The sequence below is a fragment of the Argentina silus genome (assembly GCF_951799395.1).
Source record: "Argentina silus genome assembly, chromosome: 1".
NCBI lineage: Eukaryota > Metazoa > Chordata > Actinopteri > Argentiniformes > Argentinidae > Argentina > Argentina silus.
In genome coordinates, this window is record NC_139655.1 from 34,088,085 (window position 1) to 34,159,344 (window position 71,260).

At 42.0% G+C, this 71,260-nt stretch overlaps 5 protein-coding genes across 10 annotated transcripts; 2 read left to right on the forward strand and 3 right to left on the reverse strand.

The window, feature by feature from the left end:
• Positions 1-14,102: 14,102 nt before the first annotated feature.
• On the reverse strand, positions 14,103-22,815 carry tfap2a (transcription factor AP-2 alpha). 5 transcript variants are annotated; one of them, XM_083676232.1, is made up of 8 exons: positions 22,353-22,489; positions 21,645-21,706; positions 20,694-21,134; positions 19,547-19,598; positions 17,818-18,043; positions 17,063-17,181; positions 15,381-15,522; positions 14,103-14,491 (listed from the first exon to the last, which is right to left on the reverse strand). In XM_083676232.1, the coding sequence occupies exons 2-8, from the start codon at positions 21,669-21,671 to the stop codon at positions 14,203-14,205; spliced, it is 1,296 nt and encodes a 431-aa protein (XP_083532358.1). In that variant the 5' UTR covers positions 21,672-21,706; positions 22,353-22,489; the 3' UTR covers positions 14,103-14,202. The 5 variants fall into 5 exon arrangements, with proteins under 5 accessions (XP_083532358.1, XP_083532357.1, XP_083532356.1 ...); XM_083676231.1 differs by having other exon boundaries at positions 21,645-22,003; XM_083676230.1 differs by lacking the exon at positions 21,645-21,706 and having other exon boundaries at positions 20,712-21,134; positions 22,353-22,815.
• Positions 22,816-28,605: 5,790 nt separating this feature from the next.
• tmem14ca (transmembrane protein 14Ca) lies at positions 28,606-31,392 on the forward strand. Its single transcript, XM_083676283.1, has 5 exons — positions 28,606-28,669; positions 29,198-29,280; positions 29,689-29,790; positions 30,741-30,828; positions 31,177-31,392. The coding sequence occupies exons 2-5, from the start codon at positions 29,208-29,210 to the stop codon at positions 31,232-31,234; spliced, it is 321 nt and encodes a 106-aa protein (XP_083532409.1). The 5' UTR covers positions 28,606-28,669; positions 29,198-29,207; the 3' UTR covers positions 31,235-31,392.
• A 50-nt stretch (positions 31,393-31,442) lies between these two features.
• mak (male germ cell-associated kinase) lies at positions 31,443-47,576 on the reverse strand. Of its 2 annotated transcripts, XM_083676207.1 has the most exons (15): positions 47,479-47,576; positions 44,000-44,374; positions 42,594-42,648; positions 41,661-41,782; positions 41,451-41,530; positions 39,446-39,578; positions 38,909-39,080; positions 38,209-38,376; positions 36,715-36,981; positions 36,370-36,563; positions 35,934-36,073; positions 35,461-35,601; positions 33,957-34,073; positions 33,632-33,727; positions 31,443-32,274 (listed from the first exon to the last, which is right to left on the reverse strand). In XM_083676207.1, exons 2-15 carry the CDS (start codon positions 44,098-44,100, stop codon positions 32,114-32,116), a joined length of 1,947 nt encoding a protein of 648 aa, XP_083532333.1. In that variant the 5' UTR covers positions 44,101-44,374; positions 47,479-47,576; the 3' UTR covers positions 31,443-32,113. The 2 variants fall into 2 exon arrangements, with proteins under 2 accessions (XP_083532333.1, XP_083532334.1); XM_083676208.1 differs by lacking the exon at positions 33,632-33,727 and having other exon boundaries at positions 31,450-32,274.
• A 397-nt stretch (positions 47,577-47,973) lies between these two features.
• Positions 47,974-49,336, forward strand: LOC310809115 (beta-2-microglobulin-like). The gene is made up of 3 exons (XM_083676272.1): positions 47,974-48,144; positions 48,692-48,964; positions 49,209-49,336. The coding sequence occupies exons 1-3, from the start codon at positions 48,084-48,086 to the stop codon at positions 49,220-49,222; spliced, it is 348 nt and encodes a 115-aa protein (XP_083532398.1). The 5' UTR covers positions 47,974-48,083; the 3' UTR covers positions 49,223-49,336.
• Positions 49,337-65,413: 16,077 nt separating this feature from the next.
• Positions 65,414-66,923, reverse strand: LOC310817661 (polyadenylate-binding protein 1A-like; the record flags this gene model as incomplete). The annotated part of the gene is made up of 3 exons (XM_083688319.1): positions 65,414-65,848; positions 65,951-66,439; positions 66,537-66,923. The coding sequence occupies 3 exons, from the start codon at positions 66,921-66,923 to the stop codon at positions 65,414-65,416; spliced, it is 1,311 nt and encodes a 436-aa protein (XP_083544445.1).
• Positions 66,924-71,260: the final 4,337 nt, after the last annotated feature.

The following is a 71,260-nucleotide window of genomic DNA, read 5'->3' on the forward strand; positions in this document are numbered from 1 at the left end:
CGCCAAGCTGCTAAACCACTTAGCTTATGTAAACCTTTCTAATGACATTAAAGGAAAACTGTTCTCAGGGCTTTTCTATGAGGTTTAGGGTTCACTATGTGCTGTATATACCACACCTGATGTCTTACAAATTGAAAATTCTCTAATCATACTATTGATAATCACGTACAGTTAAGGAAAGTAAAAATATGAACTATTGAAAAGCCAAACCAAACTCAACTGTCAATAAGCCTGATACTTAGAGCCAACCAATGTGATTGTGGCAACATTAACCTTGAAACAAATATACGTGTTGTTTATTTCTATGCCTGAGCAACGGTTGGTAACACATGAGTCCTTGTGATCAGGCCACAGAATCAAGATAATGGCTTTCCAAGTTAGCAACACTTGTTCCTCACACTCCGCATCTGAACCCTCTAGCTAACGGTTCTCTTTGAGGGCCCCGCTTCCCCACCGAAAGGCAGGGCTAGACACACGTCCGCCATTTAACAAAGACCCCATTGAACCCTGGGTGCGAATCTCCCCAGCTAAAAAACTAAATTACACAAATTCAATCTGGAGCCAAATCTAATTTGTTTATTACAGCCCTTTTTTTTTTTGGCCACATTTGTCAAGATCGGAACGGTACATCTGACATGAAGGTCTACACGTGATGAAATGACCCCCCCCCCCCCGGGACACAAGGTGTCTTTTAATGGTGGTGAGACTGCAGAGTGGCCCATGCCAGAATCAGCTGAAGCAGTGTTTACACCGTGTTTTTGAAACGCACATATGTTTTTTCTTTCTGAAAACTGCAGGCATCTACAGTATGTGTGAGTAGGGGAGCCTATCAAGTAGTAGTAGGAGTAGTAGTCTTAGAAAAAAACAAATAAAAAAAGGTTTACCAAGAACCAAGTAGCTTGTCCCTGTAGGAGAGCCCTTTGAAGAACCATTTTTGGTTCCACAGGTTGCCGCTATGTAGAACCCCATGGAAATGGTTCTACTGTACATGGAACCAAAAAAGGCTCTCCTACAGAGACAAACCGAATAGCGCTTCTTTTTCTAAGAATGTTAGCAGTGTGTATTTTTGAAGTACCCCTAAAAACAATCATCACTTTGCATCTTTTTCCGCGATTGTTTGAATGGCGCCCTGAGTGTGACTACGAAAGGAAACGGTATGGTGGCCCAGTGGGGCGATATGGGTCTGATTTGTAAAACACCTGTTTGTAGTGGCTGAAAGCAGCAGCCTTTTAATAGCCTGTCATAAATCGCTCACTCCATTGTCCTGTCACCAAGTTTCAGGGCCTGGCAAAGGTAGAACTATGTTCAATAGAACCACTGCAGTGGCTTTTTTAACTGCTTTTCAAGGACACCACACTTACAGACACTCATCATTCTCAATCAGCAGACGCATCTCAGAGCTGATACACACAATAAGCACAGTCTCATTTGAATTTCTCCTTCTCCGCAACTAATTTGGTTCTCACATAAAAAAAACAGAACAGTCAAAGTCTCTGCTTTGAATTACAAACGCTGGGTCTGGCCTTTGTGGTGCTTGCAGCCTGACTCCTTATTAACGGCGCCCTTTCAACAGCTCTTTTTAGTGGGATTTTGAAATTGAGATTAATGTGTGCGGACCAAAAAACACCTGTGATTATCAGAATTTAACTTCTGTTGACCTCTCTGATTGCCCCTGCAAGCTGAGAGGGCTTCTTTTCTTAATCAGTCTTTTGACAACAAACACAGGGCTGTTTTGGCCAGGAAGGCCCATCGAAAGCAATGAAAGGGAGGGAGTAGTGTGTGTGTGTAGTGTGTGTGTGTGTGTGTGTGTGTGTATGTGTGCGCGTGTGCGTGTGTGTGTGTGTGTGTGTGTGTGTGTGTGTGTGTGTGTGTGTGTGTGTGTGTGCGTGCGTGCGTGCGTGTGTGTGTGCGTGCGTGTGTGTGTGTGTGTCTCTCTCTGTGTGTCTTTGCACGTGTGCGTGGGTGTGTGTGTGTGTGTGTGTTTCAGCCAGATCTAACAACACGGGAGAAGAATTCCCTCCCATGTTTTGTTTGTCCCGTGTTCAAGAGACCTTTAAGCTGTCTCAGTGATAGACCACATGTCCGTCTGACAAAGAGAAGCGAAAAAGAGCAGTCCACAAACAAGCCTGAACGGGGCAGGTGGGAGACCTAACCTCTACGAGTGGCCCTATGGAGACCCCTTAGATGAGGGCCTTGCTTGCCACTAACAAGCTCCACAAAGACAGATGGAGGAGGGATGAGAGGAGGAGGAGGAGGAGAAGGAGAAGGAGGAGGTATGGAGATCACCTAAGATCAGATCACTTTGGCTACAGTGAGGGGCGTCTCCGTTGAGCTCCCAATACCTCCTGACAGGGCCAGCCTTCCATTATGAGGCAAAACATCAAGGGTTCGAAAAAAAAGAAAAGAAAAAGACAGAGAATGAAGAAGCAAGGGGCCACACCAGTTTCTCTGCATTCTCTGTCCAGTTAATGTGGAGAGGCTCTAATAAAAAGCCACCATGTGCCAATTGAGCGCCTACAATTAACAGATTAGGGTGATAAAGAGGTTGCATGGCTGCAAGGCACAGCCGCCCCCCCCCCCCCCCCCCCCCCCCCCCCCCCCCCCCAGGCCCCAGGGCCTGATGAGGGGGAGAGCAGGGGAGTAGGGCTGGGCTGTGCCGGCTGATGAGGGGGCCAGATAATCTCCCCCCCACCCTCCTCCACCCCTCCTCCACCCCTCCCTCACCCCTCCTCATCCCCCCTGTGCCCCGGAGCACCTTAGCAAATACCTGCTCAATATTCTAGTGCGGAGGGGAGGGGAGGGGAGGGGAGAGGAGGGGAGGAAGGGCGTGTGGCACGTCTGTGGAGAAGAGATACACAAAAGCCGGCGAAACAAAAACCGGAACATCTGCTAAAGCGATTGCGGGGTAAATATGTTTGACAATTATTGTTTACAGTGACAGTGGTAACAGTTCACCAAATCAAACCACCATTTTCTCTATTTGCCAATGGAGCAGATGGGCCTACAGCGATCCATTAACAACCTGTCAAAAGCTTCATTTTCAACTTACTTTTATGTCTTGCTTCGTAGTGCGAACTGAGCGTTATTTGGGGGGGATAATGATTGTTATCAATTTTGCTCGGCATAAATCAGATACCTTAGTGTTCATTGTGCTGTCTTTGTCTCTCTCTTCGCCTTTCAAGTTTCTCACTGCAAAATGTTTTCCAGTGCAAGGGATGACTCCTTGAATCTCTATTTGTTTATCTGGGCACATATTGTATTATTGATGGCGGAGGATGTTTCACTTGAAAGCACATTTCTCTGCAAAGACAATGATTTTCTTTGTTTTGTTTGTTTGGATGCACCGTAGAATCGTTCGCATTAGGGGCATTTTTGTTCTGTAACTTGTGAGTAATTCTATTCAACATCACAAATTATTAATAACATCTCTACTATTTCATCATCCCACAGTATTCTCATGCCATCTCGTTTGCATAAACACAGAGGTACGGGCTGTTATGTGCATGCAAAGCATACATTTTGAATATCGTGTGCAGAACCACAGGGCTTAATCAAATAGCAGTGGTTTCTGAAACCTAGGGTTGGTGTCATGGGGGCCTTTTCGTCAAAGTATTTACCGATATGAGAGGGAGTGTGTGTGTGTGTGTGTGTGTGGGTGGGGGTGTGTCTGCGTGTGTGTGTGTCTGCGTGTGCACATGTGTGCCTGAGCATGCGCGTGCATGTGCACGTGTGTGTGTGTGTGTGCGTGCGTGTGTGCGTGTGTGTGTGTGCGTGCATGTGTGTGTGTGTGCGCGCGCGCGTGCGCGTGTGTGTGTCTCAGTACGGACAAACGAGGACTAACACGTTATCTACCGGTACCCCTTGTCACCGTTCCTTCCCCAACGCCGTACGTCATCAAAACACACATCAAAAAATGTGTTTCGGAACAATTAACCCCGAGCCCCCCCCGTCTCTTTAATTGATGCTTATTAGAGGCCGCGTGATTCCTTGATAAACACACAGCTATCGTGCCGTGGAGCGGGGTTCGGGTTTGATTGGTATAAGCAAAGTGTTTGGGAGCGATGTGATGCGTACCGGGGGTAACCAACACTTAATTATCAATGAGGTTTTTGCAACACTTTGAGAACCCCGGGGGCACTGTTTCCCTCTGTAATAGTAATGGGCTCTTTTAATGGAACTTGTGTTAAACACAGCGCCGCTCGCGTTCGTCCCCACCAGTTGAGGCTGCCATGCTAATTTGGGTGATTATGAAAAGAAGGAGGCTCATTTGGGCTCACTACCTCTTGAAAGCGTGTTCCAAGAGGTTCCGGGGTACACACACACACGCACGCATGCTCGTGCACGCTGTTGACGGGAGATGTGACAGCGTGTGGAAAGAGGGGCGGTTGCATGTGTCGACGTCTTCTCCGGCTGTGTGGATGACGACACGCAGGCTCATCTTGTGGAGACCTGTGGGAGCGACGGGGTTGACGTCTGGTACTGTCTTGCGTGCTGATTCATATTGACATGGAGTAGCATTTGAGCTTTCGTGACCTCTTAAAAAACCATGCAAGCGTCCAAGTTACGCCCGTGAAGTGCTGTGTCTCTGGGACCCATGGATCCTCATTCAGTAGTGGACCATGACCTGCCCTATTCTACATTGGCAGGACATTCGTATCTGTTGTTCTACACAACACATTTCTATCTGAGCGTCATTCTGCAACGTTCCCCCCCCACCCCGTCCAGAAGAGGGCCCCTGGTTTGGGTAGCTGGCAGAAGAGGAACCCAATCAGTCCCTCTCCTGGTTCCCTACCTCCCACCTCACGGTGAATGACAGGTTGTTGTGACTGCTCCTGCACACCAACAGCCCGCCTCACACTTTGAGTAGCGGGGCCATGCAGGCTTAGCGATGAGGCGTTGCCAGACTCTCACTCATGGTACACCACCGGAGGTGTGGGGCTGGGGGGATGGGGGGGGGGGGGGGGGGGGGGGGCTGGGGAACTGGGGCTGGAGTTGGAGCTGGAAAGCTGGGGCTGGGAGAGTTGAGGTTGTGGAGCTGGGTCTGGGGAGCCAGAGCTGGAGGGCTGAGGCTGGGGAACTAGGGCTAGGGCTATGGTGCTAGGGGGCTGGAAAGCTGGAAAGCTGGGAATAGATTCGAAGCTGGGGAGCTGGAGCTGGAGCTGGAGCTGGGGCAGGGGATGGCGTTGGAGCCGGGGACTCTGGAGAGCTCTAACCCCCGCTGCCGTTGGGGCAGGGGGGTCTGGAGAGGCGCAGAGGCCCAACTCTGACCCACTTCGCTGGGGATCCTGTCACGAAGCTCCTGGGTGCGTAAGGGAAACCCCTCCGTCAACACTAGCTGGAGTAATCTGGGTTAGCACGTGCCAGTCAACTCCAGCGTGATGACAGGCGCACGATGACACCGCCACAGAGGTCTCTCTTCTCTTCACTGCCTCTACGTATCAAAACCAACATAATGTCCCACCGACGTTGGCATGTCAATGTCAACTGGCAGGCCGAGTTTGATGTCGTCCATGTGATTGACAACAATGAAACAAACATGTTTGTTTGTCGTGTTTGTCAAGTTTTATTGGGGAAGGGTGTTATTTTTTGTCACACAACAATTGCTGAAATAATGTGTGATTTTTTTTTATTTTATTTTTTTTATCAAAAGACCAACTTGTCTGTTGTGCTTTGACAAGCAGTTTAATCTAATTTAAATCCATGTGTCTTTGGGAAGGAGCATAACAAAATACAATGAGGTTGTACATACACATACACAATTTACATAAAATCACCCAACAAAATGTCCTCTTGGAAGAAGATTTAGTCACATTTATTGTTGGTTTTTTTGGTGTGAATAGTAGTGATGCGCTTCTCAGACATTCTTTCAGCCATTTTGTAAATGGCCTTTTGCTATGGTTGTCAAGGAGCTCTCTGACTGCCCCAATGACTAGAAGGAGGAAGAAGAATACAAGAAACGCATCTGACAATTCACTGGCATGAAAGGGAGCCCCTCAAGCTAACAAATTCAGAGAGAAAATTACAGTTTTGCACGTTTGTGTCAATATGCATGTCAAAAGGTAATTGGGAAATTGTTCTGCAATGTCAAGTCCTGTTGGAAGTGTTTAGCCTGTGGTTAGATCTAACCATTTCTTCTCACAGTCTTGAGGTCCCCACCAATCTCTCCCCCCATATAGGTTTCCTTTAATAAGATAATGATGTAGCCATTCATAATAAAATGTTATTACTTACAATCAACCCCTTTCAAAGTTACTGAAAACGAAAAAAAAAAATGAAAAAAAAATGAATTTAACAAATTTAAGGCAATACTTATATCGGGTCATAAACAATTACAATTTGGTGTAAGTTATTTTTTTATTGTCATAAGGCCTTTTAACAGTAGATTATCAATAGCATTTCTGGATGGAGGCTGCTGTCAATGAAACTCACACTACTTGTCAACCTTGGACACTGTCAGTCACACAGAGTAATCTGTCCTGAAGCTAAACTCTCTTATTCTGTACAGATCTCCTCCACAGCTGCAGGGCTGTGACATCTGCGTGCAGAAGTGAGGAGGAAGATGACCATGAAAATTGTGATGATGATGATGATGATAATTATCATGATGTTTAGGTAAGCCAATAGGTGCAGGGCCTCACTACTGTTAGTGTTAGTGAGACTGTGAACACACCCACTCCACTTAGGCAGCATAAGTCTCACACACACACGCACACACACACACACACACACACACACACACACACACACACACCTGGGGCTTATAGTCCATAGAGTTTGCCAGAACAGGTAAAGAGAGTGGCTTGGAGTGTCAGTGCAATTCACAGCTTTAGTGTCCATTTAGATTTAAGTGGAAATGTGTCTTTGGCTCACAATCCAGACTCAATCACAGAAACACACAATACATAACTAATGTCCCAAAATAAATAAGTAAAATAAAATAAAAAATGTCCTGAGACACAATTGAAAAACAGTTATTGGGAAGTGGAAAAAGGACATTTGGGAAAGCAACAATGCTACACATCAATTTACCTCTCTTCTTATTGCCATTTAGAGAAGGGATGTGTATAAAAGTGTTTGTGACCTTGCTGGATAAACATAAAATAGATCTCCTAAGGCGGAAGCTCAAATAAGCTATGGACAGAATGGGTCTCATCATCAACATTTGGGTTTTAGGTGCCCTGTTTGAACGCGTGAGGGGAATTCAAAGTCTGAACTTGTGTCTTGGTAAATGGCATGGTGTAGCTTGGTAAAGAACTCTAACAAAAAAAATAAAAAAAAATAAAAAAATCCAAAATGTTTTTCAAAATATGCTAACATTTTCCATCATTTGGATTATACGTTTTTGGCAAATCCACCCTCATTCTGCGGTGTTTGATCCATTCTTACATCAAACCTGGCCCCTCAAATCCACTGCATTATTTGGATAAATAAGTAAATACCCAGTAAATGTGTAATAAGCCAAAAGTTCGCTGTATTATGAAAAAAAAGCGAGAGAGAGAAAAAAAATCGAGCGGTATATGCCAATCCTGCGAGTTGATTACGTCTCAAGTGAAAGCTGCTCTCTTTCTTTGCACACAGAGTAAGTCCTTTATCACGGGGCGGCACTGGCGTTGCCTCCAGCTATTGCTTGCCTCGAGCAAGGTGCTAGGATAGCAAACGGGATCCTATCATCAAACTTCATAATAACGCTGGGTTCGCCACAGCTGCGCTGTGACCCTTTGTGATGGAGCAGATAGCAGCTAGATGAAATAGTGTTCTTCTTTGGTGTGAAATTATCATGTCTATTAATTCAGTCAGACATCAGCGTCTCTCCCCTCTCCTCTCTCTCTTATTCCATTCCTTATCCGTGAAAATATGCGATTTCCTAGCAAATGGTCCATTTTACTCGAGTCATTTTTCATCGTTGATTCACAGAAAATAAGGCTAAGGGGGTGAGCTTTAAAAGAGGGAGGCGTCGTGGTGTGGTGCAGGGGAATATAAACTGTAACAAAACATATGATGTGTCCTGTCATTATCTTTTCGAATTTGCTGAAATCGTTCCAGTATATGGCTGTAAATTCATCACAGAAAAATAGACAATAGAGTTGTTTATCGAATAACCCAGAATGGATAGATAAGGTTGCTGACTGCCGACAACAAACAACAAACCGAAATTCATAGTAATAAAACAGTGCCTTTTTGTTGTGAACTCTCATTTATATAGGCAGCTTTACTGCAATATATTAGTTTAAAAACAAGTAAGTATGCAATGGATATCCATCTATATTAAATAGTTGTTGTACTATACATTTTGGGAATTCAAACGTGAAATGATTAGGCTATAATTATTCATCATAATAATAATCATAATAATAAGAGTAGTAGTAGTATATTAAACGTATTATTGTTGTTATCATTATTATTATTAACAACAATAATAATAACACTAACTTTTAGCAGTTTTGCACATGAGAGAGAAGTTGCTAGGGACTTTTTTTATGGTTTAAGCCAGCACGGAGCCTTAAGCATGTTATTGGGTCAGCATCGCTTGAGGGTTGGGTTAGTTTCAAAAGTATTATATCTTCAGATTGCACACACTCCCAATTCTTGGTAAAAAAAACCTCTTTGTTATTGCAAACTTTCCTTATAGCTTGTTATATCGCCTACTCCAAGTATTGATGCTTAGGCCTAAAAAAAAAATGTATGGAATTTGGTGTAAACTTAATTTCTCCTTCATAGGCTAGTATGATATGTTCTCCTTGACCAAATGTAGGCCTATAGTGTGTGATATTTACACTTCTATATTAATAAAACATAATCAAGATTTACTGCACATTTACAATTAAGTAGGCACCTTTCACCACCCTCAAGTTCCCCTAATATCCGACATATGACAATGCGAGTAACGAGTCTTCAGTAAATTGCATCAAACGTCATTTGCTTGAATGACCAATATAACGACCTATAAGAACGACATTGAACAAACAGAAAGAGTCAAATAAAGAAATACATAAACAAACAAACATTAAGTATTGATAGGGTGAATAAACAAATACGATATTTGTAGGTGTTGTTTATGGAGCGTGAAGCCGTTTGGTTAAATGTTCGCATCAGGTCTAAGGTTTGATAAAAAAGAGACAGCCCTCAAAAGGAGTTGATTGAAATGGCGTGTGCCTGGCTGACGGGAGCCAGCGAGGGACAAAGCCCCGCGAAGCCATGGCCACTCGAGCAATTATTCCTCCACGCTGAATTTGGATTAGTGCAATGGAAAGAAGCATATGTTTGGCCCGGGGCGACACTCCCCCCGGCTGGCTTCAGAGAATGCGGGGAGAGAGACTGAAACTAGAATATAAACTGTATTAACCGAGAGGGGAAACATTAACACAATTTTAATCCCTCTTTTTGTATATTTGGGATACACAAGCCCATGAAATTAGTAGACCTCCGCTCTTGACAGGTGATTGGAGAACAACTGTGTATGACTTTGGTGTACACCATCATACAGCATATTGTCGAGATATAACTCAAATGTAAATAAAATCATGTTCAGATGCATCCTGTATCCAAAAGATGACACCAAACCTGTGTTGATCTAGTTTAAATGTTGGATTTCCAACACTTAATCAATCAAGCAATAATCTAAATCTCAAATAACAAAGTTGTCTGTCGCCTTTTTGAGTTCAGTTGTAACATTGTCATTTGGTGTCATGTAAGCTCAATCAACATAGATACATTTGATAATTTCATTAGGCATAGCTAAAATGAAAAATGTATTTCAAGACTATCTTGAATTTTAAAGAAAAATCCATCATTGCGATGGCCTTCATACACACAGTATATATACAGTAGTGTTAGTGTTTGGAAAATTAAATAAAAATTGGTCCAAATTAATGAGATATAAATTGTGATAAATGTTCTGTTTATTCTGAGTGGCACATATGAGGTGTGTGTGTGTGTCTGTGTTTGTGTGTGTGTGTGTGTGTGGTCCCAAGTTGTCACCTCCACAAGAATCAAGCACCTATCATTTTTGAATGACCCATATTGCATTCAAATTATCGAGTTCTCTGCCTACTCACGAGTCCTTTTGTTTATTCAAAGTCAGTTAATGTTTTCTAATCGATTACCTGATGTCTCAAGTAATCAAGAGCGATTTGGTGAAGTCGTTGACCTTCTTGGCTTTTGAGCCCCAGCTCACACACTGGGTTGAGGTCAGTGGATATGGGGGGGGGGGGGGTGGTGGCTTGAGGACAATTAGCCATTTTGCGCTTCATTGCAAACTTATAGAGTCACATAATTCGATTGCACAATAATCGTTTCATATGTAATTTGTCCACATTTTGCTCTGTCAATCACTTTTCTTTCCCAAACATTTTCAATGTATCGTTAATGACAAAATTAGATACATAATAACTGCATCCAGTAAGAAGAAGCCAATATCTATCCAACTATTCAAACCTATGTCATATGCATGTTGCAGATGGAATTGTGCGCCGTTTGCATGCTAATACAATAGCACAACAGGTTTTCAGTCCCGGAGGTCAATGTTATGACGACCCATAAGGTTCCGTATGCTATACAACACACGACAAAACTATATCAAGCACACCATCTTCATGGAAACGGATTCATATCGCCATAGGCCTATAGTTTGCCCCTTGACCAAATTGTGTATTCTCACATTATGATGCAGCATTCATTCACAATAGCCGTGTCACCGTCATTTTGTATTGGCATACACGGTTTTTTACTTTTTAGCCTTTAACTCGTATTTTGGGCCAGGTCCATTTAAATTCCTAACTTAATGTCAAGTGGTTCATTGTGTTCCTTGTGAAATTTTCAGTTCATGAATCAAATGTCCATTTTTCAATAATTGTCTCGAATTGACCCAACACTGCACATTTAATAAACCAAAACTATCACTTAGCCTCAACACCCAAATCTGGAGGCTCAGTTGTCATTAAGTGTTGTGAGGCACCTTTGATATCATTAATCCAAGGAGCTTGACAAAGGAAGGCACAGTGTCACCAACCCATCCAGCATCAACGACATTTTAACAAAATAGTTTTTGATAAATGTGTTGAGTATAGGTCTATGCTTGCCTGATCGCATGTCTGCACGCACGCACGCGTCTCTCCATTCTCCATATTCGTGTGTTTAAAGGAAATGCTTATTAGACCGAATGGGGAGATGTAGTATACAATATTCTACAGTTCTCTTAATAATAATAATAATAATAATAATAATAATAATAATAATAATAATAATAATAATAATAATAACAATGCGGGAAATACTAAATAACTGACTCACTTATTAATTCGTATAGTGGAATCATCTGTAGCTTAATTGATGTAGTTGAAACCACGGATTGAATTAGCCAAATTCAGTTGGGTATTGCTGACTGGCTCTTCAAATTTCAGGCCTCTTTTTTTTTGCAAATTACTTTAGCTCTGAGGCATTATGTAAAACAACTTATACCTGTTTAAGATCAAATCATACCAAAACTACAATTCAGTATTAAAAAGGTAGCCTATGTAAATTACACGTTAGTAGGCCTACCAATGCACACAAACTAAAGAGACAATGGGTTTTTTAGTCTTTAGAAATACAGTAGGCGCAAAAGCATTGCCTGTATAGTTTGTAATATGCAGCTTTCAGATTTCGATAGCCACCATTGTGATATATATCACTATCTATAATGCTTTCGTTTCGCTCTCAAAAACAGTTTTCATTTACCCCAGCTACATTTATTAAACAACATTAGCATTAATGACACACGCGAGGGGCTTCCTAATACCAGTGAATGCTATTTAATACGATTGTTTTCCTTTAAAGTGACTATTTATGCTTTTTTTTTTCTCTATAGAAGCAGCAGCCGGGTATTCCTCTTCATGAGTGAGCTATTGTGCCTGGGGTTAGGATCCCACACACAATCTGAGATGCAGCCAACAAAAACAGGCCTGACAGACAATGCTTCGCTTCACCTGCTACAGCACTGTGCATCGCAATTATGCCAAGGACATGTACAGTTAGGCTTCATTCACCTTATTTCAAAACAACTGCCTCGGAATGAAACAGACTGCCTGCCTGGGCTCAAATTATGCAGATAATATATGACCGCTATTTTGGAAAAGAAAAGATAAATAGATGAAAATAATATTCGCTTAGCAATCTCTCAATGCCACCATATCCCAACGCCATACCAGCCAGCAACCAGATGTAGAAACAGAGAGTAGAACAACACCCATAGCCTACACAGGATAGGCCTATGCATATACAGTATATCCAACGACTCAAACAAGCTTCAGTAGAGATTGATTTCAAGGTGCCATGCCATCAATACACAATTACACTCAATTTGAATGTTGTTATGTAATGCCTGTTTCCCGTGGACTTCTGCACGCGAAACACTGCTACATCAGGTGTGTGAGCACACGTGATCACCTCGGTGATAACACCGAAGCGTCCTGGACTATAGCCTAGGATTCAGAGACCGGAGAGAAAATATGAGAAAATGCCCCCCTCTTTAACTATCAATTTCTTATCATTTAACCGAAGGACGTTGAATTTTATTCCCACTGTCTGCTATCAAACAACACTAATAATTACACAGGCGATAATAACAAATATATATGTCGCAAGTCCTGAATGAGACTTTAACAGAAAGAAGAAAAAACAAAATAATGGTAAGGAAAGGCTAATGCAATAACCTTCCACACAGACGTATACATCTCACTGATTTTTAAAGAACGGTTTCGCTTGAGGGCTGGCGCTGCACACACACTTCAAACACGAATGTATTCATTGTTTTCTGTGTCATTTGGCTTGGTAAAAAGAGCCGTTTCGTTTTTGAATGATCCCGTGCTCTGAACTAGGAGTTAAAAGTAAGTTTTTTTTTTATTATACTTGAGGGAAACAATGGGTTCAGCTGCTTATTGCAAGGAGCAATCGTCAGGGGAGAGTTAAACTCAATTACTGTAACCGTGCTGAATAAAAAAAAACTGCCAAGAACGAAAATATACCCGGGCGTATATCAACCACTGAATAAAAAATTAAAAGATATGAATAAAAATCGACATGAAGCGTATCAAATATTTATTTTTTTCTGGGCAACAAAGGACTATAATACATTGACAGGCATGGGAACTATTGCCAGCACAGGTCTATACAATACAGCTAAAACCGCCTCCAATTTGGACATTGGACATACAAGAGATCAGGTGGTCCCAAATGTTTTGAATTTCTTCGAACATTACAAAAGAAAATTCAAAAGACAATATCCATTTATTGCTTTTATGGTGCTTCAAGGGAAGAACAAGAGGTGAAACGTATTCTGATTGGCACAACACATAAAAGCTTGTATAAAAACAAGAAAATAGAAACACAAAACAGTTCTCGTCAGGGTCTCGCTTATGCTCTTTTCAATAAAAAACTGAATAAGGATGATATAGAGAGAAATGGTTTAGTTTATTTCTATTAAATTTGTTCACTTGCTTCAATGTCGCCTCAACATGCTACAAGAGGGCTGAATTGAAATATCCCAGAGAAAAAATACCCCAAACTTCTGTTTTCTAAGAACCATAAAACCACATGAAGAACTAACCGAATATTTAAACCCACTAAAACAGGAGGCACCAGATAAATAAAAAAAGAAGTTTCAACAGACGCACCATATTTACAATTCCCATTAAATTACACATAAATAAATATATACATACATGAACACAGATTCCCTTATATAACCGTGAATCGTGTTGAAATTCAATGTTCAAGTTGGTCGCTTGGAGTGAGAGTCTACAACTTAAGTCATGACATGGAACTCTGTGGATTTTCTTTCAAGTTTATTATTCACAATACTGATAAGAATTCATCCTCTCTTTTAGCTTCTTTTTTTTGTCATACGGCTACAATCGTAAATTGAGATATAAGGGGTCGCTGGATTTCAGTCCGTTGCAGCTCATAAAAAGAGGGAGTACATAAAAAAAGTCCTCGGTGTGGTAAGAGACCTCTCGCTTTGGAGCGGTTCCTTGGCGCCTTTCAGCTTCTCTTTTTTTTTTCTTCTTAATTCTTATGGGGGATCTTAGCGTCGCTTCCCGTGAATCCAAAGTTGAATGGTCGTAAAAACAAACATGTAAAATCATCGCGAGATCAGGAAGTGGCACGTTACTTGATCAATAGTATTTATATGTATTTATAATATTTATATTGGGCTTTCAGGTGAAATCACTTTCTGTGCTTCTCGTCTTTGTCTCCGCCTTTAGTGCCGCTGTCTGAGTGACTGTTGGGGTTGTTGTTGAGGTACATTTTGTCCATGGCTTTAATCGCCTCGGTCAGATAGTTCTGCAGGGCGGTGAGGGCCGCGCACATGGCCGGGGTCCCGAATCCGTGAGAAATGAGACTGAAGTGGGTCAAACAACTCTGAATCCCTGGCTCAAGAATAGGTTGTGGTCGAGAATTCCCCAAGGGCGTGCGGTCCTGGGAAAGCAGGTCTGTGAATTCTTTGCAGATTTGCCTAAAAGGAGAGACAATGCATTAATGACAATCATAATGCCAGTCCGCCCCTGCTATGAATTTTGATCAACAGACGAGACCTGGTAGGCCCATCTCAAATATCAAATGAATGTGCCATAGGCTAATTGATAGCTGCTTGCATAATATTAATTCGGCCTGGGTCTTCTGCAGTGAGATGTAGGCTAATGCAATGGACTGTGTGAAAACCCTATGTTGTACAGTTGAAATGGTTGCTGTTGGAAGAGAACCAGTTATGTGTCAATGCAATCCCAATCACAGCAAACAAAATGGTTGCGTGTGGATGAATCCAAGGCCTGCTCAAGCGACCCACCAATAACAGGACACTACAGCTTGGATAGGCTAATATATTCCTGCACGTGTTTTACTCAATGCTTACGCAACATTGCAAAAATGTTTGGCATGAATCGAATTTAAGAGCATGGGGTATCAGATGCAGTGTGGTTGAGAGTATAGGCTACAATCAGAGGCGTGTTCATTCAAATAAACGTTGCCGAGTAGCCTTACAAATAACGATTACTTATCTTACCCATTGTGGGCTTCTTTAATGTCATATTTTGAGATTCAGCTCAATTAATGTGTATCCAATTATTTTTTCTGTCAGTTTAAACATTCACTCAGGATGCATTTAATTACTTGGAAAAAAAATGTATTGCATGTAGCCTAATACAAGGATAACTAGGCCATAAAAGCAACACTTGAAAATTGCATGTGAATCTACCAATGGCCCTATTAATTAGTGGAATACAAAATTGTATAATTGACCACGACTAGGCCATCAAATGTGTGTTTGTTTTTGCAAACCGTCGCTGTAAACATGGCAATGACCTGACAACACTTTTCGACGTATGAAATGTGATGATAGCACTTACTTCGTTGCCAATAACATGTTTTTTCTTTGGACTTGTTCGTTTGGGTCGGAATGCTGACGGTTTGTATATTCAGCTACTGCCTTGGCCGGGAACTCAGTCTCGCATACGTAACCAAAATCCCTGGCAAGATGTACGGCTTCGCCTAAGAAGGAAAAAATGGATTGAGTGTATAATGCATTGCTCTAAATTAGTGACATCAAATGTAGACCAATTAACACTTCCACTTAACATATTTTTCATTTAATTAGCGTCCTTGGACAAAGAAAATGACTGCTTTCTGATGTTTCAATTTGGAAGGTATAGTTTAGCACCTGTACCTTCAATCTCATGATAGAGAAAATGTTATCAATAGCACTCAAGGCCCTATACGTCATTCCGTCAGAGGAGGTAAATATCAGAGAGAGAAAAATAACTGGATGTGAAATATCATCCAGAGCGTCATGCATACCACCATGTCATTGATTACCGATCCTTAAACATTATCGAAAGTCCAGCAGATCATACAACATAGGAAAGCAATTTTGAAAAGCTATACATAAATCTCGCTCTTACATACTTTAGCCATGAGAATTATATGTTCATTCCATTGAGGTCTGCCTTTTTCTGTTGATTTTTTCAAGTCTTTGGTTTTAATTTCCTGAAACAGTTGGGTTTTTACTGCGGGGCTTCCTGCCTTAAGCCTCAACTCCGGAAGAACGCATGCGCCAATTAGCATCAAAGCTCAAGTCCAGTAAAGTCGTTTCCATAAAATGGAGCGGATCATAAACAATAACAGTAATTCAGAAAAGCAGTGTCCCTTCACTAAATAACCGAGTGCCTTCACATCCCACCCCACCCCCCTCTTATCGCAAACAATCATACATTTCTTCAGACTCATTACCAATACAGCACCACATTTCAATGAAGCCCAATGAATATATTGCATTCGGTCTTCAGCTATAATGATTAACAGGAACCAATGAACCGTCCCCGGCTTTCACCTTTAAAACCCACAGCTCACCAAATACCACCGCACTGAATAATAAGGTTCAACTTTGCAAGCAAAATGGATTTATTCAATAGCAATGGCATCCTTTCAGTGCACCATAATTGACTAATTTATTCCTTCAATAGGCTCACAACATATAGGTTTTTCAATAGGTCAGTCCCATTTCGTCAAAGTGAAACAGAACGAGTCCCTGTAAATAATAACACTATAACGATGTTATTACTAGGCCTACTACCACCACAACTAGTAGCTGATGATAATAATGATGATCACAAATATATAAGCCACTATAGGGTTAATAAATCAATCGATCCACCTTAAGCAGAAGTGAAACAACTCAACATCCGCTCGACAATAAATAAGAAAATGCCTTTAACCCAGCTTCAACAACGACACATCATCTTGCACAAACTAGGCCAGACCATCTGACTGACACCAAGTGTAGTAGGCCCACATTTCCGAGAGAATTGCATGCAGGTAAATAAATAGACCAATGTTGCACAAAGCCTCTGGAATTATTAGGCATTCTTTCTCTGCAAACACACATATCCTTCATGCATTATTACTTGCGAGGCAAAGTCAGTCTAAATTACATGGATGAGCGCATATGCTGATTTCGAACGCTCCCCCTGAAACCGTTCAAAGCACCTGCTATCGCGGGAACCGAAACTCATATAATTTACAAGCAACTTACCTTCGACTAGTGACGTCAGTAGGGTAACGTTTGCCGCCTTGCGTCTACCTGCAGGTAGATTCAATCCGATTTTATCCAATTTCTCTCTTAGGGACCTTCCTCCGTTCTTAGACTTGGCCCTGTGACAATAAAAGAAAAAATACGTTGTAGGCCAATATGTCGAAATCCCTCGGAGAATCCTTATTTGTAAACTGGCATATTTTCCATAATGTTTTGACAGCGGAACGCACACATAGCCCATGTAATTCAAAACGATCTGAATGAAGCCTATATAAATGTCTTCTGAAGAGTAGCCATTGGCGTAGACCTATATTTTTAAACGCAGCACAATAGGCATAGGAGTACTACATGCCTCCACTCCACCATGAGTTGTTCTTATCGGTATAGCCTATTTGTATAGGCCTATAGGCCCTTGTGAGCAGACTGAAACTACTTGATTTGTATAGCCCAAATATGCATACAGGACTACCTAATACATATCGTTTCTTGTCTGTACACGGTGTCAATAGACTGGCTTCAATCCGTGTTAGACTAGGCTTCGGTGTTAGACTAGAGTTGAGGTTGAGGCCAACAGGCCTACACTCATTTGGGTGCTATGTTGAGAGAAAACTAATTCAGTGCAGTGCGAAGTTAATATGGAATTTAACAGTCTGCCTTTTGGGCTGTTTTAAATGCAGGAGGTGTCATGGTTGGTCGATTTTAATTATTCCTCGTACAAAAAAAAAACCGAGCAGAGACATTAAAGTCCAGCTCACCTTCTCAGCACCCCGCCCAGCAGAGACGCGTTGAGGCACTCAGGCGGCGAGAGGCGTCTCTGCACTTCCGCCACCGTGACCTTGTACTTTGATGTGGAGCTGAGCAGGGACAGGCGACCCGGAACAGAGCAGAACACTTCGTTGGGGTTTACCACGCCGCCGAAGAGACCGTCCTTACTTAGCCCTAATGCGGCGACATTGTTGTTCTTGGATAAAGAAACTGGACCTGTGAGGGGAAAAGAGAGACCGTGTTCAGTGAATTTCATTCGTGCAGACCCTAAACCAAAGAAGACTACTGACAAACTATGCATAAAGAAAGGCCAAGGCATATTCTGAACAATGATCAGGTGTAATAGGCCACTGATAGCCCTAAAAAAAATAATAGACCTAATTTAAAAACGACTAATATAAAATTAATTCGAGATTATTATTGATAATATATTATTAATAATATAATCATAATAACACATACTAAACCATACATAATACATACTGTAATAATAATGATAATAATAATAATATACAATAATAATAATAATAATAATAATGATGATGATAATAATAATAACGTGTCAAATGATGAGGATAATAAAATGAATGTCATTGCCATTGGTTTGATATTATACGCACATTCCTCAAAACGTAGAGGCTACTGTCTATATGTAGGCCTTGTAGGGCAACATTTTTTTTGGACATCCAATTTGAGCTTTGAATTATGGCACATTTCGCAGACACACGCACGCGCACGCACTACGATGCGAGTGCACACAAAACACACACATACACACACACACACACACACACACACACACACACACATACACACACACACACACACAAACACCAACACACGTGGAGAAATACTACCTATTTTGACATATCCATGGTTTCCAGAAAAATACCGTCGCGCGTTTGATTTCACTTTGCAGGGGGTTACCGTTTTGTGTGCAGCAACCGGAGACAAAGGGACTGGCGCTTTTGGATAGATCACTTGTGACATAAATAGCTCAGGGAGGCTAATAGAGACAATAGGAGTTAAACGAACTCTTGAGATTACTAATATAGGGGCCAATTATCATGTTGATGTGGAAAGAGCATCTCTCAAGATTGATCCACTGCGCGTCTAATTTGACCTGACAAAGGGCTCCACATGGCGAGAGAGGTAACGTTAAACCTGACCGTGGAGTAGGGTATTCGAAATAGTAAACCATTTAATTCACATGGAATAACCTATAGAGGCCTATCTTCGATAATGCACTGCAGAGCGCATTCTTACGTCCACAACCGAAACTGTGTAAAACAGACGAAGTGGAGCTCTGTCAATGATTTAGAGACCTTGCGTATTTTTGCAGGCCGAGATTTTGAGTCCTTTGATTCAAGATCCGCTTATCGTATCATCTTGAACGTAGTAGGCCTAGGCCTAATACATAGAGCATTAGCTACTGCCATTTTAGATTTGGTCATGCAGCGCAATGGGAACGATATCGAGCGAGAATATGCATCAACAAAGCTTAGGGAACACACTCGTAGTGTACTAATCTGAACTGCTGACAGTGGCCTTCATCGTTGGAAAGGTGCAGTTACAGTTTGACACACTTGGAGACCATGTAGGCGAATAAAAAAAAAAACGACTGCGCATTAAACCACCTCGATTCCGGGAGGCACCGCATGAGCAGAGTGGTGTGTAGCTTGTGGAAACATGCATGGCATCACGGAGGAAATTGCTTACCTTTTTTAATTACAGTCTGGTCTGGGATGTGAATTCCTTGATCCTCAACATGCTGCAACACAAAGGAAAAAAATACACAATTTAATACAACATACAAAATAATTGCGTGTCACAAAAACATGGCATGAACCCACAATTAGACAATATGATGGAATATAGGCTACCGGGTCTATAGGCTACCTGATATTATTTTCAGTGAGGGATATTGGCCATAACAGTTGGGCTGGGTGTGCGTCGTGCACACCAGACTTAAATAACGAAGCTCTGTCGCCCCTTAATCGTGACCTCATTCCATCCTCAGATTGGCTACTTACGAACAACTATTAATCTAGATTGTATTAGGAATTACAGTGGTATCATACACCGTGTACACTAATTGGGGATTAGGCGTTTGTTTTCAAAAAGAAGAAAAAAACCCTCAAACGCTTGGTCACCACCCTGTTTCTCCGTATAGGCCTATTTGCTGAGCGAAAGGAGTTGATCTAATATGGTGTGCTTTAGACTGCGCTACGTTCAATGTGCCTGCAAGTGCAAGAATATTATTGCTCTTGGGCTCCCACTCTCATCGGGGCTTGAACGAGTCTTTTCAGTGAGTACAATTCAATTAAAGATGAAGGGAGGATATCCAGAATACACGTCCAAAAATGACAGGGAATATTAATGTGCAATATATGCTATCCATTTGATGAGATTAAATGATAGTTCACACATGATAATTCAGCTTTGATCAGTATGTTTAACACAAAGTGTAGTAGCGCTCAGCTTATTTTTACGTGAGGTCCAACAAACCATGAACTTTCAATAACTATAAGCAAAAATGCAGTTCGAAAATGTTGACTGCAATATATGATGGCTAAAAAGGTCAAGTTTACTCAACAGACATCAGTTTAATTTAATTGATGTTGATACACACAGAGGAAAAACCCTCTCAAATGAATTCAAAGGTTAGTTAAATAGACCATTTTGCAATAAAGATGTTTATAGATAGCACCAGTATGTAGGTTAGGCTATACAATGCATGCAAAATGGATAAATTAATACTGACAAAATAACTACTTCTTCAACAATGATAGCATAATAATAATAATAATAATAATAATAATAATAATAATAATAATAATAGTAATAATAATAATAATATAATTACCACAAAGTGTTGAATTACCTGAACGTCTTCTAAAGAGTGAGGTATTCCATGGATTGGGATAGAATCTGAGAGTCCCGTATCGATTCCGTGACCCGACGGGAGAAGGACTTCTCTACGGTACTCCCTACAGAGCTGATGGGGCAAGCCGCGGTGCTGGTGCAGCAAACTGCTCTCCTGACTCTGCCTCTGTCCCGGCCAGCCGGGATGCTGCTGCGGCGGCGGCTGGGCGTGCAGGGAGTTCAGGGAGTAGGGGTCGTTGACGTGCGAATACGGGTCCTGAGACTGGGGGTAGATGGGCTGGTAGGGTGGCGGAAAGTAGGGTGGCTGGAAGTCGGAGTTCGGGGTGTGGGAGAGCGGTGGGGCGCTAGTGTATGGAGACTGGCCCACGCCACCCAGCTGAGGTAGCCTGGCTGTCCCGTTGCTGGTACCGTCGTGACGATCCTGCAGGAAAGGAACATGACAAATTAGACCGACCTCAACCTTCGATTTTACACGTTTTCAGAGAAAGTGTCACAGTCTGTCATCTTAGCATTATTTCACATGTAGCCTAACACATTGATTAGCCTCCAATTAAATCAACTATGGCAGTATAGAATAGGCCTACAATCCTTAGATAGATTAGTACAACATAACAATAATAATATTATTATTATTAATAATAATAATGATAATGATAATAATAATAGTAATAACCTACGAATGCATGGCTAACAGTGGATATGTGTTTATAGGCTAAGAAATACATTTATGGTACAATATTTTAAACAAATATGAATGCAATAGAAATTTCGATAGTGAAATAACATGTCAGAAGGATCAACCATGCTTTATCTTGCCAAATAGTGTCTAAATGAAAGCTTGGCAAAACGATTTGATTAAAAAAAAGGCAAGAGTCGAAGTCAAAATGCCTCACGGAATCTAAATCGGTCTTTGCCACGGAGTGCAACTTACCATCGCGGAAAAACTGTGCACTAACATCTCTGAAGATTTTCGAGCGATTCAAAATAGAATTTCTGAAGAAAATCGTTGACAAAACAACGAAATATACGAGAAAACAAAATAAACCCAGCAAAGACACTACTGCAAGATCACGGAGCCCGACGTTCAAATATACACCGTCGAAGAACGATAATCCATCAGAATTTGGTTAAATTCCCGCTGCCCTTCATTTGATTCTAAAATGCAGTATTTGGTCTTGCGGATTTATGTTTAAAGTTTCTTGTATCCCTTTTCCGTCTTCTGGCTCTATCACTGTGCTGTTCCTTCGCTTGAGCTCATATTAGAAAAGAGCTGCTTCTTCCCTTGGACTCCTAATAGCAGATATTCATGACTATTAATATTACACGAATACTTAATAAGGGAAGAATGGTCGGAAATCGAGCGTGAAGCGAGGAAGCAACTCAAGGCAGAGTCTGCACTAAATGACGTCCATTGAATGAGGAATCAGTATATCTAATCAGAGATGGGGAGAGAAAGAGAGAGGGAGTGAGGAGGGGAGAGAGAGGGAGGGAGACAAAAAGAGGGACATTCTCTTGCGTCTGACGAATCAGAGAGAGGGGGGAACATTTTAAAAGGTTCGAGGGCAAGCAAAAGTGAAAGAAAGACAGAATGAAGGGGGGACCAGAGAGAGGAAGAGCCAAGGAAGGAAACAATGTGCACCTCTGATTCGTGTGAAAATCCAGCAAACGCTGAGAGCATCTCGGCTGGCACATTTTTACTGTTCAGAGGGCGGTTGTCTGCTCGCCCTGTCCCTTTGTTTTTCACTTCAGATTCCGACGTCTCGCGTTCCATGGCCCTCCCGAGTCTTACCACCGAATGAATCCACGGTTATTCGACTTCGAACCACACCAGCCGAGCTAACTTTCACCCGGAAAAACAAAATATTCCAAAGTTCTCGTACGGACCCGCACCTCGCACACTTACAAAATCCACTCCCCTCCTAACCTATTTGTACGCGACCATTTTGACAAAAACACCAACAGAGTTACCATGATGAAATAGTGTAGTCAAACACAGATTTCGATAGCCTAACCACCGTTGACCGCGAACAAAAACCTTTCCGAGAGAAGCACAAAATCAAACCGGAGTAGTGAAGCCCAGCATTTCATTCCTGCTCTCGGTGTGCCTATTCTCTAGACGCGGGTGAAAACACGTTCAACTGGCTGCACCACTCCTTAACAACTCCCTGATATTACTGCCAAACTTTCTGTCTATGCTATAATAACAATCACTCAGCGTGTGCTGTGCACACACACAAACTAAAGGCTCGAATTGCACTGACTTATTTCATAAGAATATACTGTGTATGAGGAGGAATACTCATTATTATTATATATTTTGCACATTTAGGCCTATTTTTTTAGTCAGACATTTTTTATTCAGAAAATGTTTTTTTTTTTGTCTTGCTCAGTATTCTGTTACAATATGTGCACATTTAATAAATGCCAATTGGTCAGTAGCAATTTTTTTTTCCTTAATACTATGTTTCCGTCCTGAATTACAAAAACTCTAATCTCGCTGTTTTTGTTTGTTATTTATTACTATAGTTCCTTGCTGTGGACATTTGTTTGATCATTATTATTATTATTATTATTATTATTATTATTATTATGTTTAATATCAATATTATTATAGTAGTACTAGTAGTTGTAGTACTAGTAGTTGTAGTAGTAGTAGTAGTAGTATTGTTATTATCTTCATAAGAAATAGTATTTAAACTGTAAATGGCATGTTACACAAAATGTGTAAGTAGTCTACTCCATAAATCAAAACTGCAATAGATCTAACGCATGACACAAACCAGTATGCATCTTGTGAATTAAATATGTACACAGACAACTGTCAAAAAAAAATAGAGAAATTGAAAAAGAAATAAAGCAGTGGCAACACAAATTCTCCAACAAAAAAAAACAATTAATCAAATATGAGCCTCTTACCTCGCAATCTTCATATTTAATATTATCAGTTAATTTCCAAAGCATTTTCATGGGTTGTGGTGGGTATTGAGTGCGCCTTTCCTTGTTTTACACAGTGAATTGTGCCCTGGCTGAAACTATTTTTGTTGAGCCTGGCTGTCTGCGCTGTGAGATCTCCCTCTAATGGTGGAAGTGAAAGCCTGGCGCACCACTGTAATAACATTCGCATTCCCTCATTAGCATATTAACAGCCGCTTGATTCTCATCTGCCCAACACCAATGGACTACACAGGTAAAAAGCTGGAGCCAGACTTCATATGGATTTTCTTCTCCCAAATACATATAGACATACAGCACGAACTGAGCATTAATTTTACAAGCGTTCTCATAGACAAAAAAGGACACTACAAACCTGAACCTAAATATAGGCGTTGAAGTTAATATGGCTTTGACTGCACAAATGATTGATACATAATGTATCTATTCGATTGTTTTGTGTATGTATTCCGTGACTTGTTTTTAATACAATCACTTTTAATGTAACAACGTTTAATGTTTAACTACCAGGGTGTCATAGTCAAACATACTATATAGCTTATTTGCAAGGCTCCAAATTGGTGGCTATAAGTGGCTCAGAAGAGCGTGCCACGCTATGCAAATAATTCTCTTGTCTCCTGTTCTCTGGAATACTTTGTTGCCAACCTGATTTTCGTAAACTGTTGTTTTAGTCCTATTGAGAGTCGAGACCTTGAGAAGCTATTCTGTCACTGTTATGCACAAGGAGACAATTCTAAAGTGGCTATACAGGTCCATTGACGACATGTAAGGGCACAGTTCTCGGAATGTAAATAATTAACACAACAACATGGCTTGTTTCATTTGAATGAGAGACTGAAGTAGAGGGGCTCAGCCCCGTCGCCGACGAAGGCGAGCACCGCGGGTCAAGAAACAGGTCGCCAACTCCTAGGCGTTGGCCCTCTCCCCTTAATAGATTACCATTTTTGGTGGGGTACCTTTACAACCAGTTGTTATTAATGAGAGGGCCCATGAAACTAACCCACCATGACAACTATTGCCGAGAAACAGTGCCTTTTAGAAATCGAGGGGCGTGCGGGTCTGTTTGTGTGACGGTTGGTTTTGGAGGTGTTGTTCTTTTTTTTTTATAGCGAAACCTAAAATGCTCAATCTCACCTAGGACAGTTGTTCCACCTAGTTTTACGCAGAGAAAGAGCTGTTTCTATATCTACACGAGACGGACAATTCAAAAGGCACCACATGACACAGTTGCAACTTTAACATGTATTGGTGTTGAGAACCATGGTGTGTTTTGTGACCTTTTAGATGACAGAAACCAGAACCACAACTTGAACACTTTGTATGAGCTGTAGGCCTAATTAGCCAATTGTCATTTACAGTATCGTAACCAGTATTTAAGATGTGTTAGTTGTTTATTCACCCAGTTTGAAAACAATGTGAGAGGCCGTTGCTGAAAGAGGTCCAATGCATAGTGAATAAAATAGCATTGTGAGGGTTTTTAGCAAAGTATATTAAATAATCATTATGATATAGGCAACTAAGAAATGTTGAGCCTATTATTTTATCTCACAACGCATCTCTACAACCCATTGGCAATTTAGCAAATGACAACAACGTAACCTAATGTAAAGACTTAGCAGTTCTCTAAAAGTGAAAATACAAAAAAATGTTTCTTTATGCCCTCATACATCTGACATGATGATGGTCGAATAGTTTGTGCAAGTTGGAGTATTTTCCACCATATTTTGCCAGTGTGTTTAAGTAGCCATATGTTTTACTCACATTCCTGATACCCGTGTCGGGCGTACCATTTTAAGTAATATACCCGTTTCTGTAAATAAATAGCACATACCTGCCAATCCACCATTTTGCCCATTATTGACATTCTTTTGTCTTCAGTCTGGATATGGTATAGCCGAGATCACACGTCGTGTTATCTCATTGAGACTCGGTCTCTAAGCCAATTTTTGCGTTTACCTGAACGTGATCATCTCACCTGGCCATAAAAACGATGTGGGCCACCTGGTGGCGCATGCGCAATGTACCGGGTATGTAAAGGGCCAATCTACCTGAAGATGGGAAATGGTCTTTTGTGAATGTTTATTTGATGATCTTACTGCGGGATGATGTGAGTGATCATATCATGGAGAAGAGAGCATGAGGTGTGCATGAGTTTCTCACAACTTTTTTCAACGATAAAAAAATAAAAATAGATACGGATATTGTCAGCCAATGCATTATACTTATCGTATTTGTTTGGCATACACAAGTCAACAGAAAAAGGTCAATAAAGTTATATATATCATTTGCTTGTAAAATATAAATGAACATGAAACTGTGTCAGGGTTAACATCATTACTTATACACAATCTACCACGAGTGGGTTGATCATTTATTTATCGTCTGTTTATTCCTAATACAGACTTCTGTAGACCCCTCCGGCCAGGAGCGAATGAGCTCAGATCTTCAAGACACAAAAAAAGAGCAACACGTGCGCGCGCTGAGGTGATAATGGTTAATGTGGGTCCAAAACGTCTTTTCTCTCATGTTCTAACGGGACACATGCCGACTCTATCCAAAACGCGCACAATGTGATGGTGGCATTGCACATCATAAACAACAGAATGGAAAACGACCACGTTCGTTAATCATTCAGAATATAGGATAAATGATATATTGCTTTTTGCAAAGTAAATGTAACATTATAATTTGTTAGATGTAGCCTACTTCATTAACAAGCCTTTATCTTTTCACATATTTTTGTATTCTCAATGAAGTTACACAAATTGCCATGCAATCGTCATGATGTTTCAGATATAATTCTTATTTCACTGTATCGAACCAGTACACATAGGCCTGTCTATACTGCATATGAAATTACTGGCAACTCTTCTGAGTGCATGTTTTATGTGGTCGAAGTGTTTTATGTAGTCTACTGCATTGTGTGTACTTTAACATACGTTTAACACCTGGCTTCAAAGACAACGCAATCGATTATAAAAAGAACAATAATATGGACCTACAAGCAGCAATAGCCTACAGATAAAAGAGAAGCGAAATGAACATATTTTTTAGAACCATTCCAGACCAACAAAGTGTTCTGAAATATGTGCACAGTGAACGCTGGGAGTGTGTTAAGGAGTTTTGCAGTGGATTGACTTACATTTGAATATCCAACCTGTTTGACTAAGGCTTGGTTTCAACCACTTCCACCCCACCACCAGCCCCCGGCACAATTTCAGTTAAGCATCATAAAACAGTGCAAGACGTTTAATAGGCCACGAGAATGACTGGTTGCTCATTTTTTACATTGATATATATAACAAACTATATATATAAAAAACCTTAGAAAGCTCAAACTTAATGTGGCCTTTATCAATTATGTATTATTAGTATTGTTATTTGTATTATTATTATTATTATTATTAATATTAGTATTAGCCTATGAAGAACTTTCACCATGCCATAACAGATGCACGCTCAATTGATCATTCTCTACTGAATGTAAATACAAATGATACTTCATTCCACATACTGTAGTAACGATAATGATAATGATGGTTTGGATTTATATATCGTAGGCCTTTTCACCATGGTGCTCAAAGCGCTTTACAGTGTATGGGGGGAGACTCCCCACGTCTATACAGTGATGATAGTGCATAATAAGGGTCATTGTAATGGTTACAAACAGAAACTCGTGCATAACTCGTAGTTATGCTTACCCTAACTTTGGACCACAACTTTTCCCTCATTGTCTTGTATTGAACACGCGATTACTGACGATTAGTGTCAACCGCAATGCCCGAGTCAAGGGTGATCAAATGGTATGATACCATGACCACTCCTGCGAGTTTATCATTTTAAGTAAAACAAGAAATACACAACCAAATACATAATCATACGAGTCCACATGTCCTTTGAGTTAACTAAACATTTCGATAAATAGACTGTTTATAGCATGTTATGATTCATCTTGGTGTAGCCTATGTTTATCAAATTGTAGAGTTATTGTGGTGTTTAAAGTGATAAAACGAGGTTTTGTATTAGTTATGATATTCAAGTGATGAGCTCGAGGAAAATAAATTGTGCTCTGGCGCCATCAAGCTTCAGAAATAATTGTACCTCAGATTGAATTTGAGTCAAAGGTCCACAAGACACGACTATATTCCGAATCAGCTGTAGGCTCATGGAAACCAAGTGAGTGTGTGTACAACCAGTATCGGCCTGCCAAGGGGAAATATAATGCACATATATCGATGCAGTTCACGAAACAGTTGGTCTGATCACTAAGATAGTAAACTAATTTAGTTTGAATATGCCCTGCGCCGTTATAACAACACAGCTTTTTTAATGATTCATATTTGGAAATAACATATCATATGTGGACTTTCATTCAACCATTCAATCAAATCCCATTAAATGCCATGCTGAATGCTGATCAACTTGGACTCAGGATGGATCCCAGAGGATCCCAGCAAAAATCAGGCCGAAACCGTAATAACCTGTCAATAACTGATCCTCTGGCGCCACGTCGTGGCCGAGTTTGTTACAACAGATGAAGTAGAAATTGAACGGCTCCCTGTTCAGTTTATACTTCAGTTCAAAATATGGCAACTGGCTTGTACGTTAATTGATTCCACACCCCATTAGTTGTTGTTTGTAACACAGTGTCGCAATTAGGCTGAGGGATGATACTTAGGCGAGACGATGTCCCTAATTGGCCTTACAATGTGGCTTAATGTTTTTGTCTAATAGGCTTGGTGTAGGCTAATATTCGTTACACTAAAAAGAGCATCTATCCCATAGACCTATTCTCCGATATCCACAAGTAGGATGTAGGTGCTAGGGCCTAGGTGTCGATTTGGGACCCTACATCATTGCTGCGTATCATCTAAGGAAGAACTACATTTCCCATCAGGCCGTGTCGCATTGGAACGTGACGCGATACGTGTGCAGCATCATTGGTCGTTCGGTGTTGAACAAGCAGTCGCGGCAAAGGACATATCGAGGGAGAAAGGTTGTTCAGTAAGTCTGTTTTAAAAAGTGTTAAAAGAGCTTGGCACAATATCTTTATAGGAGCTAATGGCATTCTTGTATATTAAATCTACGTGGTATTTAAAATTCCATGTCATACGCAGGTTGATTGCATGTGTCATGCTGTTGTAAGTTATAACTGTGCTAGCTGAGCTGTGCTGCTGTCAACTCTGGACTGGGCTACTGTCGTTATGATTAGGAAGTTAGCCCATGCAACACACTAACCGTCCACCGAGGAAAGCAGAAGCAATATTTAAATCCGATTTAAAGTTCGGGACGATTGCATTGATGCGACATTGCAGAGCTGCTACATTGGTTCCCACCAGCAGCCTGAGCCGAATTGGCCTCTGCCTCTCCATGATGCTGCATGTTTCAATAACATGTGTTCTAGAAGTGCCTACTACTACCACCTCTTAGCTATCCAGATTAAACCTACGGGAATGATTCCAAGTGTGTTGCTGGCTTGGCTTGTCTGGGGTGAGTTCAGTCACATTCTTCTTTCTCCTGGTGTCTTTCCAGGTGTTCAGTTATGACAGACTGGGTTGGATATGGATACGCCGCCCTCATTGCATCGGGGGGAGCCGTTGGTTACTTCAAAGCAGGTATGTGTGTGATGGCATGGCATTATTTTAAGTGGTACTAGAGAAAATGTTCCGTGTTTTCATATCAGTGATGTGCATTGCATCATAGTGGCCGTACCGATTGTGTACATGCTCTATTTGCAATAACACTGAGTCTATTTCCATACATTCTCACAAAGTTATCGCTTGAAAATAATTATGAATGACACACAACATTATAACCCGACACCACACCGCCTGCTGTGCTGCCTGATATTTTCACGTCACACTTTTCTTTTCAAGCACAATTACAGCAAATGTGTATGCATAACCAGTTCGGCACAGTCCAGCTTAGCTTGGCTCAGTTTAGTTCGGCTCTGTAGTGAGTTTAGGGTGTTGGTAACCCACAGTAACATTCTAACTCTCTCATCCCTCCCTGTTGTCTCCCAGGCAGTGTCCCCTCCCTGGCTGCAGGTCTCCTCTTCGGGGGTCTGGCTGGGCTCGGTGCCTACCAGATCTCTGAGGATCCCAAGAATATCTGGGTGTCTCTAGGTTTGTTAACCTCCTCACTGTTTTCTGCCTCTGTTAGCCCCAAATGGTTTCCATCAAATTTGGATCAAGCAAGGCAAATAACATGTCACACCTTGCTTGGATGTCTCATCGCAGGTTACAGGAGCAGCACTCTACGGTTGTGTCCCAATAGTCTTTCCTCTATTCCTTGCTTCCTTCTCAAAACACATTGGAGGAGAAGAAGGGGAGGAACCTTAATCTTGTCCTAATCTCCTTTAATGCCTTTTAAGAAGGAGGCACGGAGGAATGTGAGGAATAGGTTGTTATCATTAAGTGTCAATAGGTTGTGCGAACGTTCCATTGGTCAGCTGGGCATTGGTGTCTTTATACACATATTAAAAGTGAAAAAGGGCGTACCCCTAATTATAACAAATGTGATCATTCAATATTTTTTTAGACAACAACGTTATGGCCAATTTACCCGCATTTTGAGCATACAAAACGCTTTTGGCAAATATGAATGGCTTCTGTAAATGCACACTTCTGCTGTTTGACAAATGACATTCTGCGACGAGTGAAAAAATTTCAAAAAAAGAAAAGGAAAAAAAACTTGTCAGTCATGTCAATAGACCAGTAATTACTGTCTGGTACACTTATGCATTATCATCCAAATATCAAATCATCTTGCCAATTATGACAGAAAGATGTTTGTTTGAGCAGGGTTTTTACATTAAAGTGGATGGGAGAGTGCTGCTGTTGACCCCCAGCTGAACATTAGAACGTTTGCACCCTAGCATACCCGTACATAGCCATCCAGATGAAAACAGTCTGGCCCAAAGCTTCTCTCTGCTCTGCCACTTGACTGACGGGGTCCTTCTGTTCCATGCCTGGTGCAGCATCCACACCGTAACCCCCGCCGTGTCACAAACATTCCACTTACACGACATGTCCAGTTTGTTTTGGGGGTTAGTGTCTTTGTCTGTGTCCCACAGCGACTTCAGGAGCTCTGGCGGGGGTCATGGGAAAGAGATTTTACAGCTCCAGGAAGATAATGCCTGCTGGCTTGATGGCGGGAGCAAGGTAACCGTCTCGATACTCGTTTACTCTGTGTAAAACGGTAGTTAAGTGAGCTCTCACACCTGTGCCATAAAGCCCAAGGCGTACTACTGCCTCTGCCAAGAGGGCTGGGCTCTATGGTACAGGTGTACTGCCAAAGATCACTTCCCCCTTAACTACTGTTTTACAGGGATGCTAGTTTTGATGTCTGGATATTGTGAGTGTGTGTATTTTCTCTCAGGCATTCGTTCAAGTGAGCCGATTTCAATGTTGTAGGTCTAGGTGGTAAGCATGTATTGGACAATGTATACATTACAAACTCTACTTATATGACCTTGTATGACAAACGTATTGTGTCTTGGACTCCTCTAGTCTCCTGATGTTGGGGAAGCTCGGCGTGGGAATGCTACAGAAACCCCAGGAGTCATAATAATGAAGTACAGATTTCTACAGACACTGGCGTAAAAATCATGCTCCCCTTCTTTCATTTCGCATCCTTTTTTCGAATTCAGGAACAGCCTGACTGTCAGATATTGTTGATGTTGTTTTTGTAAAAATGTACAATTGAAAATGAATTATAATATCTTGCTTATATAATAACAAGAATGGTTGTCCTGTCTTTATTGTCAATATCATAAGATTATGATGATTTAAAAAAATCACAGTTCTCATAGACGTAAACCACTGATACAGCTATTCAAGGTAGTATCATAGCAAAGACATATTATTCACCTACATTATAAAAAAATATTGAATACAAAATGCATTATTGGTTCTAATACTATCATATAATAACAGAATGTAAGAAAAATGTTATGTCACTGTGTAAGATTTAGACAACATCCATTTAGGCTTCTGGATGTGATTGGACAGCCCAAACAGCCTGTCAGTCTGCACTTAGCGTAATAGAGGTGGTTTGGAACCATTCTCCTGTAATGCCGTAGCCATGCTTGAGACCTGGGCTTATGTTAGCCCCCCGAGCTAATGCCTAGGGCCTCAGCTAAGCGGGTTATAGTGGGTGTTTGGTGAGCAGAAGACCCGGGTTTTGATCACAGTCAATTTGCATTAGAAGGCTCCGGGTCTTCTTGTGGTGAAATTCTGTTCCCCTGGCATATATCTGTATGGGTATACATAACACAATGATACCAAAAGGCATAGAAATGTCTCTGATGTTCCGAGCGCATGTGTTACAATGTCATTGAGGCCTTTCAGAAGTCAATGCACCAAGGGTTCATCGTTCATAACACAGCTGCAGGCATCTTCTCAGTGCGTAGACCGGGACCAAACCTATCCTGCGTCTTTTTACGTACTACCGGTTGCCTCCGTACTTGGATGCCCAATCCGTTCTCCCGTGGACGGGCTGCACCGGTGGGGCTCTGGTCAGGAGGTTGCCCGAGGTTTTCCCCAGGGCCGAGTAGCTCTGTCCTTTCATCTGGGTCCTGTCTGCCCTCCGCTTCCACCCTTCATAGTCTGGAATAAAAACAAAACCTGGGTGAGGGTGACATATTCCTTTTTCACACCACTGAGCCAAGCAGAGCTGCACTGTGCTGGTGTAGTAACTCATCTACCCTAACTAACTAGCAGAGTACGATTAGTGTGTGTCTTGTAGTGTGTAAAGCCCTATACTGCATGCACATAAGATGAAGTCTTCCCATTCAGTATATATAGAGGAGGATCCCCAATCCATCTTGTAAAGACATAACAGGGCTATTTCTCTGACAGCTAGCTTAGCATAGTCATGCAGCTACTAGACACGTACCAAATATAGTCTCACAGCAGCTTAAACGTGATTGCTCTGTCCCTCTCTGTCCTCTGCACTTGTAGTTTAGAGCATGTAAGTTTTACCTTGAATTCAATTGTGCTGTAAATCTGACAATGCAAAGTGCATTAATGTCAATACTATACCCAATGTTTCTAACATGTTTTCTTCTTTGTCATAGTTTACTTTGAGCACTATTGCTATGTTTTCCCCCTTCACTTTCTTGTTTTGAAATGCGTCGTAAAGCAAAGCGCCTGTAGAAAGATGACATTAAGCATAATTATTTTACTGATCCCAAAAACATGGAAATATCCATTTTTGTATAACACGCTCAAGGCACAGCTACACTGGAAAATGCTAGGTGACAGAGCAATAGACCCATAACGTCATGTGTTCCATCTATTGAAGCCTCAAGTATCCTTACTAACTATCTTTCTCTTAGGCCCCGTCCAGAAACAACTCTAGCCCCTGCTCCCTAGACACTTGTGTGGATCTGAAAGCATTACGTACAGTAGGTACAAGCACAATGGTGATAATTCCACCTAGCCTATCAGCGGGCAAGGTGAAGCTACTGCCATCTTGGATGTACCTATCGGATCTACACAAGTGTGGTAGTTGGGGTTGTTTCTGGACAGGGCTTGAGACAGGCTTCAGAGCAACCGTCCCCTACCTTTTACTAGGAAAGGCAGAGAGAAGTTCTCATACCAATGAATAAATGGTTCAGGTTCATGTCAAATAATGACAGCTTGTTATGAGGGTTGCATTCAGGAGGGTGCAACATTCTGAACGTTGCTGACAGAAGCTGACATGTTTCCGCATTCTTCATGTCAGAGAGGCATGTTCTACTAAACCTTGCGACACCTGCCTTTCGGTACACACCGTCTGCCCAATTTTCCGCCCTTTTCCTGAAGTGTGCACTTCCTTCCTAGCAAGGGTTTAGAAGCACAGCGTTGTTTCCACCACATCTCTTACACCTAGTCCATACCCTTGGAGTCCATGTGGGGGAGTGAAACAAGTCCACACTTCAGGAAAAGGTTGGAATATCGGGATGCGGCACCAGTGCATTACCTTCATTACTTTCACTCATGGACGAGTTGGACGGGGTTCTTAGCTTGGAAAGTTTTTGTTTGCCATTTTTATTTTCAGGAGAGGTAGAATGATCGGCTGAGAGCAATAAGAGATGGAAGAAAAGAAGCGATGTTACATGCATGGAAATAAAGAAAGAGAGAAATCAATTAAGACATTGAAAGACAGAATGAGAATGAAATCATAGTGATAGCTAGTAAGGATGCAGTCGGAATATAAATCATTTCATGTGGCCTTATTCATGATTTCTGGGCCATTTAGTCAGAAGAGCAGAGCATGTTGATGTTGATGATGCAGAGTGTCTTACTTGTCTGGCCTGCGAGGGGAGCCAGCTGAATCCTCTGACCCACTGATCCAACTTCTTTCTTTTGGAAGGAAGGGATATAACCTCCAGAGAGGTTGTATTTCGTACTGACAAAGTTTCCTGAAACACATAAACCAGGGATTAATGCACACCCTCAATTTTTGTACATCTTTACTGGCAGTTTATTCCATTGACATTTTTCCAGCAAAAAAAAAAAAGGCTGAGATTTAATTCAGAAGTGTGTTTGGTTTTTACAACAGCGTGTCCTGAATGGAGGGAGTGGGACTCTTTCGCCATCGGTGCTGAGCCGTTCAGGACGCCACAGGACTAAATCGCTGAATCAACTGTCAACTACCTCAATCCAGGATACACTGCAAGGCAAATCAAGTGGACTTTTGCAGTAAACAGCAGTGCAGAAAGCAGCTATCTGCAATGGTTTGAATCCTGGCCACTTGGTTCCCGTGCCTACAGGTAAATACAGCAGATTGGGCCCTGGTTCCCGCAGCCTATTGTGTATTTGGAACTCCCAACCCACTGGTTTAATTGGCTGAGCTCATTCATATGTTAACTCATGGGCTTGAATACCAAGGGATCTGGCTGCATCAGTTAAACATGTTTTGTTTGTTTGGCTAATTTTGTATACCATAACACATTGTAATGGCAACAGTGGTTTATGAAGTGTTCCACCATAAAAGGAGCAATCTGGGATTCAAACAACAACAAAAAGCGGTCTCTCCGCCACAGCTGAGGGATGGGGCTGGAGAAATGTAACCACTCTCAAATTCATAGACTGAGCTATGGTTGCACCCACAACATGGATGTACCCATCCCAGATTACCCTTTTAACAATAATCATCAGATTAAGAACCAGGTGATATTTATTCGCATCCTCAATACAGAAAGAATACACCGTGATTAACCGACGGCAGAGAATGAGTCCACGAGCGTACAGTGACATCAGCAGTTAAACCTTCTCCCCCCCCAAAAATACCTTTAGCTGGATCGATCTTCTCCAGAATCCTTTCTTTTACAATAGATTTATCAGAAGATCTATCAGAAAGGTTATCAGTGGGTTTGGAGGCACTGTCTTCTACTCCCGAAGTAATGAAAGTGTATGAAGAGGAGGGACAGACATGGAAGCAGAAAGGACACACAAAACGTTAGAGGAATGTAGAGAAGTGGATGAAAAGTAGGAAAGTGGTGAAGATTAGTCAGACTAATTGAGAAACACGCGACACTTTCTAATTTTCTCGAGAAATTGGTTCGACCCGACAGTCTTTATCTCATGAATAGTGAAAGAAGGGCAGAGCATAGCACCACAGGACCATATTGTGTGTCTGTCTACATGACAAATGAATAATGGAGCTTCACCCGTCTCCAAAGTGGCCCAGACACTTAAGCTCACTCCAAACACAGCTTTGTTCCCCAGTTAGGTTGTTAGGTTGGTAGGTAGCACGGGGGAGGGGGGGGGGGGTGGAGGGGGGGGTGGGGGTGTAAAGAGGGTTACCTGCGTTGACTCTGGTGACAGATAAGCCTGTTCCAATGGAGCCAAGCGCTTTGTTGGTGACGTTCGCAGAGTTGTCCCACAGATCTCGCAGTGTGGTCCCGCCTGTCTCCTTGTCTCCTGCTGGGCTCTTGCCGATCAATCCTGTAAAGGGAGGAGAACCTGTGTCTAAGACGGCGGGCAGCAAATACTGGAGGTGCGCTTGATTCGGCTTGCCTGGCGCATCATAGTGGACAGGATTTGCACTTTTGAGGTTCCAGGTGTCGGACAGATTAAATCAAGCGCACCACATGTATTTGAGTATAATTGTTTTCTTGGACCTATGTGCAACATAAGAGAATACTATCAATGCATGAGGGAATAGCTCCCCACATGACATCATGACACATTGCGTCATTCTCAGTGACAAACCACTTTTTTTGCTTTTGTTTGTTTATAAAGCAGAGGATCATTTGGTTTGACAAATTTGGTCTTACCAGGAAGATATCTTGATTGGCTTAGATAATGTTGTCTTGCTGAGGAACTTGGGAGGCCTGAGTCGTTTTGGCCCATCTTGATGTTGTTTGGTAACTTTGTAACAGTGCTGAAGGAATATATTGGTTTTTGCTCTTTGGACCTGAAAAAAAAGAAAATCACTTAGAAAACCAAAATCAATGGAACGTTCATGTTAGATGACATTTATATCAGAGAATCACAGCAGTTTTGTGATGCACACCATGTTTGAAGAATCTGTCCTTTCTATATATCTATCATATACTGTATATTGATTTAGTTGTGAAAAACATAATTTGCTAATCGAAACATAAAAAAACCCTGAATCAGGTTCCAAATCTTCTGAACTTCTTCAGAGGATAGAAACAATAGTGAGAGAGAAACAATCGTGCCAGTTAATAATGTGAAACTGGATTTTACTGGGGGGCGGGGTGTCGTCTCTGACTCTTCTCGTCCTCCTCCCCCAGGCTGGGCTTCTTGGAGTGGGACACGGCTGTCTCAGAGGTCTCTGACTCATCCCAGCTGTCTGAAGCTTTCACCACCGTCTGACCCCAGCGCCTCCGCCCGTTCTTCATCCCCAACGCGCTGTTCTCGTTCCCCACCGGGACAGCCTTCTGTCAAAAGGGAACACATCGGGGAACTCACAATGTTAAAAGGTACGATTCGTAATTCGCTTTCGAGGCACGGGGCCCTAGGAAGCACGGCACGCGTACACAGTGCATTCAAGGAGTTCCCCTCAGATAACTTCACCGACACAGCACTCACCATTTGGGGGTTACTGTCCAGAGCGCGTAAGGGTGGCTGGTCCAGCTTCCCCCCCTGGTGGTGGTCTGTCTGGGGCATGGAGATCTGCTGAAGGTGCCTGGCGCTGGAGGCCTTGGGGTGGGCTGTCGGGACAGACTCTAAAGAGGACTGGGAATCTGCTTTGGACTGGGAGGGCTGAGTCCTGACAGGAGCCTTGGTATGGACCTCCTGGCTCAGGGGCCGAGGCCCTAACACCTGGCCCACCTGGAAGTAGGGGTATCGCAGAGCCTGGGGGAGGAAGAGGTGGGCACGGTCCATTTGATTAGATTTTATTGTCCTCCAGTATAGGAAATTCATTTCCACAAGCTCACGTTTACATAAAGAGATTCCATAAGTTTACATAAAATTCCAACACTGTGACTTGATATTTACAGTTCCATACCACACATGTTTTTTCTATTCTTAGCTCAGATTGCATTGCTCGAGGAATAATTGAATGAATACATATAAAGACACTTTCCAGATGGCTAAACAGTCAGACATCACAACAGTCAGACATCACAACAGTCAGACATCACAGACATCACACAAAAAGAAAAGACAAAACCTATATTTGTGTTTCCTATTCAAACAAACCCACATACAGGCAACGTGAGGTGGGAAGTATATTCAGTTTTTCTTTCTTAAAGTGGCCGTGTAGTCTAAACCCTGATTTGCAGGTGTTTAATGTGGTATTTGCACACTATGAGTTTGAAATAACACTGTGAGGTTGTGAAAAGCATGATGACCATCCTCCTTAGTATAACAGCAGTTTAAAAAGTGTTCCTCGAATTACAGCTTGTTTTGCATGGGTATTTTGGCCCCCCACATGATGTCACCACATATTACAATTCAATAAAAAAATAAAATAAAAAAAATAATAGAGTTTGTTTACGTTTTCCATCCCTCCTGTTTTAGCTAGCACTAAATATCATTCAAAAATATCACGATTGAGGCAACAATTTCTAACTAATAACTACCTCAATATTGCTAATATAAATTGTAGGAGGTTCAGAGGAATAATGATAGCCGAAGTTCCTGTACATGCATGTTCCTCCCGTTCTGTCTATACGACAGGGAAGCCAATTGTATAGCAGATGGGTGGGAGCATATGTCATTTTGTGGACATGGCAACATGTCTGACTTGGGAGACGAGGCCCAGAGAAGTTAATCAAGTGGTCTCAGTGGGGTATGACTCATAACAGTGACTGTGTACCTGCACAGCTACAGTATGACTCAGCAAAGTGACTGTTGCTGTGTTACCAATCGATCCATAGCTCCTATCCCCTAGCCACCCCTGTTGATCTGTAATATAACAAGGTTCGAATTTCCGACATTCAGCAGTACTTATACCAATCCAATCGTCAGATCTCTAGGAGTGGAGCTGGGTGTAGGGGGTTATGGGTCAGTTTAGAATTTAGCACATTTACCTGCGCAGGTATGATTCCTAGCACAGTGAGGTATCTCACTACGTACCTGCACAGCGGTAGGCCTCTTCTTAGGGTCCCACTGGAGCATGTCCTTCATCAGGGTGATGGCCTCGTTGCTGGCGTTGGGGATGAGGGTCTTCAGGTGGGTGGGCACACACTGGGGGAAGCGGAAGTTCATGGCGGACGCCAGCTGGTAACCCTCCGGCCAGTCCAACTGGGTAGAGGAGGGGAGATCAGGAGATACAGGGCTGTGTTCAGCCAGGTGAAACGTTCAGAAGTGTTGCAGATAGAAATGCACCGTATAGAGGTGACACGACCCCCCTCGTTTACATGACAAAGAATCATCACAATGTTCTACTCAATACATTTCTATCTCATCGTCCTGTCACGTTACACCCTCCTGAATAGACCCCAGGTGTCGTTCCAGAAAGATCATATATCATATCTCCTGTGTCAGGTTACATGGCCTATGTTGACTCAGTAGAGAATGACACAGGGACGTTTAATTATAGTGATGGGAGACCTTTCTAATTAGAAAGCACCCATCTAATCATCTCTGATCGGCAGGAACAGTTTGCCTGACTGTATCACCTCCAACATACTGTAAGTTACTGTTATAAATATCAAATTGAACAACCTATGTCAACTGGTCACTATCCAAAACTGTAACAACCCCCCCCCCCCCACACACACACACACACACACACACACACTGCTGTCCATGTGTAGGTGGAGTTCTCTCTAACCTTCTTGACTGTCCCCAGGACCTGGCAGATCTTGAAGATCTCGTCCACCTCGCTGTTCCCTGGGAAGAGAGGCCTGAGGGTGTAGAGCTCGGCCATGATGCAGCCCACCGCCCACATGTCTATGGGGGAGCTGTAGACGGACGACCTCAGCAACACCTCTGGAGCTCGGTACCTGAAGCAACAGACACAGCACTGCGTAGGTCCCACTGTCATTCCATGGATCGGTACGGTCCTACTTAAGGCCCTTCAAAGCCCTTAGATACTTCACAAATCCTTTATAAGCACATTCCTACGGGGTCGTAACATCCGGTGCTTTGCCATGTGATATAGCCTGTTAGATGACCGTTAGGTTATCGTCGATTTGTTATAGTTCCTTCCAAGGAAAACAGAGTTGTTGTTTTTTGGGGGGGGGGGGTTTCAAAGTCAAAATAACAAGCTGCTTTAACATCTTGACTTAATACTAAGAACGTCATGCGTGGTATTGGACCAGAATTAGTTCTGCTGATAATGGAATACTTGGTAAAGATGGTCACTTACCATCTTGTTGACACATAGTCTGTGTAGGGGGGACGGGAGCGGATCTCTCTAGCCAATCCAAAGTCAGCGATCTTGACCAGCTCAGGCCCCATGCACAGCAGGTTCTCCGGTTTCATATCCCGGTGGAAGAATCCTGAGTCACACACGCATACAGTAAAAAAAAAATGCTGGTGTAGATGTGGGGCCTGTTCCAGAGAGTAGTATCACTGCATTAAACAGATTTTCTGGTTTATTGAGATAGCAGAAGTTGAATATGGGTTGTTGGGAATGTCTAGTAGTCAGTTGTATCAGTCATCTTTCTTTGTCAATATGTTTTAGTTTTTTTAATATTTTAAAATATGATTATTTGTTGTTTCATTTAGGGGAGCTGGCTGGCTAACTCATTGATAATGCTCTCTGGACAGCCCCCGAGTTCACATTGCAGGTTTGGTTATTTTTTCCTGATTCTAATGCTACATACACACATAAGCAGAACAGTGGTGCCATATTCGTTTTTTAAACATGGAGTATGCCAATACACGCACACACACGCACGCACTCAAGTACACACGCACACACACACACACACACGCAACCATGTCATGTCATGCAAACGAACAAACAAAAGAACAGCAGGACAAAAGCATCTTACCATGCTTGTGCACAAATGCCAAACCAGACAGCACTTGGAACAAGATGTTCCTAATTTCATTCTCAGTGAACATCTTGTTCTCCCTGGCGGCAGAGAGGAAAGACCCACAAGGAGGAGGAAAGAAAGATGAGAAAAAGAGAGAGAAACAAGGAGAGATAAGGAGAGTGCATGCAGCCCATAGGACACGTGGAACCGTGGTCGTGTCTGATAAACGCAGGCTGAGCGTGTGTGTGTGTGTGTGTGTGTGTGTGTGTGTGTGTGTATGTATGTGTGTGTGTGTGTGTGTCTGTGTGTGTGTGTGTGTGTGTGTGTGTGTGTGTGTGTGTGTGTGTCTGTCTGTCTGTGTGTGTGTGTGTGTGTGTGTGTGTGTGTGTGTGTGTGTGTGTGTGTGTGTGTGTGAAACAACAACTCTTGACTACTCTATCACTCTATAAGGCCAGCTGGAGTAGCATCCATTACAGAATCTCCTCTCTCAGACTCAAACCATGTTAATATCAGTTAATATTCAAACGTGTGCAGACTTTGGTTCTAGTCCACATGATCGAGGGCTTTAATGACTGTCTATTGTTTTAGGCTGAGGACAAAAGTCTGCGCTTCCCAGGACCAGGACGGAAGAACAGTGGCTTATATGTTTGTATTTTCCACACTGGCTTGCACACGCAAGAGCTCCACGTGTCCCTTCACCAAAACAGCAAGAAGACAACTGAGGCGGACAGGTGTCAGCTACTGTAGAAACAGTCCCATCGTCATAGGTTGACTAACCTCGTCCCCTCGTCCCCAAAGCGCATATGAGCCTGGAATAACAACAACTCAACCTTGGCCTTTGTGGGAGTGAACTTACTGAGTAGAGCATTTGCAGTTATTGGATTTTAGCGAATCATGCGACCGCAAAGCATGGCTGCGAATCAGAAACGTGTGGTGTGCAAGCAGTAGGGGAAAGTGCTGTGGGAGATGATTGACGCGAGGTAAAGCCAGTGGCTATAGTTATTTTCCGATAGCACTTTACATAACAGCTTGGAATAAGTGGGTAATTGCAAAGTAATAACCATGGTACTCACCAGTCAACAAGCCTTACCTTGTCAGCAAGTTAATTGTCTTTGTTCTTACTGTTAACTATCAGTAATTACCATGTTTATTAGAATGCTATTACCCACTTATTCTGAGCTGTAAAGTGCTAGCGTTTCTTTGTATTGGTTTCCCGATCTTTGTATTGGTTAAATGAAGGCCAAGTTTGACGAGTTGGTCCGCCAGACCTTTCGAGCATATTGTCTGGGAACGAGATTCTAGTCTGACGATAGGAGTGTGAGTAGAGTTGAAGACCCGTGTTTGTCAGACGAGAGAGTTAAGCAGATTCGAGGCGAAGGGGACACATACCATGTTTATGGATAAATGATAGCCCCTGCAATATCTGAAAGCTCATGTTTCTGATCACTGACTCAGGGAACAACTTGATTCTGTAAATGAAGAATTGATAGAATTGTCATCTGACTGGCAAGAACACTTCTAATCATAATAAGTTGTAAAGAAAACGTACTGAAACCAAGCGTTTTTTAGGATTTGTATGTGGTCATCTGACGCCCTTACCTGTCCTTCATGAGCTGATAGAGATTCTCTTTCATGTACTCAAAGACAAAGTAGAGGTGGTCGTTCTCCCTGATGACTTCCTTTAGTTTCACAACATTGGCATGGTTCAGCTTCTTCAGTGACTGTCAAAACACAGAATGGGATGGACCCAGATGAACAGTGAAAGTATTGTAAAAGCATCCATCGCTAGCACTTTCTAAGTTATACGTTGCTCAATACTTCGAGTAGCAACAGGTCTAGTAACGGATTTGTAATAAACTGGTTTGTTCTCCGTTGAAAGTGCAATCCGTAATTTGTGAAGCCGTTTAAATGGATTATACACCCGTTGATTCTTGAAGAATATTACTAACAGATGCCTTGTGAGCTTAATAAATCTGTCTTACCCCATCATAACCCAAAATATAAGGCTGTTTTACTCCAGTGTTTACAAACAGGAATGGAAACAAACATTGTATAGCTCCAAAATATGTTTAAAACTCCCATGTTGTAACAGACTGTCAGTCCTTGTTTTTGTCCATGAATTTGAGAGTGGTCATATTTCTCCAACCCCATCCCTCAGTTTTATGTGGCAGGGTTGATGTTTTTCAAATGACAGATTGTAGCTAGAAGTAAGAAGCCTTGTACACCGGAACACGCAAGCTGGAATGGCCCATAGGTGTTCCTGTTTCTGTAGCCTGAGCTACTGGCAGTAAAAGTACACCCCCTGAACAGGATGCTAGTCTGTCACAGGGCCTTACCCCCAAGGGTAGTTGTGCCAAGCAGAGAGGCAACGGGTCCCATTTTTAGAGTCTTTGGTTTGACTCTGCCGGGTATCGAACCCCCAACCTTGCGATCTCAGGGACACACTCTAACCAGGACACTGAGTCTGTATTTATTGTGGCTATATGACTGCCCCTAAATGTACCTAAAACTGTTAACATGTATCATCCTTACCTTGACTTCTCTCAGGTTCATACACTCTTCCCATGAAAAAAACTTCCTCTTCATTCTGTGATAAGAGACAAGGACCATGTTCTTACTGTTTGAGTAGGAGCCACAGCGCTTCAGAAACAATAGAAATGTATCGTTTGTATTGTTTCGTTCCAATTTTCAGAATGCTATTGACATAGAAATTGCAAGGTGAAATTGACATGTAATAATTACTCCATGCAGTACTGAGAAAGTCAAAGGTTCTTTTAGGTTCTTTGTGATTTGTGAAGCAGCACTGTACACTATGTTTACTGCTCAATATATGAATGATGCAGATGACGTAACTAAGGACCCATAGAGTGACCACATTTCCTCAGTAAACACCAGGTAAATACCAGGGTTGTAAAACCAAAGCATTAACAAATGCAACTCTACCAATGTGTACATGTAAGTAAAATGAAAACCGCCTCACCCATAACACTTGGGATTGAGGTGTTCATTACATTACAGGTTATGTTCTTACAGTATGTACAATAGCGTTCACACACACATACACACACACACACACACCACCTGGTATACTGGCACTCGTGTGACACTTAATCCGCTGAGGGACCTCATTCTGGCACTCAGTCTGGAATGATGTAACAGGGACAGGGGACACGCGGCCATCGAACGCCTCCTGGGCATCGATCTGTCAACGGTGCGCCATCCACAGCAACACAACACACTGGACTTTCACTCGCTTCACCGTCACTCAGCGAGGGTATCGCTTTGCATAGTAACCAACCGTTCAAGGACTGGAGGCGTCTCCCTAGCACTGCATCCATTATTAAGCCTTACCCACGGCGTTGAAAGGCAGGCTTGTAAAGCTCAATGGTGGGAAAACCTGGAGCAAAGCTTCGGCCAGGCTTGTTTATTGTTGTACCTTGTGCCAGACGAGAGGGCGTTGTGTGAGTTGGTGTTTTTAAGGTGGTAGCGTGCCAGGTTTCAATACAAAACACACACCGTTGTGATAAACAATATCAGTGCAAATGGCCGCTTTGGTAAATAAACCATATGCACTGATGAGGTAGATTAAGATATGTGCTGTACTGTATACATTGACACTCTATTCTGTTCTGCAGTTAAATGATTTGCTTTTATTTCATTATTCCAATCATTTTACCTGTTGTTTACAAATTGTTAAATCATACAGCAGTTGGGCTTCAATGGTTTTTATGAACAGTGCTAAAAAGTAGACCGTGATCTAAATAGTATCTTTGAGCATGTGCTTGAGTCGGTCTGGACGGCCTGATGGGTTTTGTACTATTCCATTGGGTCCATTGCGCCAGGCAAACTCATTTTGTTTCCAAAGCACAGCTATTTGAAATGACGATTCAAGTCCTATTTAAAACCAGGTCTGCTGAGGAGATAATGTTTATTTTTACCTCTTGATGGCCACCAGTTCCCCAGACTCATGGCTCCTCCCCATCAACACGCTGCCGTAGGTACCATCTCCCAACTGCTTCAGTGTCTGGTAGCGATTCATCGTGCCTGGATCATCAGCTTGATGGAGATTCAGGACAGTTTGTTTCCTTAATGTTAGTCTCCCCGCCCCCCCCCTCTCTCTCTCTCGCTCTCTATCGAGGACAGTCGATGGTCCAAAAGGTTAGTAGTCCTTTCTCTCTGTCTTTCTCGGACAACAGGAGGAGATTCTCAATGACAGGGTTCACACGAGGTCTTCTATGAATAACGCTATTGCTCTCTCCTGGTGGATCCCAACGTTGGACGTCAGCTGAATGTGACACTCCATCCTAGCATCCCTTCAACAACAACAACAGAGGAAAACAAACAGGTCAACACAATAAAAGACTGAAGCAAGTCAAAAAAACAGAAAACAGAAAAGCAGGACATCCGGTAGCTGCAGTCTGCAAATAGACCTATAACTCTCTCCCAACCGAGACCGTATAAAGAGAGGTTAAAGGAGTAGGGAAGAAAGGAGGGATGCCTCCTCTCTTTCTTCCTCAGTGAATCAATGAGGGAGGTGAGGTGGATTAGGTGTGTGACTGCAGCCCTGAGCCAATGGAAATGCCCTAGGGGATGACAGCCTGGAGAGATTAGACCCACAGGGGATGTAAATAGGATTTTACATCACTGTCATGCTTACCAGCACTCGTTTTGTCCCCAAGCTCCCTGATTGGCAATTGGATTTCAAAGCGGTGCAGTATTCAGACTACGGGCCACAGAGTCCTGAGGCAAGCATAGCATAGCATTAGGCTACAGTGACTGCTATATAACCACTAAAAAGCCAATAGAACTGATTGGTGTTGACTAACACAGGTATCAGTGTTAGATGTCAGACCAGTCTAAGACAACAGAGGCTCTATTATGTCTCTAGGTGTGGGAAACAGATTGTGGTTACAGTTTATTATATAGTAAGTAGTACACAGTAGGCCTGGTAGCCTTGGCTACTGCCTGTATAGGATTCAACACAATTAGTAACTAGGCTACTACCAATTGACCTCTCAGAATCAAAAGTGGAGTAACAATCTTATGACACTATTACCAAATAACTTTGAAGCACCATGTAGGCTAGGCCTGAGCAGGGAACTGTAAAATAAAGCAGAACCTAACCCAGGTTGCTGCTTAGGAGGCATAAGGACAGACATATTGATATGGTTACCATCAACCTCCCCCTTCTGAAACATGTTTGTGATGTGTATATCAACACAAACAGGACTATGAACTAGGACTTGTGTGTATGTACCAATGACTGTAAATGGAATGGACACGTTTAAGTCGGACGTCACCTGATTCATTTCAATAGCAGTAGCTTGTGTCGCTAATCTGCCAACGAAATGTGGACTTCCTGGTCGCCATTTTGGTCTCTCCGTGCTCAGTATTCGCAAGAATAGAACAATCTAGGCCTATCTGAAAATAATTTCGGTTACACTTCATAACGGGAAGGCTATATTCTTGAAACCTCAACAACTGATCTGCAATGATTTGAAGTAGCCTATAATAACTGCTTGTCATCAACATTGTTTTTCTTTTGTTTAATACAAGCCTAAAATGCGATACCTAACCTTTCAATGTGTGCAGGGTGATTTTTGCAATTTTCCTACTTAGTTTTCGGACGATTGAGATTATTTATGAATTTATATTTGATATGATGTGCTTATGTTTCTGCCTCTACGCCACTGCAATGCTCTCGCTGCCGAGGAAAATAGACTTGAAGCATAAAAGATCACTGTGAGTTGTTAAACTGCGGCTCACGGTACGGAGACGTTATGGTGCTGTAATGGTGTCGGTATAGTTCGGCCATTAGGCTACACTCCTACAGCTGCATTCACAGCCAGACTGTAAAGTTACCGGAACATGTAGTGTTTATTTGATTCAATTTGCACCCTATGAAGACGTTTTTAATGATGAATCGGTGTCACCTCGAAACTCCTAAACAATCTTTGTCAGTGTACAGTCATTTCGGAAATGCTGCATCTGTAGGGCAAGACGCATCATTCACCCAAGTTTAATCAAAATTGTCCCAGTGGTGTCTGAGATAAAGCGTGTGACATATGAATAGACAGAATTTTGTGACATAGTAACAGACAGAGACTGAATCATAGTCCATAAACAAAAAATACCACCCAATACCGTCAAACTGCCAAACATTTTAAAATACTGTGATATGATATTTAGGCCATACCGCCCAGCCCTGTAATCAAATTAGTCTAGACAGATCTCATTTCATTGTATTCAAGACACAGCCTAGATTACTGCTCTCAAATATCATACTGTATCTAAAAGATCATTGTGTTTTGGTAATATTCTGCACTCCACATGTCTATGCCTGCACTAAATTACTTTAAACAAGGATAGTGTTAGAATGTCCATTCATCCAGTATCTTCAGTGTTTGCTCTGAAGATGACTTAATACAAACCACCAAAACTGCATCATTTTGAATGCCACACCTGCTTTACTCTACACACATACACACACACACACACACACACACACACACACACACACACGCACACACAGTGTGAGAGCAAAGAGGCCATGAGTGTAACAGATTGGTGGCCTCTGCTCAGCTTGCGCATATTGTAATCTGTTAGAGAGGGCTTTAGGGGGAATTAGCAAGATGTATCAAGAGCAGATGACATTAAGAAGCTACTCAAGGTCGATGAAACACACATGTCCCTGCCACTGTACTAGGCTAATGGTAGTCAAGTGAATAACCACAAGCCAATTCCAGTAGCTTTTGAATGAGGAGTCTGTGCCATTTGAAGCTCTATGACAATATTGAGGTCGAGGGTAAAAGCAAAAAGACAAATAGACAGTCGATTGGATATGCATTGTTTTTCTTCTAGAATAAGTACTTTTTATTCAAGCTTAATTAAATTGGAAAGCATAAAGGTCTGTTGTCTAATACATGATAGTTATAAGAATTATTGTTTCATCTACAATCTTTCATTCTTCTAGCATTGTGACTGCCTATGGGCCCATGGTCAGAGCAATGATTACTTTATCTCATGATGACTGATGGATAGATGATTCACTTACTTAGACAAATGTTCTAAGTCGCTTTGGATAAAGGCTAAATGCCATAAATGTAAATGTAAAGTAATGTACACGCACACTCTGAGCTTTAGCCCAAAGGCATACACCCAAAGTCTGTAACTCAGTTAGTCTCTAAACCATGGAAATAGAATGGAATGAATTCAATTCTACTTATATGATCTAAACATTCTGTTCCATGTGTATTGTAATCGCAGGACCACTGTGTGTTTCTGTCACAGCAATTCATGTTGGTCATGTCTTCTTTTTTCTTTCTTTCTTTTTTTTTAAGACTACTAGCGAGTGGAGATCAAACGTTGCTCAATGCATGCCCTTTCTCTTTTTTTTTTATCTTTTCTTTTAACTCACCGTTTTTTTGGGGGGTGTTGCTCCTGCCCTTGACCGTTTTCTGAGCCTGAAGATAGCGCTGAAGTTTTTTCCAGATAAAATTCGAGTCGAGTCCCAACAGTGTCGATAAGGTGTGTGGCTCCTCTCCTTGGCAACGTACACAGACCCAAGAAGCGTCAACTGACAGGTGACCATGTCAAAGCGCATTGCTTTGTGGGACTTGGTGTTCCACCCGAAGTTTCTTCACAGGTAAGAGGTGGTTGTTTAAACTTAACTCTAAGAGGTGGTTTGGTTCATTCATTGTGTTTCCTTAGAGTCTAGACTGAACCGAATGAAAGCGGTGCTTTACTTATGTCGACTTTGGAAATAAATGAAACATGAATAAATACATTTTTGCTTGAATCATCTAGCATGTCATCATGCCCCGACCGGTGAAACCAATTCGTTGCATGAAACATGTGGACTTTTATTTTGAAACACGTTGTTTATTCTATCCACTTCACACATTTTCAATTTACTTTCACTTTGTCTTTACTGGAAATGATTGCGCATTGTTTTGTTGGTTAGTACGAAGGGGGTGGGCTATATATTACTACAAATTACAACGATTTTCCGAAAAACAAATTATGAAGGTTCTCGTCTCTTTCGTCGTTCTCTGCGTCCTAGGGACTACACACGCAAAAGTCTGTAAGTATCAAGTATCTGATATGTCTTTGTGTCAGGAAAGAACATGACAGACCTCTCCCGTGACCTTCAAACTGTTGTCTATTAGATAATAATAGTAATAATAATTACAAATCTTTTACATAACTTTTTTTTGCTTATATGCTTTGTATGTGCTTTTTTATGTGGTAATAATAACAATAATATCCCAGAACTCCCAGAACCATACTTTAGACCTATAGATGTGTCGTTGGATAAAATCACCACACAGACAAAATCACACAATAATCCAAGGAAATAAAAGCAGAGGGGGAAAAAAAGGAAATCTACAAAATAATGAATGGAAAGAAAGAAAACAGAACAACAATTACATAAACAACCTAGATTAAAAAACAATGTGGATAAAGATTTTATAGGAATCACATAACAAAGGACCCACTAAAACAATTCTACAATCCGATAACATTCTCTTGAAATGGCCCATGATTAGTTTGGGAGTGAGAGTCAGGACACTGAATTATGACACTCTCTGGCTCTTTGCTGTTCTCTGTCTCTCCTCTACGCCCATCAGCCCATCCCAAGGTTCAGGTTTACAGTAGGGACCCTGGGGAATACGGGAAGGAAAACACCCTGAACTGTTACGTCCATGGATTCCACCCCCCTGACATCAGCATCCAACTGCTGAAAAATGGAATGGAGATGCCCAATCCCAGGCAGACAGACCTGGCCTTCCATACAGGATGGCAGTTCCACCTCCTCAGGAGTATTGACTTTAAACCAGAGAGCGGTGATGAGTACACCTGCAAGGTCCGCCACCTGCTGAATACCAAGATTTATACCATGGGTGAGTCTATTACAGAATTTAACCCTCCTGGATGACCCTGATTCCTGTTCATGCGTATTTATATTGTACATAATCTATTTATTATTTATTATTACTGTACTCTGTGACGCTGTGTGTGTGTGTGTGTGTGTGTGTGTGTGTGTGTGTGTGTGTGTGTGTGTGTGTGTGTGTGATTGAGTTATGGCTATTGACAGATATGCACTTGACTGACCAAGTAAATCTTCCTTTCTGTTTCCCTCTACAGAGTCGGATATGTAGGTCTTCGATGCCCACTGCTGCAGGTGTATATGTTTATCTGGTTATTTCATTAAGAAAATTCAACCATGTGTGCGTGTAATAGTGATGGTGCCTTCTTTGGGTTGTCTGTGTTTTCTGTGGTATCAAACAACTCATTGTATGATAACCGCAGCATTATAACAGCTGTATATGGGGAAGTGAATAACTTCTGTCTTTGTCTTTGATAACCCCACCAACCGCAGAGGTTCGGTCCCCATGACATCAAGGGAATCTTTCTAATCAACACCAGTGTGGAGGGTAATTCTGTCATGGCTCTGCAAAAAAAAAAACTTCTTAATAGCATTGATGTGATTTGGTGAGCTTTTTAGTTTGGGCTTGATATTTACAGGATCATCACTGTGTGTCCATGTGTGATTATTGTTATTTTTATTTGGACTTCTTTGATATTTCACTGGTCTGTTGAACATTATTGCAGAAGCTAATTGTATTGTCATTGACCCTTTTTGAATGTATTTGTTATATACACTACTTTACAATATATTCTTGTTATGTAGAGATACATGGAAAGTTACATATGTATTCATGCATAATCCAAACACTAATCAGAGAATCCCACTCTTAATTCAAAATAAAGTACAAGCACTATTATAATAAACCAATTTCTAGAGCAGAATGTCTCATGTTTTTATGACTTTTAAGGGGAAGTTTACCCGAAATCCATTTTCATGTGTATTTCTGGTCAATACACAATGCATACCATCTCAAACTATCATCATTTTGCATTTATTGAAACTTACTTCCTAAAAAACTCACATACGGTGTTAAAATACGTCAGACAAGAGTTTTTGCACTCTGACTCTTCTTTACTATGCCACTGATTCCCAGAGAGCAGCAGGCGCGACCTCTAGTGCTGATCAACAGAAGGACCTTGAGGGGGAATCTTGGGAGTTGTAGGAATTTACTCAAATGGGCTTTTTGGAACATCAGGACTGATCAGTGCATTCAAAGTTAGATATATTGACTAAATTTCAAACATCATATTGATCTTTTTGAAAGTGATTCTTTGTGAATGTGTCTAATATTGACTAATGAAAAGTAGTTGCTATAGCAGTATGTTTTGGGTCATTGTCCTGCTGTATGATGAAGCGCTGTCCAATGACTTTGGAGGCATTTTCTTGTACTTGGGCTGACAAGATGTTTCAAACACTTCTGTACACGCTGTCAGCAGTAACATAAACGAAGACATCAAAGTGATCCAGTTCCAGTGGAAGCCATACATGCCCAAGCCATAACACCCCCTCCACCATATTTCACAGGTGAGCTGGTATGCTGTGGATATTGGGCAGTTCCCTCCACACTTTACTCTTGCCATCATTCTGGTACATGGTACATACTGGTACATACTTGTCTCATCTGTCCACAAGACCTTTTTCCAGAACTCTGCAGGCTCTTATAGGTACTTATTTAGCAAACTGTAACCCGACCATCCTGTTTTTGTGGCTAACTAGTGGTTTGCACCTTGCAGTGTAGTCTGTAGTTCTGCTGTTGAAGTCTTCTGTGGATGGTAGTCTTTGACACATTCACACCTACATCCTGGAGAGTGTTCCTGATCTGTGGGACAGTTTTGGGGTTTTTCTTAATTATGGTGAGCATTCTTTGGTCATCCACTGTAGAAGTTCTCCTTGGCCTACCAGGGCGTTTGGCGATGTTTGAGCTCACCAGTGCTGTCTTTCTTTGAGTGTTCAGGTACTCGCGTGCCAGCCTGCGTCTAGACTCTAATCTATATAGGCAAAATATTGTGGCTGCGCAACATTTTTTATGTTGATACATGGTTCATTTTCATACATTTCAAACCTATAGCATTGATTACTCAAATTGACACATACATGGAATTATGGCTGATAGTATATTTGTTGAAAGTAACAAGCATTACAAACCAGAAACATGAAAATAAGACATTGTGCACTTCTCGCCAGCCATTACTTTCGTCCCAAGGCTGTGTTACGTCCCGCCAGCGAGTACAAAAGTAACGTTGCGGTGGTTTGGTCAGTCTATTTCATTTCAACTCACTTAACCTAGGAATGAAATTACAGTTGCGGACATATCGTAGAGGACATATACTGTATATATATACTCCGTTTGTCATAACGTGGTGGTGGTAGCTCTATTACTCTATCGCTGAGTAAACAGGAATCATGTTGTGTAGGAATTCACTGCATCGGAATCTCAAAACAGCTCACGTGTCAATATAAATATTTGTAAGAAAATGCTCGTTTTCTGGTATATTCCAGAAAATATATTCTGCTGTACATTCCCCAATCACTTGGAGTTCTAATTAGGTTGGGACACCACAACAACTGACCATTTCGGTCCTTCTTCACTAGTATGGACCACTCCCCCTCCTTCAACTACAACCTTTGCTTTGCTTTGAAGCACTGACTCGAGAATTCATCCTGAACTGAACTGAACTGCAGCGCTGTCAAAATTAGTACTGGGTAAGTATATGTTTTGGGCTGCCCAAAACCAACCACTTTTTCCTATGTACTGACAGACTTTGACATAGCTGCCTGCTCACTGAGCAACACCGCAATCTAGATTCATGGCTGGAGGCTGAAGTGTCTGCCCTGACCCTAGCCCCAAGTTATGACAGTTGTGACGTACTACTTCTTACATGTGGTTGTTGTTGACGTCTAGTCATAGATTGGTAGGCACAGGGGATGCAGGGACCTAGCTTCAAAGGTAGCAGACTGCAAACGACGACTCACACATCGCACATTTGAAGACATTTCTACAGTAAAACTGCCTTGCACTATGGTCTAATCCTTTTGTTTTTAAGATAGGGGTACAGTAACCTGGAAAGAATGATCTTTTCTCAGGCATTTCCCGATTTCAGTCAGCATTCCAAAAGATGGCCACCGGAAAAAACACTTTTTTTCCCCAACTATTGTTCTTCGACATACTTATTAGGTGGGCTTGCTTCAGTATTGTTGTATTAAATCAAATAATGACGTTTTTTTAACTCAAAAATCTCTCATGTGGTTAACTAACCAACCCTCTATCCACTCCATTGAACTACTCCAGGCGCATTCTATCTATGTGTATATCAATCGATCTTTCTATACCTTCCCTTTCTCATCTGTCCATTCATCCATCCAATCAACCAACCTAACCAACATAACCAACCAACCAACCAACCAACAACTACCCAAAAAATGTTCATCAACCCTGACAAAAGCTTTCTGATACTTATCAAACTTTTAAAACCATTAAGCCTTTTGGAACTCCAAAAACTCTCATCCAGTTAACCAACCAACTCTACCACTCTCAACTACTCAACCAACCAACTCTCTACCCACTCCTGAAGTACCCCTGGCTCATCCTATCTATCTATAACATTCTATCCATCCATCTAATCAACCAACCAAACCAAACCATCTCTAACTTTATCTGCTACCATAATAAGACTCTCACTTTGTTTCAACTACCCAGCAAATCTATCTATCTATCGAAACGTATTTAAACCTTTTCCACTACCAAAATAAGACTTAGCGAGCCCACAAAAGTTTCTTCTGGAACTTATTTACTATCTAATAACTCCAGTTATTAGAGAGAACTCTTAGCTCCGCCTCCTGCATACTGTTGATCCCTTTACTGTAACTGGATATGGGACATGAGAATGGAAGCAAGAACTTTTCTGGAAAGGATCCATTTTGAGTCGACAGAGGAGACTGAAATCCCTACACTTGAGAGGAGTATACAATGTGAATATTTCAGAACAATATTACAACGGATATAAAAGTGAGACTGTGCATATATTCAGTTGCTTAGGGATCAGCGCAAGTAAGAAAGAACGCATAAAAGTAATCTAACACAGGACCTGTTTTATATTCACAGGCCAGCAGATCTGACTTGGTCTTGGACTCTCCTGGTCTGCCCCTGAGGAGAGGGGCACTGCCTCTAAAGTTAGTCTCTCTAGGGAGAGAGAGGAGGGGGGCACTGCCTCTTAAGTTAGTCTCTCTGGGGAGAGAGAGGAGGGGGCACTGCCTCTTAAGTTAGTCTCTCTGGGGAGAGAGAGGAGAGGGGCACTGCCTCTAGAATGAGTCTCTCTGGGGAGAGAGAGGAGGGGGGCACTGCCTCTAGAATGAGTCTCTCTGGGGAGAGAGAGGAGGGGGGCACTGCCTCTAGAATGAGTCTCTCTGGGGGGAGAGAGGAGGGGGGCACTGCCTCTCGAATGAGTCTCTCTGGGGGGAGAGAGGAGGGGGGCACTGCCTCTAGAATGAGTCTCTCTGGGGGGAGAGAGGAGGGGGCACTGCCTCTAGAATGAGTCTCTCTGAGGAGAGAGAGGAGGGGGGCACTGCCTCTAGAATGAGTCTCTCTGAGGAGAGAGAGGAGGGGGGCACTGCCTCTAGAATGAGTCTCTCTGGGGAGAGAGAGGAGGGGGGCACTGCCTCTAGAATGAGTCTCTCTGAGGAGAGAGAGGAGGAGGCACTGCCTCTAGAATGAGTCTCTCTGGGGAGAGAGAGGAGAGGGGCACTGCCTCTAGAATGAGTCTCTCTGGGGAGAGAGAGGAGGGGGGCACTGCCTCTAAAGTTAGCCTCTCTGGGGAGAGAGAGGAGGGGGGCACTGCCTCTAAAGTTAGCCTCTCTGAGGAGAGAGAGGAGGGGGGCACTGCCTCTAAAGTTAGCCTCTCTGAGGAGAGAGAGGAGGGGGGCACTGCCTCTAAAGTTAGTCTCTCTGAGGAACACAACTACAACAACAATGGCACAAGGTGTCATTAGAGATAAAGAATAGGTAGGTTAGTGTTAGGTGTGTGTGTGTGTGTGCGCGCATGCGCATATGCGTGTGTTAGTGTTAGGGGTGTGTGTGTGTGTGTGTGTGTGTGTGTGTGTGTGTGTGTGTGTGTATGTGTGTGTGTGTGTGTGTGTTAGGTGTGTGTGTGCGTGTGTGTGTATGTGTGTGTGTGTGTGTGTAATCTTCCCTTACATGACAAAACTCTTGAACGCCAACTCCTACTCTCTATGGTACTATATTTTGTTCTTAGTTTGGCCTTTTAACCAATCTATTCATTACACAATAACCTCTGCTATGTGAATGAAATACAATTAATTTAAACTTGAACTAAGTGTGTAATCCATTTATAGCCTGCTGCAACTTGATTAGATGAAGAGACAGAGCCCTCTATAAGTATTGGAAAGAGGAAGCATTTTGTCTTCTTTTAGCTCTATACTCCAACAGTTTGGATTTTGAATCAATTACTATGGGGTTAAAGAAGAGATTCTAAGCTTTACTTCAATGTTTTTATTTCAGATTTCAAATGGTTTCACCTATACATAATCCCCTTATTTCAGGGCACCAAAAGTATTGGAAAATTGGGTTAACAGGTGTTTCTGGTTCGTCAGATGTGCTCCGTCACATCATGTGCAGGCATAAGAGAGGTGTCAATGTCGACTACTGATTCTAGGCAGACACTGAGGTCAGTATTCCTGTACTTGTTCAACCACTCCCCAAATCAGGGATGTCTGGTCAGCCAACTCCAAATAGTAACTCCACACATCTTTACTCTTTATACATCTTTATCTCTTAACATGTTGTGAATCACTAATTCATTACTATGTTAAACAGTGCATATTATAACTGAAATATGTTATTAACCTATTCTAGCAGACTGGTTTGATTAATAATTAACCTTTTCATGCATTGCTAAAAGGAAGAAATATACAGCTGCCATTCTTTCTTTTCAACACTAGAGGGTAGCATTTTATTAAAAGTTATGGGAATCTCTCTGCAGGCTGTCAGGCTCTGATCACAGAAGAGGGCTGTGCTTCTCTGGCCTCAGCTCTGAGGTTAAACCCCTCACACATGAGAGAGCTGAGAGATCTGAGCGACAATCGACCAGGAGACTCAGTGAGACTGCTTTCTGCTTTACTAGAGGATCCACTCTGCAGACTGGAGAAACTCAAGTATGTATTTAGCACTAGGGGGTTTGGGTTTGTGTCAATCTGTGTCTTGAGTGACATATTCCATTTTGATAACGAAATAACTTATGTTTTTTTGAAAAAAGGAAGATTGAACCTTTAATAATGTAGCAAAGGCAGTCTTGGTGCGTGTCTTGTGAGGAGTCACTTAACTGGTTGTGAAAACTGAAAACTGCCAATAATGCATCTTAATGTTGCCTCCCTCCATTGTGTATTATATGATATAGTATTGAACTTCCACATATCTGAGATATTGATGTCATTTAAATCTTGACCTGGCTTAACTATGAGAGAGAGTCTTCTCCCCGCCTCCGCCATCAGACCTCTGCAGCTCATCCAGAATGCTGCCGCCCATCTGGTGTTCAATCTCCCCAAATTCTCCCATGTCACTCCTCTCCTCCGCACCCTTCACTGGCTCCCGGTAGCAGTCAGATTCAAGACCCTGGTGCTCGCCTACCGTCTCCCTACTTGCAAGCAATGGTTGCAGCAGCCACACCAATTGCAGCAGCCAGAATACTCGGTCACGGCTTTTCACTGTCCTGGTGCCCCGCTGGTGGAATGAGCTTCCCACTGCTCTCATGACTGCAGAGTCACTACCAATTTTCCGCCGTAGATTGAAGACCCATCTCTTCAGGCTACATCTTAACTGTCCCTCCTAAAGACCTCTTCATCCCCACTACCCCCCTGTACAAGTTTCTCTCCTGTTAAAAAAAAAAGAAGAAGAAAAAGAAGTAATTTTTCCTTCTTCTAGCATTGTGACTGCCAATGGCCGCTGGACTGAGCATTGATTACTTTACCTTATGACGACTGATGGATAGATGATTCACTTACTTAAACAAATGTATTTGCTGTAAGTCGCTTTGGATAAAGGCGTCTGCTAAATGTCATAAATGTAAATGTACAGCCCTACAGAAATATAATAAAATAGATAGATGTTTAATATGCATTTACTTAAAATGTTGTCATACATTGCCAAATACAAGTCTTCATACATTATTCAAGCATCGCACATTCTACTGTGAAAGGTTTTCTCCATAAGTACATATAGAAGCGTACTCACGTGACGTAATTACCAATGTGGTCTACTCACTGATATACCCAAACCAGAGAGCGACCCACACATCAGTGAACACAGAGAAGGGGTAAGTAGTTAGATAGATATATCAGTCAGTTGATTATAGACAATCAACAGGGAGTTTAGAAATGTATTGAAAATTGTTTAAAACTGATGGGTCCAGACTTTTTTTTATTTTTTTTATTTAAGAAGTGGTTGGACAAGAGCATGCTTAAAATAAGGAGGTACTGAGCCAGTGGCCAGAGAGCTATTAATAATAACCCAAATGCTGGAGCAGACTGGTTCCATTATGTCCTTTAGTAGTCTGGAAGGGACAATATCTAAGGGACCAGAGGAGGATTTCATCTGTGATCTTGATAAGGGTTTCATCTGATACAGGAACAAATTAATCCAGGTTTGCCTCCAATTGTAGGTCATGTATGGGAGGTATTTACAATTTTCTTAATAAAGAATTGCAAGACATTTTCATCGAAAAGGCCTCTGAAAATGGACCGGCTGTAGCAGAGTTAAGAAAGCGAGAGCGAACCGGAATAATGGGCGCTGTGGGCAAAATGACATTAAACAGAACAGCTTCATTGTCAGACACATGAATATCTTTTGTCTCTACATCATTAATAGTAAGACGAGATGACATCACTAGGTCAAGGATGTGACCTTTCAGATGTGTGGGATATCTTACAGACTGAATAAGATCAAATGATTCAGTAAGGTCAGTGAAATCAGAGGCCAGTACATTTGAGAGGTATGATGAGGGACAAACTCTCCAATCTACTCCCTATTTGCTTTTGGAGGTCTGTATACTAAGACACAAAGCAACGGGACACTACTATTGATTGTAAAACGGGGCGATTCAAATGAGGAGAAGTTACCAAAAGAAATAGGGGGGCATTTGCAATTTTTGTGGATGACTGCTACTACACTACCACGCAGTTTGGGGTGGGGTGGCTGCAGGTTGGACTGGGGTGACAGCAGGTTGGGCTGGGGTGGCTGAAAGGGTTCCCTCCTTGGGGGGGACATAGTTTCCTGGAAAAGGAAACAAGTGTCATCATCGTCGTCAAATAGCTGTCAACCAATTAGCATTGGAGAATATTGTCCACTCCCCTCTAATTGGTCATTCATTTCACCTGTGCGCCCTGAGGAAGGTCAGTGAGGTGAAATTAGCCGCAACACATTTGTGTGTGTTTTGTTTTTATCTCTTGCTTATGCAATAGCAACTAAGATGAAAAGAGAGGTGAGAGAGAGAGAGAAGTGAGCAACCTCTATGCAAGGTGAATCTCAACTGTTTTAACTGGCTTGTTGTTTTAGTGTCTTTCTTCATCTGATATAAAAGCAAATGAGCAGTAAAGGTATGGTGACTGCCAACCAGGTATTAGCTTTCACCAATCCTGCCCTTGTAGCATCAGTGCAGATGAGGGGAAGGAGACAACAAGAGGAAGGCACTTTAGCCTAATGAGGTACCTATCGAGACACTCGAGTTTGACCAATGTGCAGTACCGCCACATTTCACCACATGGTGGCACTAGTGCTAAGGATTCTTTATCGTTTGAGTTCAAGATTGAACCCGACTAGAATTCAGGCGAGAACAGGTGCAGCAGTGTATCTGTACAGTCTTAAGTTGGACAATGAAGGGCAATTCTGACTGCACGGCTTGAAAACATGGCGGTGACAACATGACCGCTATGAAATCCTCAATAAAACATCCCATAAATTATCTTTGAATAATCACCACATAACACAACCATCAACTGAACTGATATGTGCAATCAAAAGATCTCTCAAATACCATCATAATTGCTATCCTAACACAGTCTACACATCGCAACATATTGGGCTTTTCCTGATTCAGAGACACATGTCGAGAAGACATCCATGATTGGTCATGAAAAGTGCCTCCCACACTGAAGACACTTGCTGCTTTATGCAGCCTGTGAGAAGTACAGTGCCTCGCTCTAAAAACAGTGTGAGCCTCAATCCCTTTATCCCAATCATGCAACAGGTATTGAAAGGGCAACTGTTCAAAACTGATCCTCTCAGACACAGTCTTTTACTCCAGCAATGCATGGTTATGGTGAGGCAATGTTATGCCCGAATTCAGATTTAAAGTCATGTGCCTGGCAGTGCCTGTCAAGATGGATCGACCCTCCAACTTTAACTTCTATGGTGAAAGAAGAAGTAGTATGGTAGGATATAACAGATTGAAACAAATACAGGAAACATACAATACAACAAATAATACAATAAATACAGGACACATGATAATACATAAAACACATTGTGACTCGAATGCATTGAGAAATAGTCAATGTGTGCAGGATTGATGTGCCTTGATCCACACTTTGACCTTCATGGAGAAGGATTTAATGTCGCTAGTGCTTCTTAAGGTAGAGGGAATTCCTTTTCCTGACACCTGAGGTGGAGAATGCTGACTGCCAAAAGGTGTTTTTAATTTTAGGAATGAGTGGAATCTTGTGGAGGTGCGGGTGACTCTGCTGCTTTGTTCAGAGCTTAAAACAGTAATAGAGCAATCACAAGAAACAATTCATTCAACATATTTTATTCTGCGAATGTCTTTTGTATGAAGGAAGAGAGGTAGATGGGTATGTGTTAGGTTGGTGTGTGTGTGTGTGTGTGTGTGTGTGTGTGTGTGTGTGTGTGTGTGTGGAGGTATGTATGTATGTGAAAGGTAAGAGGTACATATGGTAAGTCAGTGGCTGTGTGTGTGTCTGGCTGTCTATCTGTCTGCTTGTGTGTGAAGGTAGGTAGCTGGGTATGCAATACTGTAGGTAGGAAGTGAGGTAGGTAGTTATGTGTACGTGTGTGTCCATTTGTGTAGGTTTGGTTGTGCTTATTTTTTGGTCAGGCTTAAAGAAGATAGGTAGGTGGGGTTGAGAAGGAGGTAAATGAGTGGATAGGTGTCCATTACTCCAATTTACGCAGCAGCCACCGGATAATCCTGTTATAATCCAGAAATAAACACAGTAGTTACCAACAGAATGTAAAGACCTATTACTTCCTTGTTATGCCACCACCCCTATTGACCCTACTTTTATTTCAGTCATCACCTTTCCTTCAGGCTCTTTCTGCCTGGTTTGTGAACTTTCTTAATCTCATTGGCTGTTGTCTCCTGCTGCTGTTCCTTCTTCACTTGTTTTTTCCCCGACTTCTTTATCTTTTTGGCTTTCACTTTCTGAATGACAAGAGGACAATACAAGCTTACATGACTGTAACTCTCTGGCTTATTGAGCTGAATATGACCTGCTTTTCTCTTCCTATAATTACATTGTAAATGCTAAGTGCTAAGGGATGCTTTTGATGGTCCGACTCTGTCACCCCATTGAAATTTAGACTGAAAACCGTTAAAGTTCAGTCAGGGTTATGGTTAAGTAGGGTTTAAGGTAGGGTCGTCCTAAGGATCCCATTTAGCATTTATCATAATTTCACTCACCTGTGGGGCCGGGGCCACGCCCACGACGGCCCCTCCAGTGAGGAGCTTCTTGCCGCTCTCGCTCAGGTTCATGATGGGCGGCAGGCGGGGGCTGCGGCGGTAGGGGAAGTACTCTATGTCAGGAGGCGGGGCCATAGGGCTGTCTATGTAGAAAGATCGAAAATCATCGTCTTCATTGTCAGCATTAAATGGAACCACAAAGGTGGTTTGGGCATCATTGTCCGCTGCGTTGTAGGGCCCTGGGGACATAGGAGACTGGCTAGTCTCAGAGAGCCTGTCATGAGTCTCATCCTGTTCCCAGCATGCTCGGCTCTGTGGGGTTAAAAGACACAAACAAATTAGACTTAGTCATAGAGCTATTGTATCTGTCTGTCCTGTCTTTACCATTTGAAACATACTGTAGTAATATTATTATTATTATTTTTTTTGTACATCATTCCGATTTCATGCTTATTAAAAACACACCATCTTTATCTTTCACATTTATGTATTATCTATCCGGTCCATTCATAATAACTTTTAATTTATAGATTTGACTAAACTTACAAAGCACTGGGCAGCTTTCTCCCTCTCGGCAATCAGGACTTTGTCCCTGGCCAGTTTTTCCATGGCCATAGCGTCCCAGGCCTTGGTGATCCTCCCCACCATCTCTTCCTGGAGCCTCTTGCAGGCCAGCTCCAACTCCTTCACCTCGCTCTGCCTCTCCTCCATGTTGATCCCCTCCACCGGGATCTCCACCTGCTTCCTCCCAAAGAGCTTCTTTCTCAGGCCCCTCAGACAGCCGTCTGCCCTGCCTGTGTCGCTCTCCTCCTGGCGGTCCTTGGTGTGGGAGCTCCAGTCATTAATGTCCGGGTCGCTGTCTAGGCCTTTGCTGAGCCTCTCCAGGCACAGATCCATGTCGCACTGCAGCGCGACCAGACCCTGTTGGATGACTCGCAGGGTCTCCTGCTTGGCTGCGGCCCACATGGCCTCCTTGTCCTGCAGCTCCTTGCAGGGCTGATCCATGAAGGGGATCACCTCGCTCACCTTGCCCGAGGTCTTGCTTGCGGCACACACATGAAAAGGGTAGGGGGTGTCGCAGTAGGCTTCCAAAGCTGGGATCTGGATGGTGGATATAAAGGATTAAGTACAGACGTGTGAAGAAAAAAATATGCATAATATTTTAAGATTGTAAAATAAGCAATTTCCAGTAAGTGAAAATTAAAGACTTTGAGACACACACACTGTTCGTAGGACACTCTTAGGCTCTTGAGACATACCCTTGGTTCATCTGGAAGGACTATGATGTCTTCATCAGAGAGGCCGTCATTATCGGAATTCAAAGCCTGTACAAGAGAGGTCCAGTTTCAGTCATCATCCATATATTTCCATAGTCAGAAGTCAGACAGGACATTGCATAAAGAATGAAGGAAACAAATCTGCTTACCCGCAATTCCGATTCAGGACCAGAGGACAAGGAGTGAGTATCATCCTCAGCCTCATCGCTCCCTTTCTCATCTTCAACCTGAAGAAAGAGAGAGACATTACTTTCAAAAAGTTACAGCATACAGAGAAACATGGACTTTAGCAGTTAACTTAAACAGTGCATCTCAATGGTCTGTTATGGCTTCCTCTCTTCGTCCCCTAGGTGCCCTATGCTCCGATGTGAAATAATTGTTCAGATATGAAAGCAGAATCCACCATATTAGTTTTTTAACTTGTCCTGTCTTTTCTCAGTGCAGGTTGAGGCAAGGACACAAGAAGGGGGAAACCACTTTTTAGTAGAATGAGATGCAGCCTCTTAGTTGGGTCTATCAGTGGCATGGTCTGACCTGGGTAGGAGTTTCTGGATTAGCTGTGGTGTTGACTCCACCCCCAGAAGACTTGAACAGTGTCTCAATTAATTCAAGGTTCTCCTTATTCTGTGAAGCAATAGAAAATAGCTGCTTCAGAACTGTGGTCACTGCACCTACTATTGGGGTTGTTGAATTTCCTAAATTAATTTACCAGCCGTCTCTGGACCCTTGCATTAGGCTGCCTTTCATAATCCGGAAGAATCCGTGGGCCAGTATGAAGCTGTAAATAGAGCACTCAATGTAATGTGAGGACAAACTGTATTGTCTGCATAGTCATATTAAACTAGAAATAAACACTTTTAAAGAATATTGCATTTTCTGTAGCTTGTCCTTTCGATACAATTGACATAACCCAATTGCATACTTCAAATATAGGTTTGTTGAGTGAACACAGAATGACAGAAACATGGCAAGCAGACTTACAAGGTCAGGGCAACGTTTCAAAAACCTTCTGCGCATTTCGGCACTATCAACACGCTCCATTTTGGAAGAAACAGCACAGTGGAGACAAATTCATATCAATGTCTCCTATATCCTCACATCTGTCGATATACATCTGCGGTTTGTCTCCTATCTCTGTTTTATTTATAGCCCACATCAAATAAAAATGACGTCACTGTCACTGATTGTGACGTTGTTGAGTTTGACCTTTCCATAATAAGTTGTTGTGACCTGAATATTCAATACAATATAAAAACGTTATTTTCCCCGTGCGGGAATTTATTGTGGCCAAGATGAAATCGGGGAGAGGACTATGGATCGGTCTCTGTCCGTTCGTAGGTCACACAATTCAGAAAAAGTCACACGCTCTGACACCACTGGGACAATTTTTACGAAATGTTGGTCATACGTCTGAATAATTGTCACCAATTCACACAAGGAGGGGCGCTACATCATTCCTGGGGGGACAACATTTTTACTGAACACTTGTTTGATTTTGTGGTGGTGGGTAACAAATAAGTGTCAAGACTAATCCACACCACCCGCATACAAGTGTGACCTGTCATTACGCAATCATTTTGGTCGAAGGAAAGGTGGGAGTGCAGTCGGCTTGAAACTATGTAGCCCTCATCCTAGCCCAGACTAGCCCAGGTGTTTATGGTGTGTTCGTTTGGTTCTGGGACCTCAAGAGTAGTCAAGAAGAGAAAATAAAGAACTTTTATTGTAGATAAATGCCAGTACCATTGGTCGACTCAAACATCCAATCAACTTGCTTAATCAAAATAAATCCTACCTCATGGCTGGTGAAGCCAACAAAAGCACGTTTGTCCAGATAAAATGCATTCACTGATATGAATCAATAAGAAAAGATGCCTTACAACAGCCAAATACTTCTTTCTAAAAAAACAATGCTTTCCATAATTATGAACAATGCAGGAGCAATATGGCCACGAGCGTTTGTTTCCCATTCCATCTTCAAGCCATTTTAAAATAGCTGCAGAGGAATGTCAATGAAATACATTAGTACATTCACCAACAGGACATACAGTATTACAACACTATAAGCGTGCAATAATAATGATTGATAATGATTTGCTCATCCCTGTGTGACAGACACTCGATCATATCGGATAATAAATTCCATTCCATTACCCAATATGCTATTACCATGCTTTTAAGTTGCAATGAATCGTGAGGAGTTTACGCTTGGTCTAATACCTGAAATCGATGACTCGACTCTCCGTGTTGTTAACGACGCATGTGAACATTAGACATTAATGGTGAACTCTGTCATAACCTGGTCACGATTATGTTGTGCAGTTTTAACAGAACCTTTATCTAGTGCACACCTTTATCACATTAATGCACCTAGGAAGAATGAGAATAGAGTATCAACAGATTAACCAATTGAATAGTTTCAAAGAATAAAATAAACAAACTGTAGTAAACGAATGGAAGTTTAACCACCAGTCTAACTCTGTGTATGTCAAGGATAGGTGCACATGTGTTTACCGACAAAGCCAAAGAAAATCTTGCTGTCCTTGTCCTTTAATACCATTCCAACAATAGAACATCAGAGACATCGATGGGAGAGGCCTGTTGGCCTATACTTTGCCACTTAGTCTCACACAGCCTACAAGATGTATTGTTCTGCTGCTCTTTTTTGAACATTTGTAAATTTGTTATTGCTATTTTGTTAATATTTTGCCATTTTGTAAATTTCTTGTCAATATTTGCTATTTGTTTTTTTATGTCCATGCACCAACCTCACCAAGTCAATTTCCTGTATGTACAAATATACTTGGCCAAATAAAACAATTCTGATTCTGATTCTGATACAATACAATAGCAAAGGAATTGACAACATGCGCGATATCCTCAGGACGTCCACCAGGCATGCTCATTCAACTGTAAATAGGTATTCAGTCGTGAGAGAATGGGCCAATAATCACCATTCCCAATGGAATATCAGACAATCACTGTCTTTGTCTCAGCCACATTTAAACACATTAAAATCACTTGGTTGGCACCATCAAATTCGTCTACAATTCATAAATGGTAAATGGTGTTACACTGGTGTCATTCCTACAGATGTCACCTGACGCGATCTATAGCACAGCATAGTCAAACCACAAGAGTTGGGGCTCTAATTTGCATGTTGCATATTGACGTCAGTACAACTCTGTAATCATTGAATTAGATCAATACAAATCAAATTGTGTTTTGTCAGGACTTAAGAATCATTAGAATACCACATTTTGTATTTTAAAGAGATTACATATTGAATATAATTATTGACATAATTGGTGTAACTGTACATAGCTAAAACGCTAATGGCTTGATAACAAGTAAAACGGAACACAAATCTGAAGCAATAATGACATTAATGGCATGACACTAATGAAATATAATTATGTAAGAAGGTCTATACACCAGTCATTCACTAAAGTTAAACAAATGTAAGTGAACATAAAATTGCTTCTTCTTTCAGTGGCTATGCGCCTTTAAGCAAATGTGTCAGTAAAGTCCACAGACAAATCCGTCGGCTTGTATGCTCCACCATTCAAACTACATTCAAAACAAATATTGATGTTGTCTCCTGGTTTATAACAAGCAATCATGTTACTCACAAAAGTGAAAACAACGATCAGAAACATACCTGAGGCTTGCCAAAATCAACAGTTTGGAACACCATTAATTAAAAAAAATAAAAATAAGCAATGGTGAGCAAATGCAAATGGGCTGGTAGGCCAAAGAAGATATCTACAGAGGATGACCGAAGAATGCTCACCATAATTAAGAAAAACCCCAAAACAACTGTCCCACAGATGAGGAACAGGAGGTAGGCGTGAATGTGTCAGAGACTACCATCTGTACCAGCCAAACTACAGTGGCTTCACTGCAAGGTGCAAACCACTATATATCCTCAAAAGGGATGGTTACAGTTTACAGTTTGCAGTTTACAATTTGTTTACTCAGGTTACAGTTTGATAAAAAAAGTACCTAAAAAGCATGCAGAGGTCTGGTAAAAGGTCTTGTGGACAAATAATATTCATCTCATGTGCCAGAGTGATTGCAAGTGGAAAGTTTGGAGAAAAAAGGATCTGCCCAAGATGGCTGATTACTGGCTGACTTGTCTTTTTTGATTATGTTGATTGATGTTGATTGATAACACAGTTAAAGGATACACAAGAGGAATACATTTCATCTCCACAGATCAAACCTCAATTTTCTATTCATTTTTTGTTGTTGTTACTTTTATGATGAAGGTCCAGCTTACCATTTTCGTGACATAGCAGAGTCAATCATGTTCATTTTCTAATGAAATAATGTCAATATTTTGCAATATTTTGAGAGTTTTACTTTTTTCAATGTTAAAATATATTTTGTAATGTTCTTTGTGTGAAGCAGGTTTCAATGTCCAGATCTCCATCTCTCGTCTTAGCAGATTGGAACTGGGATAGGGCCAGATTTCTGTCCAGCCAGCTGGTTGGTGAGGTAGTAGGCAGCACAGGTCTGGGCCTTTGGAATGCAGAATGTTGGAGCAGGCTGGTAGGGGTTGATCACTGGGTAGGGCACGGCGTGGACGCTGGCTGTCCTCTGCATGCGCTGGTTGGTCAGGTGGGCCTGGCGCTCCTCCTTGCGCATGGCCAGGGCCACAAACAGGGGCTTGGTGGCCACGATGCGGCCGTTCATTTCAGTCACAGCCTTGGTGGCTGCCTCAGGGGAGGAGAAGCACACAAAGCCGTAGCCCTTGCTGCATCCACCCTCCATCATCACCTTTGCACTGGTGATTGTTCCGAAGGGGGAGAACACCTTGTGCAGGCGCTCGTCATCCAAGCTGTCATCCAGGTTCTTCACATACAGATTGACACCCTGCTGGAGAAAAACCCTGTTATTGAGATTCAAACTCAAATACATCAACAATAATCACCAAGTACTATCAACTTCTGTGTTAGTATCAATAATATCACAAACCTGGTATCTGGTCATGAGGTCCTGCTTCATGTGCTCAAACGGGCGCTTCAGCTGAGTCTGGCGCTCTCCTTTCTTCAGGGCACGGCCCACATAGACCCGTCGCCCATTCATTGTTTTACCATTCATGTCATCAACGGCCTTCTGGGCGTCCTCATGCTTTTCAAAGTTGACAAAGCCGAAACCCCTGGACTTTCCACTCTCATCAGTCATGACCTGGACACTCAGGGTGGGTCCATACTTTTCAAACTTCTCCGCCAGTTTTGTGTCATCCATGTCCTCTCCAAAGTTTTTGATGTACACGTTAGTGAATTCTCTGGCCCTGGCTGCAAATTCAGCCTCTCGTTCTTTACGAGATTTGAAGTGTCCAACAAACACTTTTTTGTCATTGAACAGCATGCCGTTCAGCCTATCAATGGCTCTTCCAGCAGCCTTCTGGGTATCAAAGTGCACAAAGCCGTAACCTTTGGAGCCATTCTCATCACCAACCACCTTCAAATCAAGTCAAAATACACTTCATTTATATACAACATTTCATACACAAATGCAATACAATGTCCTTTACAGGAAGAATAAATAAAAAAGGCACCTTGCAAGATAGAATGTTCCCAAAGGCAGAGAATGTGTCGTAGAGAGCGTTGCTGTCAATAGACTTCTCTAAGTTCTTGATGAAGATGTTGCCAACCCCACTGTTCCTCAGAGAAGGGTCACGCTGAGACCACATGATGCGCATAGGTCTTCCTTTGACCACATCAAAGTTCATGGTGTCCAGGACAAGCTCGGCGTCAGCTTGCTGTTGAAAGTTGGCAAAGGCATATCCAAGGGATCGGCCAGTGATGATGTCCCTGCACACTCGAATGGAATGAATTGGAGCAGCAGTGCTGAATTTCTCATGCAACATTGCCTCTGTGATATCCTGATGCAGATCTCCCACATACAAGGAGGCCATCGAGTAACTAGGCACGCTGGAAATCATGTCTGATGATGTTAAGTTCTCTTAAACAGCACAAGAGTAAAATAAAACTCGAAAAAATACTTAGTTGAAATATAGAATAAGCTCTGTAGCACACACAATGCAGATATCAATGAGATGAAATGCAGAATGAAACAAGAATGTCAGGGGAATGAATATCATTTGGAACCGGAATTCAGAACCTCAGTTGCTTGGTCTTCTTTTGTTACATCATTGTCAATTGTTACATCAGTTACATGTATACAAATCCTTGGTGTTCTATTTCAATATCTGTATAATAATAATAATAATAATAATAATAATAATAATAATAATACATGCATTTTTACAGTGCTTTTCTCAGTACTTAAAGACACTTTACATCCATAGAGAAGACATACAACAGCAGCAATACAAATAAGTGAGGTACTGCTCGACCAACTTTGGGGGAAAGGTAATGGACATTAAAAGTAAGTTTAAAAAGATGGCTTTTGAGTATATGGAGGAGAGTGTGTTGGATTCTTTGGTGTTCTTTGGGAGAATGTTCCAAAGGGTGGGGGCTGCAGTAGAGAAGGCCCGGTCCTCCCAGGTTCGGTGCTTAATGCTGGTGATGGGATGTACAGTATGGTACGTATGAGGTATGTGTGATGGGATGGTAAGGTACAGGATGATACATTTATCCAAAACACAAATCAATAATATTATAAGAGCATATTAATCATTCGATAGATATCATAATTCATCTTATTTTTTGCAGGCCTTGATCATTTCTCCCTCTTTCCAGTTCTGCCCCTATTTACACAAACCTCCACTGGCCTCCTATGACTCTCCCACCACGATCCCTTCTGGAACCACGTCCCTGCATTTCATGTCTCCTTCTTACTCATCTATATCCTACATTGGAGAAGATTTCAGTGCAGGGCACAAGTGACTGAAAATGATGGAGCAAGTCATATTTATCACTTGTTTTTGCTGCTATTGTCAGTTAAGATGGGTTCCTCGCTTGTGCATTGGTGCCTGGGTCTTCTCCTTTCCTCAGTAGACTCTGGATTGCCCTCTGTTTACCAATATGACTGCATACATTGCAGCTGCTTGGACCTTATCCCCATCTGGAAACAAGTGGAGGCCTGATAAAATAATCAGAAGCCTATCATAATTTTTCGGCCGTAACTGAATATTTCTCAAAAGCAGCAGAGGAGGTCATGGGTCAACATAAGCGTTTGGTGCCCCCGCAGCCATTGAAACTCAATAAAGGCCTAGAATATAGAAACAGGGAAGTAGTGATCCTGAGCAATAGGCCACACGCTGACAATGATTTGTAAAAGTAATAGATCACAACAGCCATAGTGTCACGGTCTCGACCGTGCCTCCCGTTTCCCCTTTGTCTATGTTGGTTGTCCCTTTGTTTCTTGTTCTCCCCTGTCGGTGTGTGTGTGTGTGGTACGGGTGTGGCTGCAGTCCTTGGCACTCTCCGGCTCCTGGCTCACCTGCTCAGCTGTTGGGCATCAACTGACTGGAACTTCCTGGCTCAGCTGTGTTCCATCAGCTCAACAACATTCTACAGTTGATCTACCCCGGTTATCCACTCACTCCTCGCCAGATCGTTGATTCACCTTCAGTGGTAGCTTTCGTTCTCGGCCCCTCTGGTTTTCTTGAAGAGTATTCCAACCCCTACTACGGTGTACTGTTCTAACTGTTTTTTCCGTGTCTCCAGGATCTCACTGCCTGCCTGCCTGCCTGCCTACCTGCCTACCTCCCTACCACTCCTCCACCCCGAACCTGCCTCTTACTATCACAAACTTTTACCCTGCTCCTGAAGCAAATAAACTCCTTATTTTCAATCCCCGTGTCTGTCTGCATTTGGGTCCGCCTATTGTCCGCCTACACATAGTGAAGTATAGCAATAAACCACACTGATTTGTCATGATTGATTGATCCTGTGTTATAACCTGTTTAATGCAACACATGATTGTAACACCATATACACATATACTCCTGTATAGAAATGTGATGATGAATCCTAACACTCCAATGTATCTACTCTGTCATTTTCAAGGATAACATGTTTGCTCATACAATGGGAACTACTAAGTGCATTCCCAAGTAAACTCCCTTGGGAACGAAGGCCTTTGAAGGACAGAGTGAGAAGGATCCATTGTCCAACTGTATTTCTAACAAGTTTTTTTTTATCTGTTGGTTTCTGGAATGTATTAACAAAACGCATGTTATTGTTGAGGTTGTCACCAGGAACGGTCAACTGTAATCTTATAGAAAGGTGGTACAATATGCTGAATTTGATTAGGAGAACCAGCTATATTGCAAGGTATATTCGGACATAAATCTAAATACAAACAGTAATGCACAGGGAAATGCTCTTTGAGAAATGACTGAATACGTCTATGCTTGAATACTTATTCATCAAGAGTTTCTCCCTAGCCTTATTGACCAATAATCTATACTCATCAAATCCACCGTCTGATACCTCTTAATTTTTGGCCCCTTCAAGGAGTCCTTTCAGTTGGTGTCAGCAGTTGGATACACAGAACTTTTCCTAGGAGAAGTGTGTACATTTTTCCTTTGATTGATCACATGCCAGTGCAACAGTGGTTGGACCTGTCGGCCCAAAGGCGTAACAGGACTGGCTGGACAGATCGGGGTGATTGAGGGTACCAAAGAGATTGGACCTGTCGGCCCTTGGAGGAACCAGGTTTGGCTGTGCGGCTGGAGGTTGAGGGTTCAACAGTGATTGGCCATGTTGGAGCAAGGGATTAAGGGTTAAAGTTGAGGGTTAGCCTGTGTATCCAGTAACCCAGAGGTGGCCAGTTGAAGTGAGTAATAATGAAACAAGTGGATTGCGGGAAGAGTGTTTATGGGTGTTGTTTATGCTTTGTGCTTTGTGTGTGTTTTGTGCATATTGATTGAAATAGGCAAATTCGGCTTGGATCAACTTGTAATTCCAAAAATGAGTCAAAGGTAATATTGAGTTACACTGTGAAGGTTTGTGTTCAGTAACATGCCAGGAACGGGAGTGAAGGGAAGAGTCAAGGGTGGGAAATATAGGGGTACGGTCAAACAAAGCTACCCCTGCTTACAAGTGTGTGCTCTGCCCTCACCCATATTCTGTGTGGAGGTGTTGTATGATTTCAGACTCAGGGATGGTAATCTGGCAGGGGGTGTGGAAGACCAAGACCTTTTGTTGTGGAACTGCGGAGCTGGCCGCAGAGGAGGAGGAGGAGGAGGGGTTGAGAGTCGTCCAAGCAACCATAGAGGAGAATAACACCATGCCATGAAGTGACCTCAGCTAAACAACACTGCAGCCATTCTAAACGATACCAGATGATTTGACATATAGCCATTCTAAATGATACCCTGCAGATTTGACATATACTGTAGCACATGGATACATTGGTTTATGTGGAGAATGTGCATATGATGCTTGATGCTGTTCTTCTGTCTTCTGTGTGCTCCGCAGGATAAAGAGATTGATAAAGAGGCTACAGGGTTACCAAACGAGGCTATAAAGTGCTATAAAAAAAAAAGCTATACATGCCCTGACTTTAACTTTAACACCCACTCCACCATTTTTTACAGATGAGGTGGTATGGTATATATTCCTTTGGTCACAGAAGGTGAACCCACCAAGAGAAAAGCCCTCCCTGTGTGCAATGGGGACACAGCACTGTAAAACAGAGACAACCAGACTGTCTTAGTAAAAAGTAACACTTTATTTGGATCAGTAAATGTTCAACTAACTGTCAACAACAGTTAAACTAACTGTCCACTAACCCGAACCATAACCCTTATCCTAACCCTAGACTTATCTTGAAATCTAACCCAAGTCTTAACCCTTACGCTAACCCCAACTCTAACCCTATCCAAAAAAAGTGTGACCAATTGTAATTCAATCATTTTGTTTCCTGAATTTCTTATTGCACTGAAATCTTCTCCAATGTAGGATGTAGATGAGTAAGAAGGAGACATGAAATGCAGGGACGTGGTTCCAGAAGGGATCGTGGTGGGAGAGTCATAGGAGGCCAGTGGAGGTGTGTGTAAATAGGGGCAGAACTGGGAAGACAGCCTTCTCTACTGCAGCCTTCACCCTTTGGAACATTCTCCCAAAGAACATCAAAGAATCCAACACACTCTCCTCCTTCATACACTCAAAAGCCATCTTTTTAAACTTACTTTTAATGTCTATTACCTTTCCCCCAAAGCTGGTCTAGCAGTACCTCACTTATTTGTATTGCTGTCTTTGCTTTTTTATGTCTTCTCTATGGACGTAAAGTGACTTTGAGTACTGAGAAAAGCACTATAAAAATGCATGTATTATTATTATTATTATTATTATTATTATTATTATA

Bases quoted from the DNA above. Each gene is read 5' to 3' on its own strand.
- tfap2a (XM_083676229.1), bottom strand. From the start codon at position 22,484: ATGGAACGCGAGACGTCGGAATCTGAAGTGAAAAACAAAGGGACAGGG. The intron at 18,044-19,546 runs GTAAGCAATTTC...TTCCCCTCACAG, and splicing joins CCAGACTGTAATTAAAAAAG to GTCCAGTTTCTTTATCCAAG. The intron at 17,182-17,817 runs GTGAGCTGGACT...TTATTGTCACAG, and splicing joins CTGGGCGGGGTGCTGAGAAG to GGCCAAGTCTAAGAACGGAG.
- mak (XM_083676207.1), bottom strand. From the start codon at position 44,100: ATGAATCGCTACCAGACACTGAAGCAGTTGGGAGATGGTACCTACGGC. The intron at 41,531-41,660 runs GTAAGGGCGTCA...CTTCATTTACAG, and splicing joins TATCAGCTCATGAAGGACAG to AATCAAGTTGTTCCCTGAGT. The intron at 36,074-36,369 runs GTAAAATCCAGT...CTTTTTTTTCAG, and splicing joins AGACGACACCCCGCCCCCCA to GTCCAAAGAGCAAAAACCAA.
- LOC310809115 (XM_083676272.1), top strand. From the start codon at position 48,084: ATGAAGGTTCTCGTCTCTTTCGTCGTTCTCTGCGTCCTAGGGACTACA. The intron at 48,145-48,691 runs GTAAGTATCAAG...TACGCCCATCAG, and splicing joins GACTACACACGCAAAAGTCT to CCCATCCCAAGGTTCAGGTT.
- tmem14ca (XM_083676283.1), top strand. From the start codon at position 29,208: ATGACAGACTGGGTTGGATATGGATACGCCGCCCTCATTGCATCGGGG. The intron at 29,281-29,688 runs GTATGTGTGTGA...GTTGTCTCCCAG, and splicing joins CGTTGGTTACTTCAAAGCAG to GCAGTGTCCCCTCCCTGGCT. The intron at 29,791-30,740 runs GTTTGTTAACCT...TGTGTCCCACAG, and splicing joins GAATATCTGGGTGTCTCTAG to CGACTTCAGGAGCTCTGGCG.